A 62,629-nucleotide genomic window follows, 5' to 3' on the forward strand; every position below is an offset into this window, starting at 1 on the left:
CCTCTGTGCTCTTGCCACCGGGCGGCACTGTGACCAGCCAACAGAAATTTCCTTAGAAGTCTCTGGATTCATCAGCACCTTCGACTTACACTGGAAAGCAGAAGACCCCCCCCCCCAAGATTCAAAGCTTGATGGAGATGGGGCCGATCCTACTGGTTCCTCAGGGTCTCCAAGTCCAACCATTCCACTTTCTCCTGCAGCAGTAGGAGGAATGAAAAGGAGGCATGGACCCAAACAGATGGGCATCCACAGCGACGGCCTCATCTCCACACTGCCAAGGCCAAGTCACCAGTGCTGGAATGCCACCACGGCCTGCAGCCGCCATCCACCCAAAGTTCCATGTGGCGAGTTGAGAAGACAGCGTCTTGGATCTCAACACATCTGGTTGCCGTCAGCACCAGGGACTGGTTGGGAGACGCCTTTTCCCTTTTAAAAGGAAGCAGATAAAGCAAAACCAAATTAATTCAGCCTGGAAAGAAAATAATTCAGGGAAACCAAGATTATCTATTTATTTATACCCCGTTTTTCTCCCCAGTGGGGAACCAAAGCAACTTTTTTTTTTTGTGCCATCAGGTGACAGATGACTTCTGGTGACTCCAGGTAGGTTTTTCATCGTGCTCGCTGCGTTGGTTCATCTCAGTTTTTCGGAATACCACCACCACCTAGTTTGCCCAATTATTATTTGATAACTCCTCGCCTTTCTAGAGCCTTCTGTTTAGCTAGACTGAATGTTAACCCCTCTATGGTTATGCAGGACAGAATTTTGAATATACTATATCCAGACAGGACCTGTCCTTGCTCTTCTGGCTCTATTGATTCATTAGCTCATGCCCTCTTGGAATGCCGCTTTTATGAGGAGCTTCGATCATGTTATATCTCTCCCCTTTTAACATATAAATCTAATGCCTCTGTGTCTGACATAATGCCTTTTTTATTAAGTGACAGGGATCCAAAGGCTACATTGTCAGTGGCAAGATTTATTTCAGCCCTTATATCCCTCAAATATTAGATTTACGCTGATCAAGATCAATGGATCAAGGAGCTTCTAAGGGATAAAGGTAGGGTTTCCAAGGCAAGAGACATTCAGAGTTGGTTTGCCATTGCCTGCCTCCACGTCATGACCCTGGTATTCCTTGGAGGTCTCCCATCCAAATACTAACCAGGGCCAACCCTGCTTAGCTTCCAAGATCTGACGAGATCAGACTAGCCTGGGGCTTCATTATATCCCCACAACAAAACTTTGAGGTAGGTTAGGCTGAGAGAGAGTAATTGGCCCAAGGTAACCAGGCAGGCTTCCATGGGAGATTCAAACTTCGCTGTACCAGAATCTAGTCCAATACGGTAACCTACTACTAATGTTAAACCAATCAGCCATTCTTGTATCATGTCATCAGGAATATTCTGGTCCTCTCACCTCATGTTATCATGCTATGGTTCCCGATATGTTTGGTTGTTTTTTTAAATGTTAACCACCACTTATATGGCAAGAATTAACATTTAACATTTGAACATTAACAAAATTAACATTTTTAAAGGCACAAATTTAACTGAAGTGATTATGAGGAGGGGGGGAAGTCAAAATAGGGATTTCCAAACTGAACCAGCAGGCTTGCAAAATTCGGGCTCATCCCTCTTAGTCACAGATGCGTCTGCTCCTGGGGATCATAGGCTACCCAGGGCCATTAATCTGGTCCTCAGCAGGCAACCAGCCCACTTGCCAAGACAACCGCCACCCACTCTGGGAAGCATCCCCCTTCCCCTCATCGTGTTTGGTCCATGGGAATGCTAGGCCTTGTAGATTGTCATTGAAGATACCCTCTTGTACTCGTTGCAAATGTCTTACTGGAGCCTACTGAAAACAGGTTTCCCCATTCTTTCCCATTCTGGCAGGAGAAAATGGGTTCAAACTATTTTGTTTTGTTTCAATCTGTGATCTGTGTGTGAGGAACAACCAACGCATTGGCAGGGTTATGTGTCTTATGGGGGAGTACTGTGCAGCAATGGAATTTGGAGAACAGCTTCAGGAAACCAAAGAGCCACTGGTTTATGTCTTAGGAAAACTGATTTCTTATCCTCACAGTCTTAAATTCAAACAAAAAAATCAAATTTCTGGCACTCTGCAATGGATGTGCAGGATTGGAAGTCAGCAGGCGGCTGAAGAAGACTTCTGGTGCTCACAGGTGAAGGAATTGTAAAAATAACACCTGAGATACCAGGGACTGAACCTCGGACCTTCTGCATGCCTGTCAGAGCTTCTGCCACGAAATCATGGCCCTCCTTCAAAGCCCAACATAAATTCACACCAAATCAATAGGCCGTAGCTGGAATGTAAAATAGAGACTGAGTTTCCCACTTGGCCTAAGCTAAAGGAAGAAGACTCCATTTCTTGGTGAAGAGCAAGTACTTGAGATTTGCAAGACATCTGCAATAGCCATCAATCTACATAAATACATAAGAAGGTAGGAAGCAGGCAGATTCACAGGCAGGTACTGTTGCCCTCAATCCAACCAGTCTACAAAGACAGCCAGACATCTCTGAGCACTCCTCTCGAGGCCAAGCCGGACCTAATGCTTGGGATATGTGGCTGGATTTCCATTAATGCCAAGCAAAGACACACACACATACACACAAACAGCAATGGGATGGCCCCAACATGGACTGGAGATTCAGCACTGAGGAGGAGGAGGAAGAGGATAGGAAGAGGAAGAAGAGGAAGAAGCAGAGGAAGAAGAGGAGGAGGAGGAGGAGGAAAAGGGGGAAGAAGAGGAAAGAGAGGAAGAAGAGGAAGAAGAAGAAAAGGAAGAAGTGGAGGAGTTGGTTTTTATATGCCAACTATATCTACCACTTAAGGCAGAATCAAATCGGCTTACAATCACCTTCCCTCCCCCTCCTCACAACAGACACCCTGGGAGGTAGGTGGGGTTGAGAGACCTCAAAGAGAATTGTGGCTAGCCCAAGGTCACCCAGCTGGCTCTGTGTGTAAGAGTGGGGAAACCAACCCGGTTCACCAGATTAGTGTCCGCCGCTCACGTGGCGGAGCAGGGAATCAAACCCAGTTCTCCAGATCAGTTTCCACCACTCTTAACCACTACACCACGCTGGCTGAGAAAGATGGAAGGTTGGACCTCCCCCCACACCAACCATTTCCCCAATCAGAAATGGCTCAGCGGGGCTGTTTTTAGTCCCAGGAGAGGAAGACAACAGGCATGGCACGGGCACCATAGTTTTCTCCTCCTGGGGCTTAATGCAGGGAATGCTGGGGGGAGGGGGTGCAAGCCTCCTCCCCCAGTGCCATAGCCCCAATCCCCAGTGGGCCTCCAGCAACTGCTTTGTGCAACTAACACATGTTTGGGATTCCATCACACCAGGCCGCGTGTGGCATGAACCTTCAGTCCCCCCCCCCCACAATCCAGCTGCCCCTTATTCCACTTTCCACATTCAAAGACCAACACAAACCGTTCTTTTCAACCTCCACCTACAGAGAGACGGAGCTTCAGGCCCCTGCCACAATGGACTGCTGGATAAAAGCTAGCCTGCTGGGGCATTAGCAGGCATTAACAAAACGCCAACAGATCACCAATTAGCAGCCTCTGGTAAGGAAAGGCGCAACAGAATAGCAGGGCCCCTTATGACTTTTTTTTTTTTTTTGGTAAAGCTGCTCAGACTTTATTCAATAAGACAGGGTATTAAAATGCAAATTAAGTAAAATTTTAAAAAGAACCCTATTTCCATCCCAGGTTTCTATCACGCGCGCTCATTTCTTAAGGAGGTGTTTCAGTGCAGAGGCAATCGAGCTCCGCTTCCCCGCAGATCCTTTTCATGCCACTCCAGTTCTACATTCCCAGGGCTGGTGTTCGACCCTGTGCAGCAATCATTAAAAGCTTGCTAAGAGCTATAATGATGCGGAGAGTTATGGATTGTTAGCCCGGCTGCTGTTAGAAAACAAGGTCCATTAACGCTTTACAGAAGTAAGTAGTTGGGGGAGAGGAGGGGAAAGGAGAAAGCGGGAGAGATGAGGGAGGCTGAAATGGGAGGGAGGGGGAGACCGCTATTTGCAGAGGTTTGCGAAGGAGGGAAAACAAAAGCCTGCAGTCCGTGCAGGGCTTTTGCTGCAGTTACACAGGGTCGCACAAATGCTGCAAGATGGGGTATCTGCCGCAGAACTTAGCAGACTAAAAGAAATTGTGCAAATCTGAATCTCCTACCCAAAACATAAAATGTACTTACCTTGGCCTTTAATGCATGGCTGTTTCACTCGCCGTCACCCCCCAACAACTTTGGGTCTTTGTTTTCATTATGCATGCCGTTTCCGACCATCAGAAGTCACCTCTCTCTCCCACCCACCCCTGCGTTTTTCCACGTTTTGCCCTGGTTTTCAGAGACCTGTTTTATCTCAAATTTAAAAACGCGGGCTAAATGCAGGGGGAGAGCGAGGCGACCTCTGACAGTCAGAAATGGCATGCATAATCAACACAAAGACCCAAAGTCATTGCAGGGGTGACTGCGAGGGAAACAGCCATGCATAAAAGACCCTTGACACAACACAAGGGTTAAAACTGGGGCCAAATCTTGGTTGTGCATTTATGTGTCGCCGGATGTGATGTCACCCCATGGGTCAGGAATGATCTGGTGCTTGCACAGGGGACTACCTTTACTTTACACCCTATACAGAAGGCCTTGCCATAGTTTAGGAGTCTAGCTGGGTATCAGGTTCAGTTCTTGGCCTGTCCTATATACCAGACTTCAGGTGGCAGGGACCTGCTACCAACTTGCTTGAAGGAAGCCACTGGCCTGGCTCATCATAAGACAGTTCCCTGCATCACAGCTCAGGTTTTCAAGCTGATGCACCCCTACAAAGTGGGGTTAATTCTCTCAGGGTCTCCCAGCTAGGTATAGTGGTTAAGAGCGGTGGTTTGGAGTGGTGGACTCTGATCTGGAGAACCAGATTTGATTCCCCACTCCTCTACATGAGCAGCGGAGGCTAATTGGTGAACTGGATTTGTTTCCCCACTCCTACACATTAAGCCTGCTGGGTGACCTTGGGCTAGTCACAGCTCTCTTAGAGCTTTCTGAGCCCCACCTAACAGGGGGTCTATTGGGGGGGAGGTGATTGTAAGCTGGTTTGATTCTTCCTTAAGTGGTAGAGAAAGTCGGCATATAAAAACCAACTCCTCCTCCTCCTTCTTCTTTGGCTGTAGACAGGATTGCTGTGCTATTATATGGGAAGTGCCTTGAACACTGAAAGCTCCAGACCACAACAGCTAAACTTCACGGCCCTAATGGGATGTTACCAAATGTTTTTGTGGGACTGCTTGTCTCAGTGCATTGATGATTTTAAGAGTTTCATCAGTCATCCATCAAGGCTTTTCATTTCTTTTGGCAACAGGAATAGTCTTTGCACATACTTCCTTGAGGATATCTGTGGTTTCAACACATAGTTATTCTAGATCATATTCACTTGAATTTAGTAATGCAAGTCTGTTCTTTACCTGGTCTTTAAATTTTTCAGGAGTGTTGCTTAGACTGTATTTCGGCACCATGAATTTGGTGTCTTTCTTCAGCTTTATTCTAATTTTCGAGATTAACAATTCATGGTCTGAGCCAAAATCGGCTCCTGGTCTTGTTTTAGCAGACAGAATAGAGATTTTCTATCTTCTGCTTCTGCTTCTGTAATCTATTTGATTTCTCTATTGGCTGTCCAGCGATGTCCACATATATAATTGTCTCTTCGGTTGCCTGAAACATGTGTTCGCAATGAACAACTTGTTGTCTTTGCAGAATTTTCTGAGTCGCTGTCCTGCTTCAATCCATACTCCTAGCCCAAATTTTCTGACAAAATTTGATTCTACTTTGTTTCTGTCTAATCCCCTTTTAAATCTGTCTGTGCCTGTGGCCATCCTCTGGCAGCGAATTCCAAATTTCAGTCACTCGTTGTGTGAAGAAGTATTTCCTTTTGTCTGTCCTGAAAGGGCATGCCAAAAAGTTCAGTGCCAGGGGGACTGCATTTTTATTGATTTATGGTATACCTTTCTGATACACCAAAGGGATACCTAAGGTAGGTAGTAACATAGGTTAAAACAATTCTGCAATAAAATCAACACTCCCTGCCAGACACAATTCTTAACTCACACACAAAATAAGGAGAAGAAGGCAAGATGGCCTCATCCAGCCTTTCCCCAGGGGATAGTCATCTCTTCCGGCTGACTAAGAAGTTGGCTCCCTCGCAGTGAGCGAGGACAGCTTCATCCAAAAGCCCAAAGCTGTATTTCACCCGCCTCCCCTCACTGGCGGTGGCAATGGCAATGCCACAGCAAGGAAGATGTCTTGGTCCCAGTGTGGAGTAGTGGTTAAGAGTGGTGGACTCTGATCTGGAGAACCGGGTTTGATTCCCCGCTCCTCCACTTAAGCGGCAGACTCTAATCTGGAGAATCAGGCTTGATTCCCCACTCCTCCACATGAATCCTGCTGGGTGACCATGGGCCAATCACAGTTACCTCAAGAGTTCTGTCAGCCCCACCTACCTCACAAGGTGTCTGTTGTGGGGAGAGGAAGGGAAGGAGATTGTAAAACTGTAGGTGTAAAAACAGCCCCAAGCTTTTTAAAAAAATGTTCCACACCTCCCTCGATAAAAAAGACCCTCGAAAAGCCACCGCGCACTTAATCTTCACCTCATAGAACAAAGTCACACTTTTTAATTTTAGTTACAACTTCCCTGTTCTTGCCAAGCTAATTTGCACCTTAAGAACTGGCAGGAGGTTAGGTTTGCCTTATGACACAAACATAAAGCATATATATTAAGAAGCAAAAGCAGAAGAAGCAGAAGCAGAAGAAGCAGAAGAAGAGTTGGTTTTTATATGCCAACTTTCTCTACCACTTAAGAAAAAATCAAACCAGCTTACAACTACTTTCCCTTCCTCTCCCCATAACAGTCACCCTGTGAGGTAGGTGGGGCTGAGAGAGCTCTAAGAGAGCTGTGACTAGCCCAAGGTCACCCAGCTGGCTTCATGTGTAGGAGTGGGGAAACCAACCTGGTTCACCAGATCAGCGTCCGCCACTCATGTGGAGGAGTGGGGAATCAAACCCCATTCTCCAGATTAGAGTGCGCCATTGCTAACCACTACACCACGCTGGCTCTCAAAAAGAAACCCAGAGTTTTGCCGAAGTGACCCACCGACAGCTTGGAGCCCACCAGCTGCTTCACCTTTGTTCCTAGCAAGGAAGGACATTTCTTCTGAGCTGCACCACCTGCCTACAAATGCCGCACCTTCACAAGGAGTGATCACACCCCCGCCACAGCTTCCCAGCCACCCAACTCACCAGCGGTGCTGCGGCTGGCGTCACTATCCTCATCCTCAACCAGCAGGTCACTCGGGCAGCTTTCGGTGGCGCTCAGGACCCCGCTGCGTTCGCTTCCCAAGCTGCTCTGGCTTTCCGACAAGATGTTCCCCAAAGGCCGGCCGGTGATCCTAGCGGGGGTTCGAGCAGCTTCACCTCTGACAGCTGGAGGAAAAACAGGGTTCGCTCTCAGCCGAGGCATGAAAATTCGGATTTGTTGTCTCTAAGGTCATTTATGCAGGGGAAATTTGCATTTGGTTTGCTGCAGTTTTCTGCTCCAAATTCTCAAACATCATATGCATGAGAGTCCCCCCACCCCAATTCCAGGAGTAACTTGTGATTAATTAGGCATCCCCAGTGAATTATGGAGCTTATGAGTCCCTCCCCCTGAAAATGCAGCTTTGTTGCACTTTACTTGAAGGAGGCGGGTCAGCTCTTAAAAGGGGCTGCGTGTGCTTTTGCTGGCATTCCTCTCCACCTTTCTTCAACAACCCCCAGGAGCTGCCTTCCAAACTTTGCAGCCTCTCTTCGGTGACTTCCTGCATATTTCAAGATGGTTTAACTCACTCTTTTGTGCTTTGCTTTGAGGCAAGAGGTTGGATGGGAAGGACAAAAAAGTGGGAGGGAGAAGCCAAAATGAGCGTGGGGAGAGAAACCCGAAGTTAAGAGATATGCATGGAAATGGGGAGAATATGCATCGCTCTTGCCTTGAAGCAGTATTTAAATTTGTCCTAAAAAAGGATCCTAGAACTGTGGGGGAAGAAGGAGGCCAGAGCGAAGTCATCTCTGAAGGTCCATAAAATCATGAATAATGCAAAGGAAGCCTCAAAGCAGTTCAGCAGCGACTACAAAGTAAATACCACTGCATAAATGGCCTAAGAGATGGCCAATAGAGCAACAACAGACACAGTAAGGAAGGAGGAGGCGGGATTCCACACCTTGTTTGATTTGATTCAAGAGTCCCCATTTTGATTTTGCTTCTCCCTCACAAGACATGACCCCGAGTCACAGTTCTCACAGAACTCTCTCAGCCCCACCTACCTCACAAGGTGTCTGTTGTGGGGAGGGGAAGGGAAGGCGATTGTAAGTTGCTTTGAGACTCCTTAAAGGTAGAGAAAAGCAGGTATAAAAACCAACTACTCTTCTTCTATTGTTGTGATGGTTTCATAAGAACATAAGAAAAGCCCTGCTGGATCAGACCCATCAAGTCCAGCAGTCTGTTCACACAGTGGCCAACCAGGTGCCTCCAGGAAACCCACAAACAAGACGACTGCAGCAGCATCCTGCCTGTGTTCCACAGCACCTAACATAATAGGCATGTTCCTCTGATACTAGAGAGACCAGGTATGCATCATGGCTAGTATCCATTTTGACTAGTAGCCATGAATACCCCTTTTCTCCATGAACATGTCCACTCCCCTCTTAAAGCCTTCCTTGCCTCCTGCCGAATTTCTCCCTCCAAAATGTATGCATTCTTCTTTAGTGACATACAAATGACATTTCCACAAAAATGGTGGTTCATTGGCTGCCCATAGGTTACCGGATTCAATTCAAGGTGCCGGCTATCACATACAACACCTGTCATGGCCTTGTTCCATCATATCCGCAGGACCACCTCTCCCTCTAGGCTCCGCCATGACAGCTTTGCTCACTGGAGAAGGGCCTCCTGCAGGTGGCACCCTCTAAATGGGCAAGATCAGCAACTGCCTGTACTCCTGCCTTCTCGGTTGTGGCCCCGACCTTATGGAACGGCCTGCCTGAGGAGGTCAGGAAGGCTCCCACTCTCCTGGCTTTCTGCAAACTAGGCTCAACTGAATTATTCAGGAGAGCTTGTCAATAACACCTACTGGTCTAAAATCGACATAAAACTGCCTATAGCGTTGAGGCAACCACTCAGCAACTCATCAAAGAGGAATCAAGGAATACCAAAACATGCAGGAGATTAAGAAGAAGAAGAGGAGGAGGAGGAAAAGGAAGAAGAAGAGGAGGAGGAGAAGGAAGAGGAAGAAGAAGAGTTGGTTTTTATATGCCGATTTCTCTACTTAAGGAAGAATCAAACTGGCTTACAATCACCTTCCCTCCCCACAACAGACACCCTGTGAGGTAGGTGGGGCTCAGAGAGCTGTGGCTAGCCCAAGGTCACCCAGCAGGCTTCATGTGGAGGAGTGGGGAAACAAATCCAGTTCACCAGATTAGCGTCCGTCACTCATGTGGAGGAGTGGGGAATCAAACCTGGTTCTCCAAACCACCACTCTTAACCACTATACCACGCTGGCTCTCTTCTACAATCCACACTTATATTACCAACTGGTAGATAGTAATGAGAAAGCATGGGAAAGGAGGCATGGAAAAGCAGAAGGATTGGGTAACCTTGGCACTTCCCTGAAAAAAGGGGGACCGGTGTGGCGGGGTTTTGCAAAGCTTTTGCAGTTTTTTCTGAGTCAGCTAGAGGAAAGTCCTCCAATATATTTGTACACTAACCATGCTTTCTTTCATCTGCAGAGAACTGCAGAGGATTCCCCCTCTCCCCCAGTAATGTTTTCATGCCTTCCACCCCCTCTCCACCCAATAAAGATTTTGCCATCAAAAGAAGATCAGAAACATCTGTTCAGAATTGCGCTTGGGGAACTAGCAAGGTGTAGTGTTTCGAGTGTTAGGCTGGGATCTGGGAGACCTGAGTTCAAATCCCCACTCTGCCACAAAGCTCACTGAACGCCCTCGGCCAGTCACTTTCTTTCTCTCTCTCTCTCTCTTCCCCTAACCTACCTCAGAGGGCTGATGTGAGAGAAGAACCACATATGCTACCCAAATGTACTAGATAAACAAAGTTGGGCTAGGGCTGTGGAGACTCATGTTCGAATCCTCCCATGCCCATCTAGCTTTCTTGGTGACTTCAAGGCAGTCACTCTCTCCATGCCTGTCCTCACAGGATAAAGTGGAGGAGGGGACAAACGCGCATGACAGATATCTGTAGAAGCAGTCATTGTGCGGACATACCCTGCTTTGCTCCTGCCCCCGCCCCCAGGCCTAGCTCTTTTCTCTCACCTGATTCTTCTTGCTTTTTTATATTCATGGCTTTCGACCTGGCAGGCAGGGACCGGTCATCCACGCTCGAGGAGCTGAATTCAGAGTCGCTCTCACTGTCGCTGGAGACCACTGTGGAAACAGACAAGGAGGAGGCAACGCGTTGAAGGGCCGTATCTCAGCAGTAGAGCATCTGCTTGGCATGCAGAAGGTCCCAGGTTCAATCCCTGGCATCTCCAGTTAAAGGAACCAGGCTGGTAGGTGATGGGAAAGACCCTCTTCCTGAGACCCTGGAGAGCTGCTGCTAGTCTGAGTAGACAATGCTGATTTCGATGGATCAAGGGTCTGATTCAGTATAAGGCAGCTTCATTTGTTGAGGGGGTTCATGTGTTGAGTGTGGCTGCCAAACTGCACTGCGTGCAACTCCCAACTTTTACAAAATTAAATATGGATTCTAATATCGGCCTCCTTTTAGAGCTTGCCAGGCTTCTGCACAACATCTAAAGATGCAAGAGTCCAAATAGGCTTCTTCGTTTATCTTACATAAGTTTTCATTTTTTAAAGATCATAAGGATCTGAGCTGAAATTTCCTGGCATACCAGTAGAACAAGGAGGCCGAGCCCTGAGGCAGCAGAAGGGAATTAGCTCCTCCGAACTGTAGGTAGTGGATTTAGTTCTGAATGACCTTTTGCAGTAAAAGAAGAGTTGGTTTTTATATGCCAACTTTCTCTACCACTTAAGGAAGAAGCAAAGTGGCTTACAATCACCTTTCCTTCCCCTCCCCACAACAGACACCCTGTGAGGTAGGTGGGGCTGACAGAGCTCTAAGAGAGCTGTGACTAGCCCAAGATCACCCAGCTGGCTTCATGTGTAGGTGTGGGGAAACCAACCTGGTTCACCAGATTAGCCTCCGCCACTCATGTGGAGGAGTAGGGAATCAAACCCGGTTCTCCAGATTAGAGTCTGCTGCTCCAAACCACCACTCTTAAACCTCTACACCATGCTGGACCGTCTTCTCCCATATGTTCCTTCCCAGGAATTAAGATCATAGGGAGATGCCCTCCTGACTGTCCCACCAATTAAAGACGTTTATTTGGAGGGTGCATGAGAAAGGGCCTTTTCAGTGGCAGCCCCACAATTATGGAGCAACCTCTCCAGGGTGGTGCTCCTGGCCCCCTCCCTGTTGATCTTCAGAAGGCAGTTGAAGACAGTTTTATTCAGGACTGTATTTGACAGATTAATTTTTTATTGACAGTCCTAAATGGAAGTTTTTAAATTGTTGACTTTTAATCAGGTTTTTTGTTGTGGTTTTTATTCTGTGCTTCTTTTAAACAATGTTTTATTTATATTGTAAGATGCCACGAGAGCCAGTGTGGTGTAGTAGTTAAGAACAGTGGACTTTAATCTGGAGAACCGGGTTTGATTCCCCACTCCTCCACATGAAACCTGCTGGGTGACCTTGGGCTAGCCACGGTTCTCTCTGAACTCTCTCAGCCCCACCTACCTCACAAGGTGCCTGTTGTGGGGAGGGAAGGTGAATGTAAGCCGCTTTGAGACTCCTTAAAGGTAGAGAAAAGTGGGGTATAAAAACCAACTCTTCTTCTTCTTGAGTTCCTCAAGGAAGAAAGGCAACTAATAAACAAACAAATTCCCTGCAGACAGAAAGCTAGCACAACAAGTTCTATTTCCCCCATCTTTGCTTGATGAGCTGGTTTTTTATTTGCAGGGAATTTTTGAAGTAAGTAAATAGGATTCTCCACCTGCATGGTAAAGCAGCCCTTCCGGCTTCTAGGGAACCCCTGCTTTGCACACAGGTAGAGGAGCTTTTTAGAACTCCTCCCCTTTCTGGGCTCCTTTGTCCAGTCTTTTAAAGATTTCCATCTTTCATAACACTGTTGGTACAATCTGATGTGCCAGTACACCGAAACCTGATTATTATTACACTGGTTGCTACTTTATAACTTGCCTAGGCCATAATTCCCCCCCGCCAAAAAAAAATGTCATAAAATGGTAATTATATTTCCAGTCAAATGAAACTACTTGTCAATATAGAACGGATAAAAGAAAGCCACTCTGCAAATGGTGCATAATTAATTTTCAGACTTCACTGCCAGCAGGCGTGATGACAGATGGCCACCTGCAACAGGGGATTCGGCAGAGGTGCACTGAAGAAAGGTCTCCTGGAAGGCTTTTAGTCATGGCAGCTTAATAGAGCCTCCATGTACTCGGTGGAACAGAGGTACCTTTGGCCCAATCCAGCCAGGGTCTTCTTAGGATGTTAAGACCTTACCAAATCCACCCAAATGTTATTTTTGAATGACAATGCTGACTCCATTGCTATACACAAAAGCCACAGCCCACGTGCCCAGAAAGCTTCTGTCTCACATTTCAAAGGTCAAGCCATATAGCTGAGGCAAGAATGGAACTCGGGACTCCCTGAACTCTGTGCACAGGACTAAACTCTGAGTGCACACACTTTACCATGAACCCTATTTGTACTGTGTGCTTAAATGGTACTGTATTTCTGTAATGCTACCCTGTTAAGTGCCCTGACCTGGATGGCCCAGGCTAGCCTGATCTTGTCAGATCTCAGAAGCTAAGCAGGGTCAGCCCTGGTTAGTATTTGGATGGGAGACCACCAAGGAATACCAGGGTTGCTGTGCAGAGGAAGGCACTGGCAAACCACCTCTGTTCGTCTCTTGCCATAAAAACCCCAAAAGGGGTCGCCATAAGTCGGCTGCGTCTTGACACACACACACACACACACACCCTGCAGTAAAACGGGACAATTCCTTAAAGCGTTGGGGTGGCGTGCAGTATTAGCGATGAGGAACAAGGTGAGCATTGACGCATAACTGACCTAGACTTTAAAAAACCCTCGGCACCGAGGCATGCAGAATGAGCAATAAGTCTCATGGGGGGTGGGCAGGAGCTGAAACCAGTTTTGCCTGGTCTAAAAGGAATGGAAAATTGAAGCAAATCTCATGGCTTTTTGTAGGGAATTGACTTTTTTAAGTACTCAGGATCCTAGATGGATGTCTCTGTTCGAGAAAGGCTGCATCTGGAAGCTCGCTGCTGGCTCAGCTTTCCAAAACACACACTGCAAGGCTGATGTGAACTGTCATCTTTTTGTCCAGAGGGAAGGCAGAAAACACCCAGGCCTCGCCCTTCATGCTGGGATCCAGTTCCAGATGAATAATAGAATCATAGAGTTGGAAGGGACCACCAGGGCCATCAAGTCCAACCCCCTGCACAATGCAGGAAATTCACAACTACCTCCCCCCTCCACACCCCTAGTGACCAGAAGATGGCCAAGATGCCCTCCCTCTCATCATCTGCCTAAGGTCACAGAATCAGCATTGCTGACAGACGGCCATCTAACCTCTTCTTAAAAGCCTCCAGGGAATAAGAGCTTACCACCTCCCGAGGAAGCCTGTTGCACTGAGGAACCGCTCTAACTGTTAGAAAGTTCTTCCTAATGTCTAGACGGAAAATCTTTTGATTTAATTTCAACCCGTTGGTTCTGGTCCGACCTTCTTTTGTTTTTTTGTTTTTTTTAAATATATTTTTATTATTTTTTCAATAATAACCAACATTATATTTAGACATACATCCTCTATATCAATAGAAATAACCATTAAAAATTCATAAAATTATTAGATGTATGTCTTCAAAATACAATAAAAAATAATTGACTTCCCCACCGTCTTCCTCCCTCTCTAAAATATCTAAAATCTCCTTTGCATCCATGCATTCTAATTCATTTATAAGTCACCCTATTTCATATTGTAGTTTCCCCTTATCCAATATATTCAATATTATTTATACCAAGGAGAGAAAAAGAGAAGAATAAAAGAAAGAATAAAAGAAAAATAAGAGAAATCTCACTTCCCTCCATACATTCATCTCAAAATGCATGTGTTAATCTAAAAAGAAAAGCGAAAAAAGAGGATTAAAAGAAAAGATATACAATCTTGTACAAAGATAATGATTATAGTATTTTCCCTCTACCCCCCACCTTTCCCATGTTGAAAATCAAATTTATGTTCTTCCTGCTTTCTCAGCCTTTCTTCTTATTCTTTTTCTTCTGTCGGGAGTTTCTATCGCCCATCACTTTTTTGCTCGAAGTAGTCTCCTTTCTGGAACAGTCAATACCCTGTGTTTCATGAGCTATAGAATCTTCCTCCTGTTTTCCAAGAACATGAGTTGATAGCTCACTGTTTCTTGTCAAAAAAATTTCCACGTCTGCCAATGAGTTAATCGCATGTTTAGTTTGTTTATAGGTAAAGGTAAGACCTTGTGGTAGCAACCAGGTATATTTTATTCCTTTGTTTCTGAGTAATTCAGTAAAATCTTTGTATACAGCTCTCTTTTCCATCAGGTGACGTGGAATATCTTTGAGAATTATCAGTGGTATATTATCAAATCTCAGTTGATTCTCCAGTTGAAATTTTATGATAATATTTTTCATCCTGATGTCAAAGAAAGAGATCAAAATTTCTCTGGCTTTTGCTTGCACCCGTGTTGATAAAGGAATTCTATATATCTTATTTATTGCTGCATTCAATTCTTGTGCATTTAGATGGAATATTTCAGCCAATGATTTAATGATGTCATCTCTGGTAACCCCCAGTCGTTCCGGATAATTGCGTATGCGTAGATTATATTCTCTTTGCTGTAAATCCAAAATAGCAAGTTGATCTTTTATTTGCTGTTCTTGAAATTGTATAGCATCAATTAGTTGTGCCTGGGAATTCATGTCTTTCTTAAGCCTGTTGACATCATCCGTGTTGTTGTTAATTGAAAGTTGCATCTTATTCATACTGTCTTTCATTTGTGAAACTTGGGTTTTTATTTCCTTAATCTCATTTATAACATCAGCAAACTGTTGAGTAATGATTAAAGTCATTTGTGCAACTGATTGCTCTTGTTGCTTGGAGACCTGTTCAAACTTTTTCTTAACTAGTCCATTTATCAATTCATTTTGCTCAGCCAGCATTTCCTGTATCTTCTGATAGTTTATTTCCATAGTTGTCTGTGGCTTTCTCCTTTTCCCCGACCAGAGATAAATGTAAGCAGGCAGTCCAATTCAGTAAAGTTGTAGAAAGAATCTGTTAGCTTTAGTACTGTTTCTAGGCAGAACTGGAAGATGCAAGGATGTAAGCCTTCCGTGACACTCTGATACAGGGAATAGGATGTATTTTGATGTTGCACAGAGCGAGGCACACCGGCATGGCCCTCCTCTTTGATTTCCAAGTCCTAGAGAAGTCTCTTCCTGGAGGACTCTTCCAGACGGGGAAAACGAAAGCTAAGAATATTCCTCCTCCCCTTCGCACTACAGCTGTCGATTGGAAGCTATCGATGCCACTCAAATCTTCCAGGTTGTTTTTGTTTGCCTGCTATGGTCCGACCTTCTTTTGGTGCCCAAAACTGAACACAGTACTCTAGCTGAGGTCTAACCAGAGCAGAGTAAAGCGATACCATCACTTCGCGTGATCTGGACACTATACTTCTGTTGATGCAGCCCAAGACTGCATTTGGCTTTTTAGAATCCCTCTGTATGCATCAGCTTTCAACGGCTATCGATGGCAGTCATCAAGGGCAGGCAGGGCAACCTCCATATTGCTCGAAGTAGAATTTAGTCTGCAGGGCTGGTTCCAGATTTTTGGGGGACCCTCCTCTCCTCTGCCTACCATTGACCCCCCATGCCTCTTCTCACCCACTGACTCATAAGCCTCTACATCCTTCCCACACCCCTTCATCCATAAGAACATAAGAAAGGCCATGCTGGATCAGACAAAGGCCCATCAAGTCCAGCTGTCTGTTCACACAGTGGCCAACCAGGTGCCTCTAGGAAGCCCCCAAACAAGACAACTGCAGCAGCATTGTCCTGCCTGTGTTCCACAGCACCTCATATAACAGGCATGCTCCTCGGATATTGTAGAGAACAGGTATGTATCATGACTAGTATCCATTTTGACTAGTAATCATGAATACCCCTCTCCTCCATGAACATGTCCACTCTCCTCTTCAAGCTTTCAAAGTTGGCAGCCATCACCACATCCTGGGGCAGGGAGTTCCACAATTTAACTCTCTGTTGTGTGAAGAAATGCTTCCTTTAATCTGTTTTGAATCTCTCACCCTCCAGCTTCAGCAGATGACCCCGCATTCTGGTATTATGAGAGAGGGAGAAAAGCTTCTCTTTGTCTACTCTCTCCCCACCTGCACTCTCAGGTAGATGCCTGCACTACCCACATGTCCATTCCCTGACAACGTTGGGCAGTGTGTGCAGCTGGGAACATGGGTGGCAGAGTGCACAAGCAGGCATGGGGTCAGTGGAAGTGGGCCCCATCAGCAGCTCTGGGCCCTGGCAGCTGCCCCACCCCAGGGTATGTTGACACCAGCCCTGTTAGTCAGGCCCAGGTGGAGGCACAAGCAGCCAAAAAATGCTGCTAGGAAGCTGTGAGGGTGTGGAACGGACGTTTCTTTTGGATACTGGCTACCTGCGTGCTTGCTTTTGTGGCCCTCTAATGCCATGTCAGCCTTGTGCAGTAAAATTATTATTACAAAGCTAGTGCAAATTTCCAGCACTCCTGCCTTCAATGGAAAACTAGCTCAAAAAGTCTGATTTGAAGCTCTCACCAGTCACAAGAACAGTCGTGCCAATAATATTGGCTGCCCACATCCATCCAAATGTTCTAATTCTATGGTAATTTATGCATGGGTACCTTCATTCACGTTCACCTCAGTCTGTCTTTGTTGTTCCTTGGAGTTATGCATGAGTTTTCCCTCCATTAGAGATGACCTTACTGCCAGCACAAACAAATCCTGGACCTTCCTGTTCGTTAACCTGATTCTTCCCTCTCCCCTGAGCTCAGCTCAGATGAAATCTCTGAGCATAAGGCAAAGTGCGGAACACGCAAGCTTAGTTTCGCTCACAGCCAATTATAAAGCAGCAAGTCCAGAGGCGGGGATTCAAATACTTCCTGCTTCCTCTGAGCTCCTTCTGAGCAGAAGATAGGCTCTTTAAAACCGAGGCTTGGATTTCTCACCCCCTTTCTTTTCAGATTGCTCCGTTTTTTGTTTTATGTCCTCAAAATGCTTTTTTATGCGGCAATTGGGTTGGGGGGGGAGGTTACTTTACGAAGCATTGTTTCAATTACGAAGCATCATTTCAAGGGGCAGGGATTCAAATACTTCCTGATTTGAGCTTGGAGACTGCTGGTGCAAAGACTCCAAACAGAAAAGTGTGGGTCCAGCGAGCAACGAACCTCAGGTAAAACTCCCATGCATAAACGATCTATGAAATTACTTCTGGACATTGTCTGAAAAATGACACAATTTCTTCGGGGCGAGGGAGAGTGTTAGAATTTATGCTACAAAATTTCAGTTGCAAGATCCTGCAGTAGGAAATAAACTTGAACCCAAGGCCAAATGTTTCCCTTCTGGGGACATCAGGTTGCATATTTCGAATGGGGAAGGCGCATCACACCCCTTGATCGGCCATCTGTAAGCTCTGACTTCTTTTTTTTTTTTTAAGGAAACAATCCAAAACCAAGAAGAGACTGCGCTAAAGACGGGCCTCATTAAACATTACCCCCTCCTCCCAGTGTTTCTGCAAAGGGGAGAGAGAAGGGAAAGTGAGACAAACATGCCTCAGTTTTGCTGACACAAATCTAAGGGCGCTATTTGAATTGGTGAATTGTTCCCTCTTCACTATGAAAATCTGTAAGCACTTCTGCTATTTAAGTACCACATGAAAGAAGAAAAATTTAATTCAGCTGCCAGCAGTTTGATGGGGGGAAACTGGGAGGGGGGAAAGAGAGAAGAATTCTCCCTTTTAGTCACAGAGACCAACCCAACTGTCCCCACGTGACTCCCCCAGGGGTGGGTTTGAGCCCAGAATCAGCCCCAGAACATTTTCCAAAAGACCTGGTATAAAATGGGGGATACCTCGTAACCTGAGGCACAAACTATGAATCCCGCTGAGGACAAAACACTTCCTCTGAACGCCTCCTGCGCTTACTTGCAAAGGAACATAAAGATCTGCCCGGCTTTCCACCTTGACTGACGCAAAAGTAATTTTTCTCATCCTCAGTTCGCCCACGGCTTTGTCCAAATGGCTGTCACGTCTAATTCTTATAAACAAGATGCGCAGAAGGGAACCGAAAGGGACCTCCACACACATACTGAAGACAACTGCCGGGAAGAGAACTATGCCCTCTTACTGCTTCCTAGATTTCTGATCAGGAGGCCTCGTCAGCACTGTCAGAAACTTCAGGATTTGAACCCAGAATTTCAAGGCTCAGGTTTGAATGGCACATACCGCTACAGGCTCAGAAGTGAGTGACATCGGATTCTGCACAGGGCACAGGAAACCTTTGAATTGGCTAGGCTTGGCATCAAATACCCGGAGCACGGACTTTTGTCCTCGCCTGGTCCAATGGAGCAGCACCTTCTTCCAGCGGCACTTCATGTGATGGTTCGTGCCCCGCCCCAACTGCAACAACTGACCTCAGGGACACTGTGTTGTGCTGCAGGCAGAGAGTGACAGCCAGAGGCTCAAACTATAGCCTGGGAAGCAGTCTAAGGTCATACACGATTCAGGTAGAGTCCACGATACCAATACAGACAAGAGCAGTTCAAGCCGTGCGTCAGGGTCAGTCTAAGAAGTCAGGATACCAGGAATCCAAAGTACAGCAGGGAGACAAGGCCAAGACACAGGGAGGTTGGTGATGAGTTGCTTGCACAACAGCCAAACTTGATGACTTAAATAGGCCTGGGGAGAACCAGCTGTTGCTTGTTATCCCATCTCAGTATTCCCTGCCTGGTGAAGCTCATTGATCTTATCACTGTCAGCAGAGAGTGGCCATCGCTGGGCCTGAAGTTTAGCACTCCTTCTTCATTCATGTAGCTGTGCCCTGAGTCTCCTGCCCCCCTGCTCCAGCGGCTTTGGGGGCTCTCTGGTGGCACTGCCTGTGGCTGGACCTCTGACACAGGTGAGTCTCCTGTGCTGGGTGGCTGTAGACACAGGGAGGACCTGTCTGCCTGAGGCTCCTCTGCCTGCAGCTGCTCAGCTTGCTGCTGCTCCTCTCTTTCATAGCCTTCAGCTTCAAGGGCTTGGTCGGCTGTTGAAGCCCCAGCAGGCTGACCCATAACACGCTGGGTCTGGATTTGGGCACAGCTGTCCATGGCTCCAGCCTCAATATCCTCTTAGCAGGGCACTATGGACTCATAACATGAGAACTGCACCACTGCCAGGGGATCGAAGAAATCTGCCAAAAGGCACAGAGCGTGCAGGTTTAATTAAACCCCGCTGACATGCATCGAATCCAGAGGTCACACCACAATTTCTCTCAGCTGAGTTTGAGGTTCTGTTGACAGAATCCATGGCATTTAACACCATCTCCAAATACAGGAAAGATTTTGGATTTCCCTACTGCTGTGAGGCCGAAATTCCCTGCTTTGGTTTTATCCCTCCTCCCTCACACAAATTGAATCCTTGATTCTGTACTTTTGTGCTATGCTGTTACCTTGTAAGGATTCCCTCCCCCTTCAGCGTTCCTTGTCCATCAATAAATCAGCGTCACGCACGTGTATATATAAATGTACCAGGCATAAACAACATAGACACTGCATATAAATAATTCACAGTGGGTAGCCGTGTTAGTCTGTCTGCAGTAGTAGAAAAGGGCAAGAGTCCAGTATCTGAAGAAGTGAGCTATGGCTCACGAAAGCTCATACCCTACCAGAAAATATTTTTGTTAGTCTTTAAGGTGCTACTGGACTCTTGCCCTTTTCTACTACTGCATATAAAACCTGCATAAAACGCATACAGAGTGCAAATGGGTCTGCAAAGGCAGGAGTGTAAAAAGCAGAAAACTGAAAGTCAACAGAAGTATAAACAAATATTTTAAAAGAAGCAAAATTAGGAGCCTGTGCTGCCCCAGTATGGCCAGGCCCCACAGCCCATTACGGACGCAGCCAAATGCTGCTGGCAGCATCAGCCCAGTGACAAATTGACAGAAGGCTGCGGCCTAGAACTTGAGTTGGGTTTCCTTGGCAACAGCAGGAAGAGCAAAGGCACATTCATGCCTCGGTAGCAATGGAACCGAGTGTATACCTCACACGTTTTAAAAAGTTGGTATGCAGAAGCCACCACTTTGGTACCATTCGAAAAGGAAAGTATGGTGTAGTGGTCACAGTGTGCTCCTTCCCCCCCCACACACACATAAACCACAGCATGGCTCCACCCCCTCCAAGCAGGCGACTGGCTACTCCAGACCAGGCTCAGCTTCCAGGTCAGGCTTAGCAACCTGACCGTAGCCCCCTTTGAACTGCTCAGGGGAAAACTGTCGGCAAGAGACTGTTAACAGCCTAAGTCCCCCAAGAAAAAATCAGGTTGAAGAAGAAGAGTAGGTTTTTATATGCCGACTTTCTCTACCACTTAAGGAAGAATCAAATCGGCTTACAATCACCTTCCCTTCTCCTCCCCACAACAGACACCCTGTGGGATAGGTGGGGCTGAGAGAGCTCTAACAGAGCTGTGACTTGCCCAAGGTCACCCAGCTGGCTTCATGTGGAGGAGTGGGGAAATAAATCCAGTTCACTAGATTAGCCTCCGCCGCTCATGTGGGGTGGGGAGGGATATCTCAGAGGGCCAAGGGATAGGCTGGCATGTGACTGGCAAGATGGTGGGCAACGTGAGCAAAGAGGAAAGGTGAGGGAAAGGCGGGCTTGCCAACTGCCTGGTAGGGGCAGACAAAAGCCCGCCAATCCACCTGGCTGCCCGCGGAGCCTCAACTGGTCAGTGGGCGAAAGAGGGCCAGTGGAGGTGAGCCCCGCGATCGGCGCATGCGCCACCCGTACGACGGACCAATGTTACGTCCGGGTTTACCCAGAAGCGACACGGATACTCTAGCAATCCCCCCTCTGTGATTTCTGAGAGTTTTGGAGGTGATTGCTAGAGCGTCCACATGGCTTCTGGGTAAACCCGAAAGTGATGTTGACGAGTCGCGTCGATCACAGTTGCCAGCTATGCCCTCGCAAAGCCCCTGCCGGTAGCAAGGAATGACCTGGCAACCCTAGGGAAAGGTGATCACGTGGGGCAAAATTTCCAGGTCTTACAGAGCAATCCTAAGGGGGGTGTTGTTGGGGCAGGCCCAGGGATGGCACAGCCATGCCACCTCCTGAGTGGCTGGCTGCCTTGGCACCGCACGCTGAAAATGTATTTTGCCCAAAACCTCATGAAACTGCTCTAATCAGTTTCGGGGGGCGACACCTCCCTTTTTGCAGGAGCAAGTTCATGCCAGCAAAAGGGGTTGTTCCCAGGGTGAAAGGGCTCAGGGAGCTGAGTAAAATCAGCCCTGCCCCTGGGAATACCCCCTTTGGCACAGCCCTTGTGCCAGGGAAACGCTGCTGCAGCGGCTGTAGCAGCGCCCATACATGGCACTGCCACGCAGCTCCCCAGCACCGACATATATGGCCCCGCGCTGGCTTTAGTGCCAATTTAGCTGGCACAAGTGGTACCAACGCCGGCACAGGGGTCATGCTGGCTCCACAGCCTTTTCGGGGGCCCTTCAGGATTGCTGTGCCCACGGCTTACTTGTTTTATATTGACAATTTATGGTTTCAATTGTAAGCTGCCTTGATCAGGAAGCATAAAATTCCCCTAAATAAATAAAATGGATTTGGCTCAACCCAAGAGCACTAATGACTGAGATGCCCAGTCTCCAGCTGGAACTGCACACAGTGTCCAAGAAACACTAAACCTCACAGCTGCCGGCCTGTCCCTTCCTTCCTTAATGACACAATTACCTATGGGCTAGAAGCGCTTTGAAGAAACAGGCTTTAAATGACTGGCAGATATAAAGCCAAAGACCCCGCCTCACTTCCTGGGATGCTGCCAGGAGGCCCAGCCCAAAGCACCCACATCAGCAAGCAACCTCATAGAATCATACAGTTGGAAGGGACCACCAGGGTCATCAAGGAAGCCTGTTCCACCGAGGAATCGCTCTAACTGTTAGAAATTTCTTCCTACTGTCCAGACAGAAACTCTTTTGATTTAATTTCAACCCGTTGGTTCTGGTCCAACCTTCTTGGGCAACAGAAAACAGCTCGGCACCATCCTCAATATGACAGCCCCTCAAGTACTTGAACATGGTTATCATATCCCTCTCAGTCTTCTCCTCTTCAGGCTAAACATACCCAGCTCCTACAACCTTTCCTCATAGGACTTGGTCTCCAGACCCCTCACCATCTTTGTTGCCCTCCTCTGGACACGTTCCAGCTTGTCTACATCTTTTTTAAATTGTGGTGCCCAAAACTGAACACAGTACTCTAGTTGAGGTCTAACCAGAGCAGAGTAAAGCGATACCATCACTTCGCGTGATCTGGACACTATACTTCTGTTGATGCAGCCCAAGACTGCATTTGCCTTTTTAGCTACCGCATCACACTGCTGACTCATGTTCAGTGTTGGGTCTACTAAGACCCCAAGATCCTTTTCATACACACTACTGCTCAGACAAGTCTCCCCCATCCTATAATTATGCATTTGATTTTTCCTACCTAAATGCAGAACTTTACATTTGTCTTTGTTGAAGTGCATTTTATTAGTTCTAGCCCACTTCTCCAGCCTGTCAAGATCATCCTGCATCTTGGCTCTGTCTTCTACCGTATTTGCTACCCCTCCCAATTTAGTATCATCTGCAAATTTAATAAGCATCCCCTCTATTCCTTCATCCAAATCATTTATAAAGATGTTGAACAACACAGGGCCCAGCACAGATCCCTGAGGAACTCCACTAGTCACTTCTCTCCAAGTGGATGAGGAACCATTAACTAGCACTCTTTGGGTACGATCCGTCAACCAGTTGCAGATCCACCTAACAATAATAGGATCTAAACCACATTTTCCCAATTTGTCAACTAGAATACTATGTGGAACCTTATCAAAAGCCTTACTGAAATCTTGATAAACTATGTCTACAGCATTCCCCTGATCCAGCAAGGTAGTAACTTTCTAAAAAAAAAACCTTTCTCCCTTCCCACATCCCAACTGCAGAGATTTGATAAACGGAAGACCAAAAAGGACAGCTAATCTCTGCACTCAGAAAGAAATCAAACGGAGCTCATTCCCCGTCTATTGATCTGGCAGCAGAGGGAAGGAAGGGGTCACTGTGGTAAATTAAGATGCTCAGTAGTTGTTGGTGGCAGAGGCAAAGGGGAAATGTAAGGTAGAGTTTGGGGGATCTGTGCTAAAAAGGGACAGAATGTCTGTGATCAGTTGAACGATTTGAAGGACTAAATCTCCTTAACACTAACAGATGTGGTGAGGGGCCACATGCATAAATAGCTTTAAAAAAGATTAGCCCACTGTTAGGCCTCCATGGACAGAGGCAGGATACCTCTGAGTATCAGGTTTAGAGAGAAACAAAAGGGAAGCTTGCAAGGTTCCACAGAGCTGTGCAAGCAGACTGGAGGGCTAGATACACTTCTGGTTTGATCCAGCAAGACAATTTGTGTGTGGGGGGGTTAGGGTTACTAGGAAGACCTGGCTCAAGTCTCACTGCTCCAACCATCAAGCAGGAAACTCTATGTTCAGAGGCAGTCTATCTATGAACGACAGATGCGCCCTACCTGCAAGCTTTGCAGGCGCAGTTGGGTTAGTCTCTGCATGAAACAGCATGCCACATAGCCTCTCAGTCTGATTGTGCTGGGCTGCTCTTATCTTTTCTCACAGAACAAGCTCTACGGGTTGATGCAAAAGTGACAAAAGGCACTAATTCCCCCCTCCCCAAGCAGCCCATTATCTGGCAACAGCAAGACAGGCAAGACTGACCTCTTCCCCTGGCCCAGGTGTAAGAGCGAGTCGCAGCGGCGCCTTTCACCTCCAGAGTCGGCGAATCCACACGGTGAGGCCTCAGGGGCGTCTCTTTGGTTCTGCTGATGCTTTTCAAAGGCAAGATGTACTTGGGGAGGCCTTTGTAGAACCAGGCGCCGGATCGCTTCCAAACCTAAGGATAAAGCAATGGGCAAGGGACAAAAATAACTACTACACCCAATTGGAAACTGAGTTGCTCATGCAAGGCAGCAGCAGAAGAAGAAGCAACAGAAGCAGCAGCAGCTGAAGAAGTAGAAGCAGCAGCACAAGAAGCAGAAACAGAAGAGGCAGAAACAGAAGCAGAAGAAGCAGAAGCAGAAGAGTTGCTTTTTATATGCCGACTTTCTCTACCACTTAAGGAAGTATCAAACCTGCTTACAATCACCTTCCCTTCCCCTCCCCACAACAGACTCCCTGTGAGGTAGGTGAGGCTGAGAGAGCTCTAAGAGACCTGTGACTAGCCCAAGGTCACCCATCTGGCTTCATGTGTAGGTGTGGGGAAACCAAAGCAGTTCACCAGATTAGCATCCGCCATTCATGTGGGGGAGTGGGGAATCAAACCCCCGGTTCTCCAGATTAGAGTCCACCGCTCCAAATCACCGGTCTTAACCACTACACCACACTGGCCCTCAGTACAATTGGGCCACCCGAAACAAGGGAGGGCTCTCGACACACTTGGGAGATTCCCTCAATATTCATAAAAATATGACTTTGCAGATTAATCAAAATAAACCCTCCTTCAATAGCCTGATGAGAAGAACTGAGCAGGCTCCTGGAGGTATGGCACACTAAGGGCGGCTGAGAGTGACTTGAAAGCAAGGGGCAAAAAACGGCAAAATTGGCCCGTTCCATTTCCTGGGAGGTTACAGAATCCCTGTGGGAGGATTCTGTAGTAGGGGGATTTCTAAACTGTATTTCCTTCCCAATCCACTGCGCTGTACCTCCCTCTGGTGCTAGCTGCTTTTTGGCACATTGAGAGATGAACGTCTTGCATGAGAGGAAACTCCTAGAGCCAGAGACTCCTCTGTGCAGCAGAGGACAGCTGCCACAACAGAAAATGGTGCGGCATGAGCAGAAACAAGGCTTAGGTGCCAAGCTTGAATGTCAAATGGTCAGTCTAATTCAAATAATCCCTATTTTGATTTTTGCCTTTTATGCAAGGGACGTTTCCCCGTGGTCACCTCCGCCAACTGCTTTGGGGCTTCCTTTTGATTATGTGTGCCTTTCCCACCCATCAGAGGTCGCCTAGTTCTCCCTGCGCATTTTGCCCGGGTTTTCCAGATTCTGGCTAAAACAGCATCTGGAAAATACGGGCAAAACACATGGGGAGAGCGAGGTGACCTCTGACAGGCGGGAAAGGCATGCATAATCAAAAGGGAACCACAAAACTGTGGGTGGGGGTGATGACAGGGAAACGTCCCTGCATAAAAGGCCTTAATTTCATCTTTGCAAGAAAGCTGTCGTAACAAGGTTCTTTTCAGTAAGGTGTTCAATATTATACTCATATTGCATAATAGAGACTTGTGACAGCCATTTGCAATAAAACCGGTTATGGTCTGGGGTAAAATCTGAACTGGGGCTTCCTGGATCCCATCCTTAGGGTGGATCTGCACTAACAGATTTTTTCAGGCACTTTGAAAGGCACTTGAGCCCCATTTCCAAGGACACCCCAGGAAGTAGGCAAGGGACTTGCAGGATAGAATTTGCTTTCAAAAGCACACATGGGAGTGTCACAGCATGGACGTGCCTTCTGGCACCTTCCTCAGAGGGAGCCAGAATGACATGTAAAGGAGACCCCAACTCTGCACTGTTGACTCTATAAAGTGGGAGCAAGCAAAAGGTAGTTAGTGGTCTGCAGGAAGGCGTTTTATGCAGGGACGCCGTCACCCCCGTTGATTGCTTCAGGGCTTCCTTTTGATTATGCATGCCTTTCCTGACTATCAGAGGCCGCCTCGCTCTCCCTGCGTGTTTTGTCCGCATTTTCCAGATGCTGTTTTAGCCAGAATCTAGAAAATGTGGTCAACACACATGGGGAGTGCGAGGCTAACTCTGACGCTTGGGAAAGACATGCATAATCAAAAGAAAGCCCCAAAGCAGTCAGTGGGGGTGACCACGGGAAAATGCCCCTGCATAAAAGGCCATAGATGCTGGGCTGGATCGCAGGACAGTGCTGAAAGCTCCTAACTCCTGAGCCACAGGGTGGTCTTGTTGCTAAGCTCCCTGTGAGCTCTCTGGGCAGGCCCAGGTTCCCCACCCCCAGGACATTTCCACTCTGACAAGGTCTGGACACCATTGATACAGTTGGCCACATCGCAGCTGCACCTCTCTAACAAATAAGGATGTTGACATTAATCCCCGCTTAAGAATGGCAGATCGCTTATTTGTCCTCAGTGTTCCTCATCTGTAAAATGGCTGCACGGCCAGGTCTGCGCACATGCGGGGCTCGAGGTTGGGACCCCTGCTATGTAAGGAACTCAGATGGGAATTCATAGTTGTAGAGATATCCCAGCAAAAGGCTGATGCCGGGGGTGGGGGGCAGCAGATAATGGCTCTGCCCTTTGCAGGGGAGCCCCAGCTTGTAACACTGGTTCTGCTGGTGGACCCCACTGAACAAAGAAAAAGAAAGTAGATCATTCAAGCTTGCAGTCTCTCTACCTCGGCACTACCTCTTGCCCCCAGATTCCAAGAACATCAGGCCTGGCTGCACAGGCTGAGAAAGACTCCCCTCCCCACCACAGACACCCTGTGAGGTAGGTGAGTCTGAGACAGCGTGACTGGCCCAAGGTCACCCAGCTGGCTTCATGTGTAGGAGTGGGGAAACAAACCCAGTTCACCAGATTAGCCTCCACCACTCATGTGGAGGAGTGGGGAATCATACCCGGTTCTCCAGATCAGAGTCCACCGCTCCAAACCACCACTCTTAACCACGCTGGCTTTCAAACCGGGCAATTAAATATTGAATGCACAAAGATTCTACATAACTTTGGACTAACCAGAGAAAACGCGGCATGGAAACGCCAAGAGATTACCCAAAACACACGGTTGCTGTCCAAAACCCAGAGGGCAAGCACGGAACAGTATTTAACACGAGAACCAAGCACATTCTGAGGTGCCAAGCAGATTGCCTGCGAGCCATTCGGCCAAAGAGGAAGTCAAGCCGAAAGAGAATGCTTAAGCAAAAGACAGAGGCCGGATTGCCGTCGGCGCCACCAACCCCAGCGCGAGTCGTGGGTCCTGGAAGGCGACGCCACACATTCCAATTTAGATGGTAAGAGCAAGATTGTGATGAAGGGAACTTATTAAACACATTTAATATATACAGCTTGCTACAAAGAGAAGAGCAAGGATGAGGCGGGGGGGGGGGGGCGGCAATTGTCGAGAAAATGAAGCAATATCCAAAAACCCAATTTTGCTTCTGTGGCTGGCGGCAAAGCTCATAATGAACGAACGAGACACCTCGTTCCAAGGAGGAGGGGATGTATTTTTTTTTTAATGGAGAACAGAAGCGTTAGAAAAATATTTCAGGCAGAAGATTAAAAAGTCTCTACAAGACTTTTTGCCTGGGACAAAAGGCTGAAACGGCCGTTTTAATGTACGCCACGCAATGCATTGTTACAAGAACTCTTTGCAAAGAGGTTTCTGGAGGGTAGGGGGAGAGAAATCACAAATTTGATAAGTAGCCGGTATGCCAGGGTTGCCAGCTCTAGAGAAATTCCTGGAGATCTAGAGAAGGCAAAGTTTGGAGAGGGGAGGGACCTCAGCAGGGATGTGATGCCATACAGACCACCCTCCAGAGCAGCCATCTTCTCCAGGGGGAATGATCTCGGTAGTCTGGAGACCAGTTGTGATTCCAGGAGAACTCCAGGTCCCACCTGGAGGATGGCAACCCTCTGTCATTATGACAAACACAGTATGCACCATGCAGACCCCAGGAGTGGGGAGATGAGGTCAGCTGTGCACAGATCTGCCCCACACACTGCCAATGCATGGGGTGAAGGGCAACAAAACTGGTTCACCAGATTAAGAGTCTGCTGCTCATATGGAGGAGTGGGGAATCAACCCCGGTTCTCCAGATTAAGAGTCCACTGCTTTTAACCACTACGTCACTATGCCACCCCCTTACAGCTGTGGCTCAGTTGTAGAGCATCTGCTTGGCATGCAGAAGGTCCCAAGTTCAATCCCTGGCATCTCCAGTTAAATGGAATAGGCAGGTAGGTGATGTGAAAGAGCTCTGCCTGAGACCCTGGAGAGCCGCTGCTGGTCTGAGTAGACAATACTGACTTTGATGGACCAAGGGTCTGATTCATTATAAGGCAGCTTCATGTGTTCATGTGTTCAGCTTGCTGTAGTAGTTAAGAGCAGCAGACCCTAATCTGGAGAACGGGGTTCGATTCCCCACTCCTCCACATGAATGGCAGACTCTAATATGGAGAACCGGCTTTGATTCCCTACTCCTCCACATGAAGCCTGCTGGGTGACTGCACCAGTCAGTTCTCTGAGAACTCTCTCAGCCTCACCTACCTCACAGGGTGTCTGCTGTGGGGAGGGGAAGGGAAGGGATTGTAAGCCAGTTTGAGACTCCTTAAAAGTAGAGAACAGCAGGGTATAAAATCAACTCCTCCTTCTTTTTCTCTTCTTTCTACTGCCCACCCGACTCCAACCTTTTGATTCCCCCCACCCCCCGGAGAGCATGTTTGGAAGCGGGGGTTCTTCTTTTGGAACTCACCGCCACTGGATGCACAGATGGTCACTAACAAAAGAATTTAAAAAGGAGAGGAGAGACCCATCAGCGGCTATTAGCCATAGTGGAAGAATGGAATCTCTGCCTTCACCCGCCAGTAACAAAAATGGGTGGAATGGAATAGGCTTGCGAAGCTACCATACGAAGATAAACAGAAGAGGGAAATCCCCTACTTCCCTAAACAGGCATTGCAAATACACAAAGTTTCCACAACTCATAAGGAAACAGACCACAGGTGGCTCCTGAACTTAGTAGAAAGCCAAGGTAGACAAAGCGATGTCAGTAATACAAAGACAATCCCATTTCTATGGAGGACAGCCCTTGAGAGATTTAGTGCTCTTTCTGTGGCCAACAAGGTGCTAATACTCCCATATAAGGTTGCTCTGAAGTCCACCAGTCCCCCCCCCCACTTGCAGATCTTCACTAGGCAGTTGCTGAGAATCCCTTCTCTTTCTCTGGCTGAGTTGGGTGCACTGGGAGAAGAGGATCAGGATGCAGGGGAGCCCTGGAAAAAGGTGCTGGTACTCAGTAGTGGTGAGTACTGTCACACCCACAAAAAAGCCCTGGACAAATCAAAAGTCACCCCATCATCTGCCTCTATTCCACACACACTCGCTCACATACAACCTGCCCAGATGCTCCGCATTCAAGGCTTCGGCCTTTCTAATGGCAGCAGAAAAAGCCCTGGGATGACAAATATAGCTATTTATTTGGCAAGACCAAATTTGGCAGCTGCGTCAGAGCTGAGCTTGAAACACCCTCTATAACGTTCCAGGCCTTGTTCAAGGTGCCCCAAATGGATGTGTTAAATCAGAGGAAGGCATTACGAGGTGGGGAAGTGGGGGGAAGGAGAGAGAGATCCAAACAACAAGGAAAGCAAAATGGGAGACATCGAACGTGCAAAACTGTGGCTGCTTGCGCGTCCCGTTCACCCCCAGAAATAACCAAACCCTGCTAAATGCTCAGCCTATGTAATCTTCTGAAGTGACTCAGAAGCTCACCTCCTCCTTCCGCTCTGTATACATTTGTTTAATCCACACCATGCTTATTATTTTGTATAATTTCTTCTGCTTTTCCTAATCATCAAAGAGGCCAAAAGAACTGAAGGGCCAATCTGGATGATACATTTGACACAAGTGATTTGCTGTCACATGTGCTGGCAGGGAACCAGCATTCCCAAGCTTGCCAGGGCCCATTTCGGCTCAGGAGCATGGAACGGGGCCGAGGGACTTCAGCCTTCCCTCCTGCACTGTTTTCCAAAGCTGAAATGGCCTGGGGGATGCCTGATTGCCCAGCTGTGGGGCTCCATGTGCTGCAGTCTGTACATGTGCAGCCCCACAGTGGGGCAAACTGCCCTGCCGTGGCCATTTTGGCTCAGGAAAACAGCATGGGAGGGAAGATCAAAGCCCACCTCGCAGTGCACTCCTGAGCTGAATCAGGACCTGGTACACTTGAGAATGTTAGTTCACACCATTATGTATGACTGCAAGTTGGGTTGGGGGAATCATGTCAGACGTATTGTCCAGTCTGGCCCTTGTGATTCTGAGATTTCAATAGATGCACTCATGCGATTTTAAAACATATATTTGCAGTCTTGAGGACTAGAGCCTTGCTTTTAAGTAAAAGGCAAGAGTCTCAGGAAACTGGAACTTGATAGCTTCTCTGAACTCCTACAGAATCACAGACTCAACCCTGCACATATCCTCCTCCCCCCAAAAAACACAAAATCAACTCAAACTGAGTAATAGCGCCCATCAAACACCTGTTGGTAAGTGATAAACATTAATGTATTAATCCTCTTGCTTCCAGAGCATAGTCAAATTAGAAAAAAATGCAGATGTTGACTTAGTCTGCCCTCTAGAACTCCTAGCACACGAATTATGGGGGAAATGGCAAATTTGGCCTTGGGAAAGGCACAGACAGCAACTGCTGTTGGAGCATGCACTGAACTTTAGATGGTTCGGACCTAAATTTGCAAGATACGCATTTCCCCCCGCTTTGCAACTGACCTTTCAATTATTTTCACTTCCTGACATTTTGGGCTGATTAGCCTAGCTTGTATTGAAAGAGTTTCGAACACCTGCATTGGAATGATTGCTCTGCAGGCACTAAATTCTCATTACCGAAAGCTGGAAGAGTTCACCGATGAGCCTAGAAAGACCCTCCGGGTTCTCAGAATTCTAGCCAACGAGTGGGACCGTCACAATCTGCTCCTCCTATCAGAGAGTGTCCTCTGTCAGTTCCTCTTTAAGTTCGTCATCTTTTTTCATGCAAGGAACTAAAAAAGATGGATCTGCTAGCTCACTTTCAGATCAAGAGACACGCACTCAACCACTCCGGGGAAGTGGAGGGGGGGCAGGGAAGAAGGACCACAGTTAACATTCCAAATTTGCCCAGCATATTCTTAATTTGCTTCAACTCTAGCATTAAGTTCTTGAACCAACATTAATATTGTTCATTATCTTTAGTAAAAAACATGCTAAATATGCAAGTCACAACATACATAGATTAGCATGGGGTCCCTATGCTCGTGGGGCCCCCGGGCAACTGCCCAGCATGCCCACGTGTTAAGACGGCTCTGTCCACTGCTCCTAACCACTGCTCTTAACCATAACAACATGGTGGCTCTCATACTGTGGTGGTACTGTGGTGGTGGCTACTGCCAAAGCAACATTTTGAAAAAATCCGCACAGCCCATCATAAGCCCTGCTGAGCAAAAGCCCATCTGGCCCCTCCCACACTTGATGGGCACCAGGAAAGGTGTCAGCAGGCCCCATGGTGCCCATGGGCACCACGGTGGGGACCCCTGCCATAGCGTCTACTCTCTATAGCTCCAAATTCATTCAGAGGAACTGAACTCTCCCAGAATTACAACTGATCTCCAGGTTACACAGGGCGACAGATATCAGTTCTTACATTTGCACACTCTAAAAGCATGCAGACCTGACCTGGGTGGCCCAGGCTAGCCAGAACTTCAGATCTCAGAAGCGAAGCAGGTCTGGCCCTGGTTAGAACATGGGTGGGAGACCACCGAGGAAGTTCAGGGTCCCTACGCAGATGCAGGCATTAGCAAACCACCTCTGTTTATCTCTGGTCTTGAAAACTTGATAGGATGGCCATAAGTCGCCTGCGACTTGATGGCACTTTCTACAACCACCAAAAGCATGCTGCCTTACAAAATAATCATTTATAAAATAATCATGGATCTGCTGAAGAAAGGGGTTTTTTTTGGGGGGGGGAGGGTGGAGACAGGCACCAATTTAGACCAAAAGCGAGGAATGTCTACATTTCAACGGCAACAGGACTGTTTGCAGACTCAGTTGAGCGTCCAAGAAGTGCCTCCCATCCCTCCCCTTCACATATAAAAGCAAATCTTCCAAAGATCAAAACACAGCAATAAATTGTCAGCCTCTACCCAAAGAATTGGTTTTTTAAAAAAAATACACAAAGGTGCCTAGCAGAGCGTAGAATGTCTAACCACAGGAACAAAAAACCCAATAAGCAGACAAATTCTTTGCACTACTCCGAACGGGAGGAAAGCCAGCCAACCAAACAAGCGAGTGAACAAATGCAATTTGCCACGCAACCCTCAGCTCCATTTGAACAGGGTGTGTGCTAAGTGAGGAGAAGCAAGAAAACGTTGGTCTTTTGTTAGTGGCTCAGTGCCTCCTCTCACAGGGCAGAAGGAAGATTCCGGGTTACATATGAACTTCGGAAGCCACCTTATACTGAGCCCCTCCAGTCTACCCTGACTGAGGGTGGATGTTCAACGTCCTCCCTAACTGGACATGCTTGGATAGCGCTTGAGAACCTGCACTCTCAAAGTATGTGCTCTCCCAGTCAGCAGTGGGTGACCAAGATCAAGCCAAAACAGTGCCTGGGTACAAAAAACGAACAGATGTTGGGAGTTCATGGGGCTTTAAGCTAGGCCTACAGAAGACTCCTCTCGAGCAGCAGTCAGCAGCTTCCAGAAACCTCTGCAGGACCTTGGAGAGCCCCCAGGAGAGCAGATATCCCTCTGGAGGGCTAAACTACCCATTACATCTATGGGGTCCCTGCACCTAATTCCCTTTCCAACTCTCGTTTTTTAAGCCTGCAAGGGCTCCTGATTCAGCTTGGGAGGAAGGCATGAGCCCCCTCACACGCCTCAGTCCCGAGCCAAATCAGGTCCTCACAGGCTGCAAAAATGATGCTCCCCGCTGGTTTCCTGTACCCAACTTATTAAAAACATAACATGTAGAGTCTGGCCTAGACTTTGTTAACTTTGATACTGCCTGGGTTGGCTGTGCTCTGACCTGGATGGCTCAGACTAGCCCCTTATTGTCAGATCTTGGAAGCTAAGAAGGGTCCACCCTAGTTAGTACTGATGGGTTTCAGTCAAGGAAGTCCAGGGTTGCTATGCAGAGGCAGGCAATGGCGAACCTGCTCGGGGGTTTATTGCCTTGAAAACCCTACAGGTTCACCATAAGTCAGATATGGCTTGATGGCACATGCCACCACCACTACCACCCCCATGTTGGCTTCAAATCCTGGTTTCCCTTGAACCTCCAAAAGCATTAAGCTACAGCACCAATGTATCCTGCAACTGTGGTCAAGGCAAGAAAGGGAAAATTCAGTCCTAAGGGGGGAGAGTGAGCAATCCTTCCTTCCTTCCTTCCTTCCTTCCTTCTTGATTTCTTAACTGCAGTTAAGAGGGAATCAACAATAAAACTGTCTAAGATGAAAAGGTTCAGATTTGGAGCGCTTCTTTCAACTCAGTAATTTTCTCTCTCACTCATGTACACGCAACACTGCCAAAAAAGAAAAGAAACAGAATTGAGCCTAAAGAAAAGCGAGATAAAGAGAAGAATGAAAGAATTAGTACTCCAGCCGCAGAAAAAGAACTGAAGGTTTTCGCACGATGGCTACTGTTTATGACATTCAGAGAACCGGAGGCATTTTAATGCCATCTTCCACTGAGTGATCATAATTTTTTTTATTGTCCTTCTAGGAAGTATTTTAAAAGGAGGCAATTATCCTGAGAATGTGGAGAAGTCAAATGCACCGCAGAGAGAAAGAAAACGGCCCTTCGGATAAAACCAAATAGAGAACTTTACATGAGTCAAAAGGAAAACTCAACCTATGATACGACACCATCTGCCTTTAAACTCAAGAAACAAAACAAAGATATAGTCTCCCCAATTTTTCAAGAATTTTGGTGGCTCTTCATCTGTTTCCGAGTACATATCCTTTTTTATTTGTGGTGACCAGAGCTGCACACAGTATTCCAAGTGTGGTCTCACTATAGATTTGTACATCTCAATGTTTCTAGCTAAACAACAAGGAAAGGGGGAGAATTTGCAAATGCCAGAGATTCCCTTTCACCACCAACTCACCTCTCTCTGCTCGCTGCAGATCTTGCACAACCAGAGGGGCCGTTTCGAGGTGCCCAGGGTTTCAATGCCACACTTGGTGCAGACTTTCTGGAAAACAAGGAAGACGGGAGAAAATCAGCATCATTCAAAACACAAAAGGTAAAGAGGGAGGAACCACGGGTGGCTGCTGGTTCTCATGGTTGCTATGCAAGGCGCTGAAATGCCAGGTTCATAGGCTTAAGCGACAGAAGGGAGGTAATGCAGAATATTGCACACTGCAGAGCAGATCCAAAGTGTTCAGAAGCCACATGCAACCCATGCCTCACTGGACTGCACCGCTTTTTAATACAGATTTTTTTGGGGGGGAACTGTGCTTGACCACTTTGGGGTAGGAAGCAATTTTCCTCCAGGCCCGATTGGCCAGGGATCCTGCAGTTTTTTGTTTGTTTGTTTGCCATCTTCTGGGCATGGAGCAGGGGTCACGGGGGGCATGGGTGGGAGGTAGTTGTTTATTCCCCGCATTGTGCAGGGGGTTGGGCTAGATGACCCTGGTGGTCCCTTCCAACGCTATGATTCTATAACTAACAGAACTTGAATGTCGGCATATAAAAACCAATCCTTCTTCTTCTTTAAAAGGCAAAAGTGACCTATTTGTGGATCTGTGTGTGTAAGAGAGACAAATGCCATCAAGTCACAGCTGATATAGGGTAACTTCATAGGGTTTTCAAGGCAAGAGATGTTGGGAGGTGGCTTGCCACTGCCTACTTCCATGTCACAACCCTGGTATTCCCTGGAGGTCTCCCATCCAAATACTTGCCAGGTTTGAGGACGGCAGTGTGTGACTGGCCCAAGCTCCCCCAGCAAGTTTCCATGGCAGCCCGGGGATTCGAACCTGGGTTTCCCAGATCCCAATGCAACACCTTACCCACTACACCACGCTGGCTCTCTTGTGCATCACTAGAGTGGAAAAAACAGCTATACTGCTGTATCAGTTAGAAAAATGGAAGCATGGACAGAGAGAGTACCGTATTTTTCGCTCCATAAGACACACTTTTTTCCTCCTCAAAAGTGAGGGGAAATGTCCATGCGTCTTATGGAGCGAATGCCGGCTGGGCGCTTGCACGTCGGGACGGCGCGAGCCAGCGTTCCCCACCTTGACGGCCAGCTGGGAGGAGGGTGAGGCCGCACAGAGCGAGCCGGCGCACGCGCCCAGCCAGCTCTGTGCGGCCCCGCCCGCCTCCCAGCTGGCCCTCAGGGCGGGGAACGCCGGGTCACGCCGTCCCGACGTGCACGCGCCCAGCCGGCATTCGCTCCATAAGACAAGTTTTTAGAGGAGGAAAACAAGATTTTTTTCTTGTTTTCCTCCTTGAAAAACTAGGTGCGTCTTATGGAAAGGTGCGTCCTATGGAGTGAAAAATACGGTATGTGTAATAGATACTCAGCTTGTAACGTCGAACAGGTTTTTATCTCCCTCTGCAAGATGGGGATGGGAGTTTTGTATAGGCTCAAACAGCTGTTTAGCATAGAAACAAAATGGTTAAGGGGAGACATGATAGAGGTCTATAAAATTATGCATGGTGTGGAGAGAGTGGACAGGGATAAGCTTTTCTCCCTCTCTCACAATGCCAGAATGCGGGGTCATCTGCTGAAGCTGGAGAGTGAGAGATTCAAAACATACCAGAGGAAGTATTTATTTACACAACACATAGCTAAATTGTGGAACTCCCTGCCCCAGGATGTGCTGACGGCTGCCAACTTGCAAGGCTTGAAGAGGGGAGTGGACGTGTTCACGGAGGAGAGGCCTATCCATGGCTACTAGTCAAAATGGATACAAGTCATGATGCATACCTATTCTCTCCAGGATCAGAGGAGCATGGCTGTTATATTAGGTGCTGTAAAACACAGGCAGGATGGTGCTGCTGCAGTTGTCTTGCTTGTGGGCTTCCTAAAGGCACCTGGCTGGCCACTGTGTGAACAGGCTGCTGGACTCGATACTATCTATTACACATACTCTCTCTGCCCATGCTTCCATTTTTCTAACTGATATAGCAGTATAGCTGTTTTTTTCCACCCTAGTGATGCACAAGAGAGTCTACTGATCCAGCAGGGCTTTTCTTATGTTCTTATGAGGAACATAAGAGAATGGGGCAGGTCACACGAAACATTATCCCAGAGTCCTTTGAGCCAACAACACAGGGCTCCTTGCTTACGAAAAGCAGGTCAGAGGCAGTGTGGCCGGTCAAGGGGGCAGCCCTGGCTTCCTGTCAGCAAGCCCCTTGCTGTGTCAGTTCCGCCCCCCCCTTGCCAACTTCTAGCGTGATCCACAAAGGTCCAAACGGGGTGAACCCGCTCCTCCCAGCCCTGAGGAAAAGCCCCAAGCTAGCCCACGCTCCCAAGGCAGGCAAATTAAGAAGCATTTCAAATGAGTTGTAAGGCGAGAAACCGCCGGGGTGCCACGGAGATCAATCTTCCTAATGAGAGAACAGCACTATTCTGGCAGACCAGGGGTAGCTTAGAGGAGAAAATTAAGGCATCAGATTGAACTGCGACAGCCACAGATGGCACTCACAGCTACTGATCAAGACTAGGTGGGTTACTGGAACTGTCCAAACAGGCCTGCCCAGAGGAGTCCCTACCCTGCAACGCGACAAAGAGGTAAGGTAGATCCTGCTTGTGAATGCGGTAGCTTTAGAATACAGGTCTGGTCCGCTGCATGGTAGTTATCTATTCCATTTGCGGAATGTAGAACTGCTCCTTGCAGGGGGGGGGGGAATGCCGATGCTATTTCCAAAAGCCCTCCCCAGAATCCCAGCTAGTTATTAAGCCTTTTCCCACAGCTATTCCAGACAAGTGCCACTGTGTTTTGGTTTGTCTGTGTATGATTTTTTTTTATAAAAAAAGAATTAGTTCAGCCTCCATCAGAGGATGTGCGCGTGTCTGGCAAAGCAAGTTAGATTGGCTAGGAAAGCAAGCAGCAGCCAACCACGCCTGCAGGACCAAATTTTAATCATGAAGCACAGCGGGCAGCTAGTTTGAGCACAAAAGGACAAGCCTAGAGGGATGGCTCTAAAAGGAGGGCTGTGGTTCAGTTGGTAGAGCCTCTCGCTGTGCATGCAGGAGGTCCCAGGTTCAATCCCCCGGCATCTCCGGTTAAAAGGACCAGGCAGTAAGCGATGCGAAAGACTTCTCCCTGAGACCCTGGAGAGCCACTGCCAGCCTGAGTAGACTGACTTGGATGGATGGAGGGTCTGACTCAGTAAACGGGGTCTTCGTGTATGCGTGACTCAGTCAAGCACGTGCAGCGCCGCAGCTATTATTCTAAAAGCTCTGTGTCCTATTGCTTGGCCTCAATCATGCTTTGCAGACAACTAACCTCCAGAGGAGCTCAACTAGCTGCTAAATGAGGGCATTCGCAACAAGGATCCCAACTCTTTCTCGCTCCGGCCCTGCTTGGGGGCAAAGCCTTCTGCCTGCACAACCTTTCCCTCAACACATCTCCTCTCCACCTCGAGCCTTCCCCCTTCCCCCCCCCCCCAGCCTTCATTGAGACATCTCTCGTGCCTCCATGGTCCCCTATCCCTCTAATAAGAGCTGTCCCTCAGGCCTCCACCTCAGCTTTGGAATCACGCCTCGGTACCCTGAGACTCTAAGCTCACTCGCTTCCCCTCAGGCGCGCTCCCCATCCTCGAAATGCTGGTCCCATCTTCAGGTACACTGCCTGAACTACTGCTCACGTTCCCACTCAGCACTCTTTGCCAAGTGGGCCTTCTTGGAAGGCCAAACCCTCCAGGTTGGCATCGTCTGAGGTCCGCCCTGGCTAGTGGACGCCTGCATGATCTTAATCCCTCTCAGACAACATCTCCATGCAGAAAAGAATGGGTATCCGGTATCTGACGTACCAGCTGGGATAGAGAGCAGGATGTGTGTGTGTGTAAAGTGAATTCAAGTTGCAGCCGACTTATGGCGACCCCTTTTTGGGGTTTTCATGGCAAGAGACTAAAAGAGGTGGTTTGCCAGTGCCTTCCTCTGCACAGCAACCCTGGTCTTCCTTGGTGGTCTCCCATCCAAATACTAACCAGGGGTGACCCTGCTTAGCTTCTGAGATATGACGAGATCAGGCTAGCCTGGCCCATCCAGGTAAGGGCAGAGAGCAGGATACAAGCCGAATAATAAATAAAATAAATAATAAATACGTTCCTTCCACTCTCCCCCCAGTACATCATTTTTATTCTCACCTCTCCTTCAACGCTCTGTTATTTGAGAGAGACGCTGCACAGTGTGGATAAAGTGTCAGCACTAAGTAGAGGCATCTGCAGGGTTGCCAACCTCCAGGTAGGACCTGGAGATCTCCTGGAATTACAACTGATCTCCAGACTACAGAGGTCAGTTCCCCTGGAGGAAATGGCAGCTCTGGAGGGTGGACTCTGTGCCATTATACCCCACTAAAGCCCCTCCCCTCCCTAAACCCTGTCCTCCCAGACTCTAAAATCTCCCCTGAATGTCCCAACCCAGAGTTGGCAAATCTGTGCTCCTTAATATTTTCGTATCGCAACATACTTTGACATTACTCCGATTCAGTGCTCACACCATGTCAACAAACTCCCTTGAATTATTCTGCTAAAACCCTTCCTCCGTCATCCTTCTAACCTTACATTGGAGTCCCATCAGTTGGTCAGAAAGGTCCCCAAGTTAACATGCGGTAGTCTAAGTCTGGGTATTACTAGCTAGCTGGGTATAACAACCTGTGTCAGCAGCTCATTCTTGGGTAGGAGGGCTATTCTAGTGTCACTGACTCCACTCTGGGAAGCCTCCACTCATTCGCACAAAGCATGGGTCTACTTCGCAAATATGCAGCCCACGCACCACACAGAACTTCTACTTCATGTTTTGTGCTGTACTACCCAGCATATTGCAGCCTCCACATAACTGCACGCAACACATGTCTTTTTCTACTCTTTCCGGTGCTCATGCCAGAGCCTCTCGTCCATAGCACCCTGACTCAGCCACACACCTGGCCTAAAATAGTGGCCATCTCTGGACAAAGCCTGAAGCACCAGCCATCCACACAACAATTTTTTTAAGTAGTCATCTAGTGGTACCTCAAAGACTACCACATTTATCGATACCGAAGCTTGTATGAGCTTGTGTGCCCTCAAGTCACAGCTGACTTATGGTGACCCTGTAAAGTTTTCTAGGCAAAAGACGTTCGAAGGTGGTTTGCCATTGCCTGCCTACGTGTGGGCTGAGAGAACTGTGACTGGCCCAAGGTCACCCAGCAGGCTTCATGTGGAGGAGTGGGGAATCGAGCCCGGTTCTCCAGATTAGAGTCCACCGCTCTTAACCACTACGCCACGCTGGCGCCAAGCTCCTAAACATGGGCTTTGACAAATTTTGGGAGTCTTCAAGGCGTCCGAAGATTCCTGGTCATTTTAGCTGCCAAAGATGGACAGGATTGGCCCAACCCAAGTGATAACAGCTGTCCTCAGACCATTAGCTGTCCCCCCATCCTTTATTTGTAAGCCTCAGCACCTTTCTCTGATTAGAAATTAACTGCCGCAGCCCCCAAACCCCCCCCCCCCCATTTTCTCTCCCTCTGCTGGAGATTCTCAGCTTTCAAAAGCTACCATTCCCCAGCAAGGAAATGACAGTCAAATACTCCCCCCTTGTGGGCACTTTTGAAATTTTTAAACAAAGCAGCATAAATTTTAAGCATCAAAAAGTCTCCCCACCACCACCACTCACCCCCGCCACTATTTCACAATGGAATCCGAACATTTTGCTTCACTTGGAGGGGCAGGTAGAAGATGGCTTTGCACCTGCATTTTCTTAAAATGCTAGTTATTAAAACTTACCCTGGGATCCACAGCGTGATAAATACCAGCCTTGGTGTACACTGCTATTATTTAAGGCAGGGTCAGATCCCCACTTTGTGCCCCCCCATCTCCCACAGAAGGCATACATCAAGGGCATGGTGTTCAAATGCACTCCTGTGCAGCGGTCAGCCAAGGTCCGGCAATGATCTCCCAAGACCCCAAGAGTTGGGCAATGACACCAGCCCCCATCCATGAAGGGGGCCGTCTCAAAGGGATGGGAGAAAATATTTCTAGGTCCTTTGGCTCAGTGTGCTTTAAAAAAAGAAGAAATAACCATAAAGCCTTAGAGAAGGGATGGGTCGCTGGCAGCCCCAAGTCTCAAGCAAGTCCCTGGCATGGCTTCCAACCCTAAACCTCTTCCCCCCTTGTTAATAAGCCTTGCTTTCTGAAGGTGGCCTTTCCAAAAAAGCAGCTTGCACAAAGTTCTCTGCCTCCTCTCCCTAGTTTCTCATCCACAAAAGGATCGATCTGTGGATTGTTGGGATTAAATCATCCACACTGTCAGACTAAGGATCAGTTTGGTTCCCGCATCCAGGGAAATGAGGTGGTAGAATGGACCGGCCCTGCTTCAGACTGCAGAAGGAGCACGTCTTTGAAACCTCCGCTCTGGCAAAAATCTCCCCCACAAACAGAAAGCCAGCCAGCAAGCAAAGAGATGGAGTGGAGCTTTTCTCCCTGCTGTGCTAGGCTTCCAATTGCAGGCAAGTTTTTGGTTTCTTTTTTTAAAAACAAAAACCCACAAATGAACATTCAAGACTGGAATCTGCTACCTGAAGTCCAAAGGGAGCTGCCTGTTCTGTCACCCAAGGGGGGCTGCCGCCTCTTTCCCTTGTGTGGAATCCATCACGTGGGAGCCAGCAGCTGAGATCTCTAAAGGCTTTTAGCATTTAAACCTTCAGGTGGGATTGTCTCCTGCAAATGGCGCAGCACACCTTGACTGCGAGGGACTGTGTGTGTGTGTTAAGTGCCATCAAGTCGCTTCCGACTCATGGCGACTCTATGAATGAAAGTCCTCCAAAATGTCCTATCTTTGACAGCCTTGCTCAGATTTTGCAAATTGAAGGCTGTGGCTTCCTTTATTGAGTCAATCCATCTCTTGTTGGGTCTTCCTCTTTTCCTGCTGCCCTCACCTTTTCCTAGCATGACTGTCTTTTCCAGTGACTCTTGTTGTCTCATGACGTGACCAAAATACGATAGCCTCAGTTTAGTCATTTTAGCTTCTAGGGAGGGACTGTATAAACCGGTAAGTGTCATAACTGCCCCGTGGTTCTTCAGGGGAGATCCTGGACCTCTGTTCACAAATGCGAGCCCCCCTTCAGTTTGCACAGAAGTCAGAGTTAAACCTGGTGGGGGCTTTGCTCCATTCAAATTACAGCTTTTAAGAGCAACTTCAATGCAGATTAAGCAGAGGGAGAGAAAGAAAATGCAATAAAAGAAGATTACATAATTAAGAATCCGGATACCCTCCCATCCTATGACGACAACCAGCACCCCACAGAAGCTCTGCCAAGGTCTCTGCAGGAGCCTCCTATGGCCGAACCATCATGGCCACCCACATCACGGATGATTCTTTTGTTTCCATTATTCCACACACATGCACACCACGTTTAGGCAACTGATGCATGAATAACACTGGAAAAAATGTTAATTTCAATGGGGAAAATTCAGCACAAAAGAAACTGGTGTGAAAATCAAGACTTGCAGGTTTGTTTCTGGTATCATTGCCAGCCTCCAGGTGGGGCCTGGAGATCTCTTGGATTTAAAACTGATCTCCAGACTATAGAGATCAGTTCCCCTGGAGAAAATGGCTGCTTTGGAGGGTGGATTCTATGGCATTAGACCCTGACGAGGTCCCCTCCCCTACACAAGCCCTGCCCTCCCCAGGCCCTCCCCCCAAGTCTCCAGGAATTTCCCAATCCAGAGTTGACAACCCTTATTTCTGGCAAGGGGAAAATGTGGATATTCATATCAGCTTTCAAAATTCAGTCTCATCCCTTATGCCTGGCTGTGTGATATGATTGTTTCTAGCAAGAGGAAAAGGAAGGAAGGAAAGAAATATGTGAGTTAGCAGCTTGATCAAAAGAATCTGCCCCCCACCTTTGAATAAATGCAAAAAAAAAAAAACCCAACCACCCCCCATGGCTTTCTTAATTCCTTACCTGCCCAGGAACCATCCTGCAAATGAGTTTCACCTGCACATACACCCCAGGCTGAGCTGTCATTTGGGGATCAGCTTCCCTGGTAATTTAAAAGGGCTGTGGAGCATGAAGGAGCCTCGGGGGTTAGCAAACTAAATGCAGTGGCCAAGAAGAATGGCAAAGAAAGCAGAGGCCACCAAGGAAAATTCCAACTAAAAAACAAACAAAAAACAAAGCCATAATCAGCCCAAGAGCATAGCACAGGGCTACTGAGCCATTGATCTTGATCAGGGGTCCCCAACAGGGTGCCCTTGGGTGCCATGGCGCCCACTGACACCTTTCCTGGCACCTGCCAGGTGCTTTCAAAAAAATGGGCAGGGCTAGGTGGGGCTTTTGCCCACCAGGGCTTCTGATTGGCTGTGCTGATTAAAAGGCATCCTATTAAACAGAGCTTCTGCCTACATAAGAACATAAGAAAGGCCCTGCTGGATCAGACCGAGGCCCATCAAGTCCTGCAGTCAGTTCACACAGTGGCCAACCAGGTGCCTCTAGGAAGCCCACAAACAAGACAACTGCAGCAGCAGCATCCTGCCTGTGTTCCACAGCACCTAGTATATTAGGCATGCTCCTCTGATCCTGGAGAGAATAGGTATGCATCATAACTAGTATCCATTATTACTAGCAGCCATGAATACCCCTCTCCTCCATGAACATGTCCACTCCCTCTTCAAGCCTCCTAAGGTGGCAGCTATCACCATATCCTGGGGCAGGGAGTTCCACAATTTAACTATACGTTGTGTGAAGAAATATTTCCTTTTATCTGTTTTGAATCTCTCGCCCTCCAGCTTCAGCAGATGACCCAGCATTCTAGTATGATGAGAGAGGAAGAAAAGCCTCTCCAATGTTGAAGAGGTATTTATGTTTTATATAACCTTGCTCCCTGACATTTTGTCATTGGCTCACCTCTTGTGGCATTTTGTGATTGTGACCACCGCCTGTGTCAGAATTCCAAAGGTGCCCACAGGATCAAAAAAGTTGGCGACCCCAATCTAGATGGTGAACATGTGGTGCGAAAGCCTTGGGAGAAAGTCCAAATGCCCCACCCAAACATGAGTTATATGCACATTGGCTTTTATTTGTTAACTACATGTCATTCTCATTTTGGGCCCATGTGGGACAGGATCCCTTCAGTTTTGAAAATCACTGTTCCAAATTAAGGCTCTCTCCCCTCGTTGTGCATTGCTGCATAGTGGAAGCTGATCACCAGCTCAATATACAAATGGAAAACTGAGGCCAAGACAGTGTTAGCAACCTGACCTAGGACCGAGGTAGGGGGCAGCTCTGAGCCTCCCAAATCTACGCCCTCAGCTCGCAATCCACGAACAACGCTTTAATAATCTAACCTAACCTGACTGCCAGACTTCACATCTGGGGTTTTCCCTGGCAAGAGTTATATCAGAGGTCCTTCAGGCGGTCTGCTTAGTTTGAACTCACCCGAGGGGTGGGGCTTCTTATGAACATAAGAAACTTGCTGCACAAAGACTCACAAAAAGCTGCTGAGGTTCTGAATGTACACTGTAGGTAAGACTTCACACAGAAATCAGCTTCAGGGGAATTTCAGCTTTGCTTTTTAAGCTTTGACCGTTATGGAGACCTGCTTGAAAGCGTGTAGGGAATACCAAAGCAGCCACAGAAGTTAAAGGTGTGGCAAAGTAAAATTTCCAGTGGCTGAGAGAAGGTGTTTTGTACCCCGCGGACCTTCTCACGCCTCTATAACTTGAAAAGCTTGAAAAAATGTTTGCAGGACGATGCCAGTGGCAGGAACCGCAGACCTTTACTTGCTTAATTTAAAGGGGTCCCAGCAGGGGTGTGAGGGTCTCTGTCTTTGTGTGATAAATGATATGATAAATGAGGAAACTGCCAAGAAGTTGGGTGTCCGGCGCAAGCGGCTTCCGGGACCCCTCCGTTTTTCCCAAATGGACGGGAGTGACTTTAAACGGGGCCCTGTGACCCACAGAACTGCAGCCGTGATTATGTCCGTGGGGGAACATTGGGAACGGTTGTATTTCACTATCGCCCCTATTGTAACCCCTGTGGTGTTAGGGATGAACTGGTTAAGGGGGCACAATCCCTCCATTGATTGGGTTAAACGGGTGCTTTCCTTCCCCGAAAACCCCTGTGGGTTGCATGACAAGGAACGGGTACTCAGAACTCCAGCCGCCGCACTGGTAGGGTCCCCCGCCCCAGTCTCTCCTCAATTACCCTCTGAGTACTCGCAATTTACTGATGTTTTTGATGTTAGAGAGTGCGACGAACTGCCTCCCCACAGAGAAACGGACTGTGCCATCGAGATTGTAGGGGAAGGCAAACTGTCTAAGGGAAAGGTTTACCCCATGAGCCCTAGTGAAAAGACAGTGTTGCGAGACTATCTGGATGTCAATCTGGCGAGGGGTTTCATACGCCCCTCCAAGGCTCCTTATTCAGCCCCAGCTTTCTTTGTAAAGAAAAAGACGGGAGATTTAAGACTGTGTGTTGACTTTCGCAGACTGAACGCAGTCACCCAGTCTAATGCTTACCCCCTCCCTCTTATTCCTGACCTTCTAGCACAATTAAAGGAGGGCCGAATCTTCACCAAACTGGACTTGGTAGAAGCCTACCACCGCATTCGCATCAAAGAAGGAGACGAACCCAAAACGGCCTTTTCCAGTTGTTTTGGGATGTTTGAGTACCTGGTCATGCCGTTCGGACTTTCGGGGGCTCCGAGTGTCTTTATGCAATTAATTAATGAGGTTTTGCATGATTTGCTGTTTCGGGGGGTGGTGGTATTTCTCGATGACATCCTTATTTACTCTGAAACCATGGAAGACCATGTGCGCCTAGTGCGAGAGGTGCTCCAGCGGCTGCGGGAGCACAAACTGTATGCTAAGGTGTCCAAATGTGAATTCCACCAACCCTCCATTACATTTCTGGGGTATGTGATCTCCCACCAAGGGTTGGAAATGGACCCCGCCAAGGTCCAGGCAGTGCAGGACTGGGAACCCCCCACTACCCGCCGCCAACTTCAGCAGTTTTTGGGGTTTGCCAATTTTTACCGGAACTTCATTCCTAACTTTGCCCAAGTTGCGCTTCCCCTCACTGCCCTGTTGCGTACCAAGGACAAGGGGGCTAGCGCCGCGCTCCCCTCAGCCCGTTTGCAATGGTCCCCCCAGTGCCAGCAAGCTTTTGAACGTTTGAAGCTACTTTTTTCATCCGAACCCGTTTTGGCTCATCCAGATTGCACCAAGCCTTTTGTGGTGCAAGTGGATGCCTCGGATGTAGCCATGGGCGGGGCCCTATTGCAGAGGGATGAGGGGGGACGGTTGAGACCATGCGCCTACTTCTCCAAGAAGTTTTCCCAGTCTGAAATCAACTGGGCCATTTGGGAGAAGGAGGCAGCAGCGGTCAAACATGCCCTTACCATATGGCGACACTTCTTGGAAGGGGCCGAACTGCCATTCGAAGTGTGTACCGATCACAAGAATCTTGAGGCCCTCAAGGGGGCTAGAAAACTCAATGCCAAACAGGTTCGGTGGGCCCAATTTTTCGCTAAGTTCCGGTTCACTCTCAGACATGTCCCTGGCAAAGAAAATGCCCTAGCCGACGCTTTGTCACGACTTCCCCAGTATCGCAACGATTTCGATCGCCCAGTCGACTCCCTGTTCACTCCCGAGCAGCGAGGGGAAGTTCCTAGCTTAGCCGTCACCACCCGGTCCCAAGCCCGACCACCGGAGACCCCCCCTACACTCAAAGGCATCCCGGAAGCCTTCCAACAGCGACTCCGGGACGCCTCCTTGCAGGAGGAGGAGCATCATCTCCTCCCCACTGGCCTGGAACGTACCAACACTTGGTGGGTGCAGGGGGGGAAACTGTACGTCCCCTCCTCTCTTCGCAAGGAAGTATTGGGACTTGTACATGGTGCCAGGCTAGCGGGTCATTTTGGTTTCATAAAAACGCTTCACCTGGTTCGAAGACAATTCTGGTGGCCCGGTATGAGATCTGATGTAGAGTTGTATGTGCGCAGCTGCCCCACCTGCGCCACAGCCAAGAAACGGATGGGAAAACCCCCAGGGCTTCTCAAACCGCTTGAGAGCCCCTCCCGTCCCTGGGAAGTCATCGCCATGGATTTTATCACCGACCTACCTCCGAGTCGGGGAAAAACGGTTCTTTGGGTTATCACAGACCTCTTTTCCAAACAGGTTCATTTCGTTCCATGTGCAGGTCTTCCTTCAGCCCAGGGCTTAGCTAAACTGTTCATCACACACGTCCTCAGGCTACACTCGATCCCGAGGAAGGTCCTCTCCGACCGGGGGGTCCAGTTTGTTGCCAAATTCTGGCGGGCCTTCCTAAAGTTAATGGGAGTGGAAGAACAGGGCCTTTCTTCCGCCTATCACCCCCAAACGGATGGTCAAACGGAACGAGTAAATGCGGTGGTAGAATGTTATTTGCGTTGCTATGTAAATTTCCACCAGGACGACTGGGTCGACCTGCTGCCATTTGCCGAATATGCGTACAACAATGCGCCTCATTCCTCTACCGGCTTTAGTCCCTTCCAAGTTATATACGGGACGGATTTTGGCCCTTTCGGTTCTGCCCCCGTCTCGCCAGAGCTCCAGTCTACCCCTGATCTTCAGGAGTGGATTCAGGTGGTTAAATCCACCTGGCCATGGTTGCTCAAAAATCTGGAAAGGGCAAAAAGCAAGTACAAGGAACAAGCAGACAAACACCGGTCTCCGGGATGGGAACTCAAGGTGGGGGAGCAAGTCTATCTGTCCACCAAAAACCTCCGCTCTCTTCGCCCCTGCAAAAAACTGAGCGACCGTTATGTGGGACCTTTCCCCATTACCAGAGTAATCAACGAGGTTACTGTGGAACTGGACCTCCCAAAAACTCTGAAAGGAGTCCATCCAGTCTTTCATATAAGCCTCCTCAAACCCTATGTGGCAGCCCCCCAGTTCCACCCCCCTCCCGCACACGAGATTCCTACCGTAGTAGGAGGGGACACCCATTTGGAAATATCCAAGGTTTTAGACTCCAAATGGAAGAAAGGGAAACTGTTTTACTTTGTTCGCTGGAAAAACCTTGGCTCCGCTCATGACGAATGGGTGGCCGCACCCCACATGGCGGCTCCTCGCTTAGTCCGGGAATTCCACCTCGCTTATCCCGATAAGCCTCGTCCTCTCGGGGACCCCGGGGGGGGGCCTTAAGGGGGGCAGAATGTGAGGGTCTCTGTCTTTGTGTCTCTGCTTTCCATCACCTGCGGTGTTATCAGTGAACTCGTAAAAGCAGTTCACACCTTCTGGTCTCAGGCGCCAGGCCTGATGGCCCATGTATCTTCCCCCCCGCTGTTCTTCCTGCCAGTACTCCCTCAGGCCGATGCGGCCTTGGAAGTGTGATAGCCGCACCAGACTTCCTGGGATCCGTCTGATGTTTTGTATTATGCCAAGCTTGTAACTTCCCATAACAATAAGTGTGAACCCCAGTGCCCCAGTGCCCTGGAGTCAATATATTCTGTAAACCCGTATAGCCCCTCACTTGCAACTTTCTACCTGTGCCTGTCTCATCTCCTGAAGGCTTCAATAAATCGATTGTTTCTGTATCAACGTCTGAGCAACTGATTTGGAGAAGCAAACTCAGAGAGGGGGATCTCTCACATTGGGTGTGCATATCAATACGCTGAATGGGGGGGAAAACCCAAAAAAATACATTTTCAGTGTTTTTCAGGGGGATTTTTTACCGACAAAAAAAATGGCGGCAATAAACGGGAGCCAAAAAAGCGGACCCAAATCATGCCAAATTTATTCGGCATTATTTGAGGCTGCTATGACCTCGCCGCCATTTCTTTAACCTCCCCTTCTCTCCCTCCCTTACCTGCAGTCTGCTTCGCCGGGTCAGCCGAACTCCAGCCGCAATAGGAAGGCAGGGGCGTCCCTGTCCCAGCTGCCTGCGCGCTCCGTGAAGTCAGAGCACACAGACAGCGGGGCTAGGAACGCCCCTGCCTTCCTATTGCAGCGGGGACACTAAACTGAAGGAACGTCCGCTCTGGAGGTCTTATACCACTACTTATTTGAATGCCCTCTATATGTGGAACCTTGAGCTAAATTTCTTGCTGGGTTGTTTTCTGGCCTAAACACTTTTCCTAGTGCTGAGAAATTAGTATTTTTGTTAAAAGACACCAATGGGTTTATTTCTTATAGGACTTCCCTGTATGCTCTGGTGGCAAAGAAAATAAGATCCAATCGGGTCGCTAAGAGAGCTGAACCTTCAGGTTGATTTTAATGGTTGCTAGGCCCCATTGGCCGATTGGGACACCACCACAATTTTTAGTTATTATTTCTCTGAATGCATCGAGTTTAGCATAGTTTTATTATGTATATTTTAGCATAGTTTTATTATATTTATTTCAATCCAGAATTTTATTAACCTTACATTATTACGTATCTGTGGTATCCTTGACATGTTTGTAATGGCCAATGGCTAAATGCAATAAAACCATTCATTCATTCATTCACTAAACTGAAGGCTGGGCTTCAGTTTAGCATCCCCATAGTGTTTTTCAGGTTCGGGTTTATTTACCCAAAAAATACCAGGGGAAAATTGGTGCACACCCCTAGACCCCAGAACTCCTCTTGTGTGCTGCAAAATTTTAGCGGCTTCATCCACCCTCAAACCTTGAAATACACGCAGTCCTGGATAAACCATCTTCAGACCGACACGCCGAAACCTCAGCGCAGAACGTGATGACAAACGCAGCCAAAACAGCCAAGGGCACCAAATCGTGGACTCACCTTTTTGCAGTCCTGGCAGAAGACGGCCGTGCTCCCCAGCAAGCCGAGCGTCTCCCCGCAGAGCAGGCACTGAGAAAGTCCATTGCCCATCGTGTTCTTCCGCATGTTCTCCAGCCGTTCCACCAAACGCCTGCAAAGAGGAGCCTCAGTTGGGAGGAACCTTGGCCTAGATCCACCAGGGTCCCCACTGGACCTTTTTCGGACCACCGGCTAGGTTTGGGCACCGCTTTGGAGAACAGCAGCTCCACTGCCGCTCATCTTTCAGCTTTGCCCAGATTTGTAAACCTGGGATACGACAGGCATGCCCCAGAAGGAATTTCCAGGCTGACCACAAATGATCAGCCAACCCAACTGTTCGCCTCATGACTATGGGCCACAAAACCAAACCTGGGCCTAGGAGTGGAGCCAGTGGCTCATGGGACAACCGGCTTGGAAGAGGAAAAAGAGGATCAAAAAGAAGAAGAAGAGTTGGTTTTTAGATGCCAACTTTCTCTACCACTTAAGGCAAAATCAAACAGGCTTACAATCACCTTCCCTCCCCCTCCCCACAACAGACACCCTGTGAGGTAGGCGGGGCTGAGAGAGTGTGACTTTGTGCGTAGGAGTGGGGAAACAAATCCAGATCACCAGATTAGCCTCCGCCACTCATGTGGAGGAGTGGGGAATCAAACCCGGTTCTCCAGATCAGACTCCACCGCTCCAAACCACTGCTCTTAACCACTACACCAAGCAGCCTCCTTCCCCTCACCTCTTCTCACTGCCCAGCCAAGAAGCTGAATAGGTTTATGTCCCATTGCAAAATTGCCCCTCAACATAGTGCCTTAATTCCCATGCCACTGTGAGAAGACTGAAAGTAAATCAAAAGAGTTTCCGTCTAGACATTAGGAAGAATTTTCTAACAGTTACAGCAGTTCCTCAGTGGAACAGGCTGCCTCTGGAGGTGGTGAGCTCTCCTTCCCTGAATTAATGGCACATCAGCACGGGAAAGTTAAACACAGCCCAGGAGGAAGAAAAGTTCCCCGTGCGCTTTGCCCAAGGGCAAGCCAATCTTAGGCCATTTATGCAGGGTCAATTTTGATGCTCGCTTAAAGCTCTTTTTTAAAATGCGACTTTTAAAATGCTTATTCAAGGTCCCGAAGCAAAAGGAGAAATTACACACACACACACTCGCCTGCTCCTTTGTTCCTTCCATTAGCCAACTGCTGTTTGCATAGCTAACACACGGCTGTCATTTTGCATGGTTCCTTCAGGGGATTCTTTGGTGGGGGGGCGGAGCAAACACAAAAGGTTGCGTTAAAGGGGCTCTTAAGAAATGCGAAGTCAGTATGTGCTGGCTTCGCAGTCACTTCCTGAATGACGGTTCAGCGTGAAAAACTGAAAAAAAAATATGCGGGGGCACTTCAGCCTGGAACGCGCTGCTAATTACCAAGCATAAATGGCCTTAGCGAGCCTCCTCAGACTCCTTTGTCTGATTTCGTTCTACGAGCTTGGAAATTAAACGGCTTCTGAATCCCCCGGGCCAAGACAAATGCTTTGAAAGAACTGCTAATTAGACTAAATTGCCAGTCAGGGTGCAAGAAGACACCACCGTTATTCCTTTCTTGACTGCTGACATTGTGAGCTTTCCGGCTTCGCTCATTTACGTCGCTGGCTTTCCTCATGCGCTGGCCTCTTTGACGCCGATTTTATGCTATCGGCGCAAAAACTGGTCTCTCTTATAAAAGCAACAAGTGGTGGACCAGCAAGGACTTGTGGGGGGGTTTTTCCCTCTCATTTCCTCCTCCCCTACTATATCCTCCTCCCCTTCCCTGAAAGACCCCATCAGCCTGACAGACCCTTTTCCTGCCTCCTCACCATCCCACCCACCTTTCTCTGCCCCCCTTTCTTCAGCTTTCCCTCCCCCCAGCAGCCTCTCCCCAGGAAAACTATGGCCCTGTGGTGTGGCACAGCTGCACAATGGGGAACCCCCTAGGACCTGCGAGGGGCACCTCGGGGCCAAAACAGTTGGGACAGAGTCCGTGGGTGACGATGCCATCTTAAAACGATTTTAAAATGCTGTGATGGGCTGAGGTAGTCGCCTTCCCTCCCACATACCTTTCCAAGCACTGAAGCACCCCCTGCAGCTGTTTCGGCACTTGCAACGCTGCAGAGGGAGGGACAAGAAGAAGAAGAGTTGGTTTTTATATGCCGGTTTTCTCTACCTTTTAAGGAGAGTCAAACCAGCTTACAATCACCTTCCCTTCCCCTCCCCACAACAGACGCCTTATGAGGTAGATTAGGCTGAGAGAGCTCGAAGAGAACTGTGACTAGCCCAAAGTCACCCAGCCGGCTTCATGTGAAGGAGTGGGGAATCAAACCCAGTTCCCCAGATTAGAGTCCACCGCTCCGAGCCACTACACCATGACGGCTGCTGTGCCATGGGCCCAGCCAGGTTTGGCCCCTCACAGCATTTTTAAATCGGCAGTGGCATCTACAGGTCCAACCCAGGACACCATCACGACGAGTTTGGCTCTCAGTTTCTGCTGCACCTCATCTCCGCCCATGCTATTTCCTCTTTCCCTCATCCTGGCAGCCCCCGTACCCACCCTTTTCCTTGCTTCCCTCCTTCCCACCCACCTGCCCTCCATCTTCACCTATATTTTTTATTTACTACATTTATACCCCATCTTTCTCCACACTGTGAACCCAAAGCCGCTTACGTCCTTCTCCTCCATTCTATCCTCACAACAACCCTGGGAGGTAGGTTAGGCTGAAAGGTGTGACTGGCCCAGCTAGATTCCACGGCAGAGTGGGGATTCACACCTGGCTATCCCAGACCCTAGTCTGAAACTCTAACCACTATACCACATAAGCTTTTGTGGGGTGGCTGCTGTTGAACAGTAGTGCACAGCCAGTCTAGGTGAATCATTCAAGTTGGGTGGTAGCTGCCAGACCTGGCCCCAAGGCTTCAACTGGCAGTACTGTTGTGGTTGCCTAGCAGTGGCCACACAGGGAGTTTGTTTCTTAAAGTTACAGGTGCTGCTTCTATTATTTTGGGAGGGTTTTTTTCTTAATGATTTCAGATTTTTCTGCAAACAAGGGTCTTTTCTCAGGCTAGTAGAAATACCTGTCTTTTGGCCACGTTGGGAATTAGACATATTGATATTTCTACTGGGATTTTGTCACCATGATTGGGGTGCAAAGACCGCAGTTTCACTCTGAGTGGGGGGGGGAATGAGAGACACTTCCCCAATGGTCACTTGGAGGGCACAATACAGAGGGGGCCGCTCCCTTGCACTCTCAACCTAACTCCTAACCATCAGCCGATCAAGGGGAAACTAGCATCCCCTCCTGGGCCGGCACTCCTGCAGTGTTACCGGCCCAGGAGGGGATGGGTGTATCTTGGCTGTCGGCAACATAGTGGTTCTGAATACAACCTTGTCAGAAATTTTGATTTTCCATTGGAAACAGCGCCATCATGAAATTGGTTAGTATCCCTAAACAGAAGGCACCAGACCATGAGCAAGCGGGGGGAGGGGTGCCAATAAGCCAGCGTGGTGTAGTGGTCAAGAGCGGCGGACTCTAATCTGGAGAGTCAGGTTTGATTCCCCACACCTCCACAGGACTAGATTCAAAACTGATAAAAGGAAGTATTTCTTCACACAACGCATAGTTAAATTGCGGAACTCCCTGCCCCAGGATGTGGTGATGGCTGCCAACTTGGAAGGATTTAAGAGGGGAGTGGACATGTTCATGGAGGAGAGGGCTAGCCATGACTACTAGTCAAAAGGGACACTAGTCGTGATGCATACCTATTCCCTCCAAGATCGGAGGAGCATGCCTAATAGATTAGGTGCTGTGGAAGGCAGGCAGGACAATGCTGCTGCAGCTGTCTTGCTGGTGGGCTTCCTGGAGGCACCTGGTTGGCCACTGTGTGAACAGACAGCTGGACTTGATGGGCCTTGGTCTGATCAAGCAGGGCTTTTCTTATGTTCTTATGAACAGTGGACTCTAATCTGGTGAGCCAGATTTGATTCTCCACTCCTCCACATGAAGCCAGCTGGGTTACCTCGGGCCAGTCACAGTTCTCTCCAAACTCTCTCAGCCTCACCTACCTCACAAGGTGTCTGTTGTGGGGAGGGGAAGGGAAGGCAATTGTAAGCCAGTCTGAGATTCCTTAAAGGTAGAGAAAATCAGGGTGTAAAAACCAACTCTTCTTCTTTCAAGCTAATAACGCCAGATAATGAGGGGGAAAACCCTTTGGATGGAATCTAGAAAATGGTAAGCCAACTCATAACTCCAGGCAAACCATTTCCCGGAGAATTACAGAGAGATGAGGACGTTGACTGAGCAAGGACAGCTCACAGCACCAAGCTCCGCACGGCTTAAATATTATTCTGTTCACGGCTTTGAACCACTAAAACCTTGCTCAGTCCAGGTTGCACCAAATGGGCTGCAGCAATAAAGAAATCTCTCTTTTTAATGGCGTATTAAGGTGGCAATTGTCTTCATTAACTCACAAGGAGTCTCTGCGTGCCGGAGGAGAAAGCCGCCGTTATTCGCTATGACTGAGGCTTTATAATGCATGGCTACTATCGTGCTCCCAATAGCAGAATCCATCTTCCAGGGACGGATTCGTCACGATCAGAGCAGGGGGGGGGGTGTCACGCTTTCTGCTGCCCTGACTGGATATGCAATTTGTTTTCCTGCAGCAGGCACCCTCCGCTTCATCAGCAAGAAGATGCAAACCTTGTCACTCCCCTCCCCCACCAAACATGACGGTGGGGGGAAAGGGGAGGGGCAGAAAAGAAGGCCTCGGGTACAAGCCCCTGCATCTCTGGTGGAAAGGAGCTCAGGTGTCCGGAAAGACCTTGCTCCACCGGAGACCCTGAAGAGCAGGTATTAGTCAGAGGAGACTGGGAGTCAGTACACAATCATTTCACCCCACAGGGGAGGTCCCCACCTGGCCCATTTCCTCCACATCCTACTTGCTAAGACAGCAGACAGTCCAAGCTCTTCCTTCTGAAATGGGAGGAGCTAGGGTTGCCAGGTCCCTGCTGGCCACTGGCAGGGGATGGGGTTGCCAAATCCTGGCTGGGAAACTCCTGGAGATTTGGGGGTGGAGCCCGGGGAGGACAAGGAGCTCAGTGGGGCACAATGCCCAAGAGTCCACCCTCCAAAGCAGCTGTTTTCTCCAGGGGGATGAGCTGTAATTCCAGAGGATCGCAAGGTCCCACCTGGAGGCCGGCATCCCTAAATTCCGTACATGAGCACAAGGGCCACTGCCCCCCCCTCCGTGCCCCTTTGTGAAGAGGCAACAAAGACTTGAGAGAAGGTGGTAACGAACGGCCTGGGCACTCACACCAGCCCCTAGGGTTGCCATCCTCCAGGAGGGATCTGGAGATCTACCAACAACAAAAGGAGGAAAATACTTAACCCTAAAAACTCCAGAATTAAGTACCACTAAGGTCAAGAACGAACCTACATGAGGGCCAAAACTAAGTGCAAATAATCTTCTGTAATTATATATAATGAATTTATTACAGATAAAAATCAACCACTAAGTTTTGGCCCCCATGTAGGTTTGTTCTTGACCTTAGGGATCTGGAGATCTCCTGGAATTACAAGAGACTTCCAGAGTACAAAGATCAGTTTCCCTGGGGGGAAAACGGCTGCTTTGGAGGGTGGACTCTATGGTAGGGGTGTCGAACTCAATTGTTACAAGGGCCAGATATGACATAAATGCCACCTGGTCGGGCCGGGCCATGTCTCGCCAGCCAAGATTGAGAATGGGGGTGGTGGCTGCATCAGCTGGCTCCCGGGCCTGATAATGTCAGGCATAGGCCTGAGAATGGTATGCTGTGGTTACACCAGGTGCCGGCCAAGGCCGGCTCCCAGATTGTTTTGGCTTTCTCCAGTGGGAACTCTTCCAGAGCTCCTGACAACTCTAGGGAGGGAGGTTGCCATGGTACCCAGACTTATCTCCCGTTTGCCCATCTATTTATGCCATGTATGAACTTATGATATTTACTAGTATTCTCTTGACTCCTGGCTTCTGCTACCTGTAGATTTTCTAATAAATCAGCTTTCTTTGGACTGCCTGTCTGCTGAAGTCTGTTTATGGGATTATCACGGGACTAGAGCTCACAGATAAGAGCTCTCAAAGGGGCTGGCACCCCTGCTCTATGGCATTCTACCCCACTGAGGTCCCTCCCCTTCCCAAACCCCACCCTCACCAGGCTCCATCCCCAAAACATCCAGGAATTTTCCAACTTGGATTTGGAAACACATCCTCTTTGCGAGGAGGCAGCGATGAGGGGAGCGAGCCTCTTCACACTCAAGGAAGTGTCACTCAGTGAGAAGCGACCCCACAGGCTGCATCATCCTCAGCACGCTCTGCTCCTTCGCCCTCTCCCCCGGAGGCGGCTGTCAATTAATAAACCAGCTGTGGAATTTGCTCCCGCCAATCAGTCCTCCAGAGGGTCAGACAAACGGAAGGAGAAAGGACAGAAAGCCTTCTAGGGAGGACTCTATCTGCATGCCAGCATACCCAATTCTTTGCTGCTCAATCAGGTCCAGCCTCTCTGCCCGCCGGATGACCTCCAGGATAACTTCCATCTCCTGGGCACTGAGGGCCTGAGTCTTGCGCTGCCGGTCGGTTTGGAAGGTGTGCACGGACCAGCCGGTCTGAAGCCTGCAAGGAAAAGAAGGGAGAAGGGAGAGGACAGCTTTGAAGCCAGATGAACAACTGTTTGTTTTTTTAAAACCACTTGTGTTGTTTTGATGACCCACTCGCAAAGGTCTTTTATGCATAGGCACTTTGACTTATTTTCTCTGCTGGTCCAACTTGATTTTTCGTTGGGGTTATGCATGAGTTTTCTGCCTCTTAGAGATGACCTCGTGCCCAGCCCACGCAATGTCCAGGTTTTCCCAATCCTGTTGTAACACGATTATTCGATCTCCCCTGAGATCAGCCCCGGTCAAATCTTCCCCATTTCCATGCATAAGTGTAATCGTCCCCATTTCCATGCAAAGCACGGGAGAGGGGAGCTAGGTAGGTGATTTTTTTTCGCAGTAAGCACTACAGCCAGTTACAAAGCAGCGTTTTCAAGGAGCAGGGACGCAGATGCTTCCAGATTTCTGCTAGTGATTCTGCAGTACTCCAGAAACCCCAGGACTTGGTCCAGGGCAAACAACATGAATAGCGTTTTTAGGATTCGGAACAGAAAAGTGTGGGTCAAGAGAGCCTCGAACCCCAGGTAGAACTCCCATGCATAAAAGACCAAAGTAACACTGCGCTCCTGTCCTCCAACACAAAACACAGGAGTGTCAAATCAATTCACACTGAACAAATTTACATTTCATCTATCAGGTTTAGAATTTGTATAGTACTACTGAGCAACACCACGTGGTTCCCTGTCATTGTGCATATTATCCAATTCTCAAAATGTAGAAAGACTTTGGTGGGGGGGAGTAAAATGCAGAACTTTTGGATCAAGGGCAATTAGAACAACCTTGTGATTGAGTTTTTTAAAAAAAAACCTGGAGAAGGCACATTTAAACGCACCCCGATGCAACCTGCAAAACCATTCCCCCTGCCCATCCACCCACTCGGCAGGCTGAAGGGGGGCTGCTCTTAGGGTTGCCAACTGACAGGTAGTTTAGGAATTCAGTACAGGAGCGAACAAAGAAGTAGCAAGGTGCAAAATATTTAATAATGATGCTAACATACTAATCCAATCACACTTATGCATAAAGCTAACAAACAATAATAGTAACAGGTGAAACCTAAAACTAAACAGGAAAATTCCATACAGGAAAGTTCAAGGAAGTTTGTCTTGTAAAATCTCCAGTGGAGTATATAGATGGTTGTCACATTGTTATAAATATATTCTTATGTAGAAGAAGCAGAGTTGCCAACACGGATACGGCCGTTTCAAATTCTTCTATGTAGCTACACTTTTGTTAGCATCATTATTAAATATTTTGCACCTTGCTTCTTCTTTGTCCGCTCCTGTACTGAATTCCTAATCTATTTGATACCAGTAGTGTCTATTTTCCCTTCAACTCCCAGGTAGTAGCAGGAGATCTCCTGCTAATTCAACTGATCTCCAGCCGATAGAGATCAGATCACCTGGAGAAAAATGGCCGCTTTGGCAATTGAACTCTATGGCATTGAAGTCCCTCCCCTCCCCAAACCGCGCCCTCCTCTGGCTCCACCCCAAAAAACTCCCGCCGGTTGCGAAGAGGGACCTGGCAACCCTAGCTGCTCTAGACACTTACTTGGCCCTCAGAGCCAGCTGCCTGTCATTTGGACACACCCACTGGTCGTTTCCGTTGCCAAAAATCGTGTCAGCCATGGCGAGGGGCCTCAGAGGTGCAAGATCTGCATCAAGCCTGTGGAAAAAAGAAAAGGCATTAAATTTGCTTTGCCACCACCATCATGGCCCCCACCTTATGGAACGGCCTGCCTGATGAGGTCAGGAAGGCTCCCGCCCTCTTGGCTTTCTGCAAACTGTGCAAAACTGAATGATTCAGGGGGGCTTTTTGCAAAAGAAACAGGCCTGTACTGTAACAAAATGGTTCAGAAAGACGTTTTGGGAAAGGGACAGTAACTGCGGACCACACTACTGTGTCTAGTACACGCTCATTTTTGCTGTTGTATAATCCTATGACGTAATTTCTGCATCGTTTAACGTATCATGTCAATCGTTACACTTTGTTTCAAATTTTACTCAGATCTGTGCTTGCTATCTGCAATCTAGGGTTACCAACGCCAAGCTGGGAAATTCCTGCAGATTTTGGGGTGCAGACTGCAAAGAACAGGGTTTGAGGAGGAGGGGAGCCTCAGTGGGGTACAATGCCATAGAGTCCACCCTCCAAAGCAGCCATTTTCTCCAGGGGAACTGATCTCTATTGCCTGGAGATCAGACGTAATAACGGGAGTTCTCCAGGCCCCACTTAGAGGTTGGCAACTCTACTGCAATCCTAACCCTAGTACATTGCTTATTGGATGCCCCATTGTATTGATTGTATTGGCTTACACTGAGTATTCCACCGGGCGCCTCAGTGAGAAATGCAGACTATATAAAAATTAGATAAATATATAATATAAATATATATATAAATTAGATAAATACATAAATACACTGCTGCTCACAAAACAGCCACTCTGATGCCGCATGCCACAAAGGAAATTGCCTCTCCTCCCATCTCTTTGAAGTAGCAAGAGTTTGCGCAAGTCAGCAATGGCCCCAATTTGTATTCTCTCCCCCACACACACACAAAGTGAAGTTTATTTATTTGTGATTTCTAGTCCACCCTCCCCAGCCAGAACGGCTCAGGGCGGGTTACATCATTTAACATTTAAACCAACAATATTAAAACTTATAACAATAAAACCCAATTAAAATCAACCAAAGATGGCACAACAATCCCGTCATATTGGCCAAGCAAACAGGCAGGGATCGAGGAGGAAGAAGAAGAAGAAGAAGGAGAGTTGGTTTTTACATGCTGACTTTCTCTACCACTTAAGGAAAAATCAAACTGGCTTACAATCACCTTCCCTTCCCCTCCCCACAACAGGCACCCTGTGAGGTAGGTGAGGCTGAGAGAGCTCTAAGAGAGCTGTGACTAGCCCAAGGTCACCCAGCTGGCTTCATGTGGAGGAGTGGGGAAACAAATCCAGTTCACCAGATTAGCCTCCGCCGCTCACGTGGAGGAGTGGGGAATCAAACCCGGTTCTCCAGATCAGACTCCACCGCTCCAAACCACCGCTCTTAACCACTACACCATGCTGGCTCTAGGAGAAGGGGGAGAGTAAGGAGTCCAGCAGTTGTAATATCCGCGGCTGTCCTCAGCTGTAGGCCTGGTGGGAAAGCTCTGTCTTACAGGCCCTGCAGAACTCCTTAAGAGCCAGCGTGGTGTAGTGATTAAGAGGGGTGTTTTGGAGTGGTAGAGTCTGATCTGGAGAACCAGGTTTGATTCCCCACTCCTCCACATGAGCGGTGGAGGCTGATGTGGTGAACTGGATTTGTTTTCCCACTCCTACACACGAAGCCAGCTGGGTGATCTTGGGCTAGTCACACTTTCTCAGCCCCACCTACCTCACAGGGTCTGTTGTGGAAAGGGGAAGGGAAAGTGATTGTAAACCGGTTTGATTCTGCCTTAAGTGGTAGAGAAAGTGAGCATATAAAAACCAACTCTTCTTCTTCTTAAGGTCCCGCAGGGCCCTGGTGTTGTCAGACAAAGCATTCCACCAGGCCGGAGCCAAGGAATGCTCTGTCTGAGAGCCCTGGCTCTCCTCGAGGAGAGCCTCACACTCTTAGGACTGGGGACCACCAGTAAATTATTAGTAGATGATCTTAATGCTCATCTGGGGATATCCAGAGTTAAGACAAGAGATGAGAAATCCCCCCCAGTGAGCTTCACTGTTAACACAGAGCCTGGACTCTGAGCTTTTACACACCCAAACACAACCTTGGGTTGCCAACCTCCAGGTACCAGCTGGAGATCTGCTGTTACAACTGATCTCCAGCCGATAGAAATCCGTTCACCTGGAGAAAATGTCCACTTTGGCAATTGGACTCTCCCCCTGCGTTTCCCCGTGTTTTCAAATTTGAGACAAAACAGGTCTCTGAAAACACAGGCAAAACGTGGGGAAACGCAGGGAGAGGGGGAGCGAAGCGACCTCTGGAGGTCGGAAACGGCATGCATAATCCAAGCAAAGACCCAAATTCATCGGAGGGGTGATGGCGAGGGAACCAGCTTTGCATAAAAGACCAGAGTCTACCTCTGAGTACCAGCTGCTGGAGGCAAAACCCCATGGGAGAGGTCACCCATAGCCTACTTATGGGCTTTCTGGCAACATCTGGCTGGCCAGTATTGGAAACATGATACTGGGCAAGAGGGTCCTGACCCAGCAGGGCTCTAATGGGGGCCAACGCCCATTTATTCCAGCAGTTTTAACAAGAGACGGGCACCCGCGTGCAGCACCTGGAGCTGCAAAACTCACCCAGAAGGGACTCCGTGACCTGCCGGATGCCTCTCTGCAGCTGTTCACAGAAGCCGTCCTATTAAATATTTAAAGGCACATATATTCAATATTTGCATTTCCTGGCAGCGACATTTGCCAGCAAGTAAATATAGATTTGGAAGAGGCTGCCTGAGAAAAAGAAAAACCGCCTGGTAGTTCACCCTGCGCATGTCAAAAAGCCAGTTTTGCTGCCCTCTAAACACGAAAAACAGCCCGCGCCAGTTGCCATAAACATCTTTCCCCCACAGCCTCGGCCTCTCCTTTGGCAAGCTCTGCTTGCTATCTGCATTCTCACACGAGGCTTTGTAAGAGGGGGATAGGCAGCATGGCCTTGGTCCCTTCGCAGACAGGAAAAAATATATGGACAAACACAGTCTCCTGTCTGTCCAGTTCCCAGGCGGTATCCGGAGCACAAACACCCACTCTCTCTGACCCTGAAAAGCAAAACACACTTCCTACCCAATGCAAAAGACTCAGGAATTGCACACCGTCTCTTAAAAAAAAAAAAATCCTAAACACAATGCAAGAGCTGAGAAGAACGCCAAAAAAATTCTCTGCTCCCTACAAAGGCAAGCTTGTTCCACAATGGACAATGATGCAAGTCCAGGGTCAGAATCTGGAATCCTGAATCCTTTGAGAAGCACACCAAATTCTACTCCTCAGTGGCGTCAAGGTAGACTGCAGCAGCAGGAGGGGGGTTTGCTATACAGACACAATGCTTGAGGAAATTTCAGGAAGGTGAGGCCAATCAGGACTTAGCATATACTTCAGTAATGTGGAAAGAGGAATGGATCCCTAATTTGGATCAAGATTGAAGCATGCATACAGAAAGAGTTTCAGACTATCTGCCCACACAGTTTTCCTGTCCTGAAATGATGGGGGAATGAGAGCCAGCGTGGTGTAGTGGTTAAGAGCAGCAGACTCTAATCTGGTGAACCGGGTTGGTTTCCCCACTCCTACACATGAAGCCAGCTGGGTGACCTTGGACTAGTCACAGCTCTCTCCAAACTCTCTCAGCCCCACTTACCTCATAACGTGTCTGTTGTGGGGAGAGGAAGGGAAGGAGATTGTAAGCCGGTTTGATTCTCCTTAAAAGGTAGAGAAAATTGGCATATAAAAACTAACTCTTCTTCTTCTACTACTTGACTTTTTGGGGAAACCCGCGAGTGTACAATTGGGCACCTCCGTGACCACTGCAGGTCGGAAAAATGGGGGGAGGGAAAGCTGAAGTCTCTTCTCCACACGCACCACAATCACAACCTGAATCAAGTGCCAAAAACCCACTGGAATTGAGGAGAATTAGGAGGGGACCCCAGACCCAACCTGTATAGACCGTAATGTTAGAAGAGGCGTACCAGAGTAGCAGCCTCTGTGTGGCATGACTGTTGCAATCGCAGGCACCCTAGAGTGGAAATAAGCCCCTTGCACCGAAGTTTTCCCATTAAATTTTCTATCGGCCCTTTCCTGTTTCTGCATATTTCAGCATTTTGCCCATTTTCCACTGCTGGAATTATGGGTCTGTTTGTTTCGTTTACATTGCAAAGGATGCAAAAATAATGTTAATAGTGTAAATTTAACAGGAAACCATTGGCAGGAGGAAACAGAACACAGTGCAGGGGTTTGCACAAGGAAGAAGCGAAAACAGTAGTTCTCAAGTTGGAAACAGCTGCACAATTCGGTAGCATACAGAGCTTTCATCCCTTCATGACCTACTCATGAAGGCAGCAAAGGGGACAAAACTCCACCCAGTTCCACATTCCAAGCTGTTTATTTATTATTATTTTTCTGTTCCTTGTTTCACCGCCGACACAGCAAACGGGGCAGATGATGTCACCGCTGTTTCCTTAACCCTCTGAACTTGACATTCCCAGGACGGTTGGCAGAGCTCTGCTGGGGGTGGGGAGCGCTGCGGACAGCTCACATGACTCCTGTGTTTGCAAGATGCCGCTGAAGCATCCCGCCCGAGTGGAAGGACTCCGGCACTCTCCTTAAAGCTGCGGCAGAACGAGACTCTCGGAGTCTCTGCTTGGCACGCAGAAAGGTCCCAGGTTCAATCCCCGGCATCTCCAGTTAAAGGGGCTAGGCAGGTAGGTGATGTGAAAGACCCCTGCCGGAGACCCTAGAGAGCTGCTGCCGGTCTGAGTAGACAATACCGACTTTGATGGACCAAGGGTCTGATTCAGTATAAGGCAGCTTCATATGTTCATGTGTTTACAGCCTTGCTCAGGTCTTGCAGACTGAGGGCCATGGCTTCCTCGATTGAGTTGATCCATTTCATGTTGGGTCTTCCTCTTTTCCTGCAGCCTTCCACTTTTCCTAGCATTATTGTCTTTTCCAGCGACTCTTGGCTTCTCATCATGTGACCGAGGAACGATAGCCTCAGTTTAGTCATTTTAGCTTCTAGGGAGAGTTCAGGCTTAATTTGATCTGGAACCCACTAA

The 62,629-nt window shown here is 48.3% G+C and overlaps 1 protein-coding gene across 1 annotated transcript; it reads right to left on the minus strand.

Annotated features, from left to right (window-relative positions):
- Window positions 1-332: 332 nt before the first annotated feature.
- RPH3AL (rabphilin 3A like (without C2 domains)) lies at window positions 333-60,179 on the minus strand. Its single transcript, XM_056865138.1, has 9 exons — window positions 60,168-60,179; window positions 57,437-57,550; window positions 55,704-55,847; window positions 49,175-49,304; window positions 34,361-34,447; window positions 24,203-24,377; window positions 10,381-10,491; window positions 7,318-7,500; window positions 333-426 (listed from the first exon to the last, which is right to left on the minus strand). Exons 2-9 carry the CDS (start codon window positions 57,511-57,513, stop codon window positions 392-394), a joined length of 942 nt encoding a protein of 313 aa, XP_056721116.1. The 5' UTR covers window positions 57,514-57,550; window positions 60,168-60,179; the 3' UTR covers window positions 333-391.
- Between the last annotated feature and the right edge of the window lie 2,450 nt (window positions 60,180-62,629).

This window comes from Euleptes europaea, chromosome 19, assembly GCF_029931775.1.
Source record: "Euleptes europaea isolate rEulEur1 chromosome 19, rEulEur1.hap1, whole genome shotgun sequence".
NCBI classification, from domain to species: domain Eukaryota; kingdom Metazoa; phylum Chordata; class Lepidosauria; order Squamata; family Sphaerodactylidae; genus Euleptes; species Euleptes europaea.

Coding starts and splice junctions, on each gene's coding strand:
- RPH3AL (XM_056865138.1), bottom strand. CDS start 57,513: ATGGCTGACACGATTTTTGGCAACGGAAACGACCAGTGGGTGTGTCCA. Junction 55,848..57,436: donor CAGCTGGCTCTGAGGGCCAA/GTAAGTGTCTAG, acceptor TTTTCCTTGCAG/GCTTCAGACCGGCTGGTCCG. Junction 34,448..49,174: donor TCTGCCAGGACTGCAAAAAG/GTGAGTCCACGA, acceptor CTTGTTTTCCAG/AAAGTCTGCACCAAGTGTGG.